Source organism: Idiotropiscis lumnitzeri, chromosome 10, assembly GCF_059441095.1.
Source record: "Idiotropiscis lumnitzeri isolate Australia: NSW breed Sydney's pygmy pipehorse chromosome 10, RoL_Ilum_1.0, whole genome shotgun sequence".
Classification (NCBI taxonomy): Eukaryota; Metazoa; Chordata; class Actinopteri; order Syngnathiformes; family Syngnathidae; genus Idiotropiscis; species Idiotropiscis lumnitzeri.
This window is the reverse complement of record NC_142400.1, coordinates 19,096,407-19,168,495: the sequence shown is the minus strand read 5'-3', so window position 1 is coordinate 19,168,495 and position 72,089 is coordinate 19,096,407. Positions and strand designations below refer to the sequence as shown.

The window sequence follows — 72,089 nt, the reverse complement described above, 5'->3', positions numbered from 1 at the left end:
CTCTCAGGGAATGAGCTCAACCCCCTGCTGGGATTCTTAGCTTTTAAAGATCATTTAGGTTACTTACAAAGTATGAAAGTACTTACGGAACAAGCTATTGCAACCTCTTGAGACGTTATTTGGAATAAACTAAAATATCAGTTAAAAAGGGGACCATGTTACTTGTAATTGCAGCATGTCCTAGTAACCTACGAAGAGGGATTGTGAATAGCATGGTGGCCACTTGCCATATTGTTGGGGAATCAACATAACCATGATACATGTTGGATTTGTACTTTTCAATCATAGGGAAGCCTCTAAGGTTGAACCGAGACGACGATCGGCCTGGTTTGTTCATTATGAAGGTTTCCACACTGAAAATAATGAAAATGCAATTTATCAATACATGGGTCAAACTTACAATCAAAAAATGTGGTTTAGGTATTGTTTTAACAACATAAATACAAGTGTAAAAAGTGGCAAGTGAGGACTTTGGACCGGGAGAGTACCGCAAGCGCTTGCGATATGAGCCGTGTACATTTTCTTCTTCAACAATAGATGTTCCGTCGTAGAAAGGTATTGTCTTTTGCCAGTATAGCTCTGAAATGTAGAAGACTTATTACTATGTTAACATTGTGTTTGATTCAGTTAATCATCTTGACACGCTTTTGGAGTGTAACAGAAATCTTGTCACAGTCTCCAAGTAATTATTCATTATGGCATGTTCAACCCATGTGATTAATATTTGAAGTGTGTCAGAAAGGTTCTCGGACTGGTGTCACCAAAGATATACGTACAGTATTTCAAATTCCTACAAGTCCCTTCATAACTGTGACTTCCGCTCTCTGTTTCTATGGAACATTTTTTTGTTGGAGAATACTGAAAAATGGCTAATGCAGGTTTTCTTGGGCGTTTTGGACATTTTTTTTAGCATGGGCACAATTACAAACAAGAGAATCAGAAGTATCAAACACAAGCACGCACTCACATACACACACACACACAGAGTGTAGAGTAAGAAGGTAAAGATCTCAGAGCTCTAACTGGTCGCTGCTAATGAAAGGGAAAGCACAGGTTTCCAGTGACATCTGAGTGAAGGTGGTGGGTGGAGGGGTAAGCACCACTTAAAGAGTTTAGTGAAGTCAGAGACGTGTTAATAAACAGTTATTGCCATCCTGGGTGGAGAGGTTGATGAAGGATAGAAAGAAACAAGAGGGCCGATAGGGGCTCGGGTGGTGTAGAAGATGTTGCCGAATGCGATGCGTTGCGATGTGGGGGAGGGTGGGGGGGGATTGGGATCATGGTAGTCAAACTGCTGTTTCCTCCTGGTTAGAAGAATGGAGTTAATGACACCCTAGAGCTTCCAACCCCCACCCACTGTTCCTCCCTCTCTTTTATGGAGGGGGAGCGACATGCGCAGCCCTTTCAGAGGTGCTAAGGCCAGAAAGACAGCCATGCCATCCCACCACCCGGCGAGCGGCAGGTTCAGACAAAAAGGAAGGAGGAGGAGGAGCTGTGATAACTGTGATTATTTTTACTAAATATAATATAAACTAGGCAATGTGTGGGGTGGGGAGGGGTGGAGGGGTTAAAGTGATCCACCCATTGAGCCACATGTTCACTATTGAAAACTGTGATGAAGGAGGAAAGGTTTAAAGACAGTGCCTTTTCAATGCCAGAAGGAAGAGGAGAGGTTAATGAAGGACCTGATGAAGGAGCTCATGGCAGAGTGAAGGGGTCGGGAGAGGGGGTAGCGAGGAGGGATGCTTGGCTGCTACGTCAGTGGAGGGAAGGGAGGCAGGCTGGCGACAGTTGAACGTGGCTTCCCTCACAAATAAGGTACAATCACAAACAAACATGTCACCCTGTTATGTGCTGTAATTGTAGCTTGCTTTTTGGCCAGGATGTATCATTTTTTTTTGGGAAACGGTGAGATGCATCATTTCTCTGCTTCTTGTCAAAAGGAGAAGCAGCGGTGTCTGAGACATCTTGTGATGGAAACACTAACAAAGTAGCTGTTTGTCCCCGCTGTGCCATTTTGGAGACACCGCATTGCAGTCGATGTGGGATGATATGCAACACTTTTTTTTCCCCTCGGGTTTTGATATGTCGTCAACTCATCATTTTACAAAGTTTCGGGTAAATAAGAAGAGTTTGTGATGCTGACAAAACACTGAACAAAGGGACCAATCCAAGATATTCTACAGGCCAATAGCATTAGGACATAGTAATGATAATAACATTTTTATAAATTAGAACAATATTAGGGCTCTTTAAAGTGTTTGAAGGTCAGGGCTCTAAAGTTTCTTCCACACCAAATGCATTCCAACATCCCTTCATTGGTCTTGCTTTGTGCACTGGGGCACTTTTTCACGTTTTTCTTTGTAAATGAAATTATGACTACCCTCGGAAAGTCACATGGAGAAACTCCCTACCTCTGTCAAGGTCACAGGAAATCAGGAGAACGACAGTCACTAAGTGGCGATGTGCTGTGGTAGCAGCCCTGAGCAAAGGGGCACTAAGTATGGGACAGTCCGGGCTGCAGTCCCAGGATTATAAATCCCTTTTCTCACTGTCCAAAACTCATTAATGGCCACACAAAGTGGCCACTGAAACCAGATGGAAGGAGAAATGAGAAAGAAAAGTGTGTGTGAGTGCGTGCGTGTGTCTGTGTGTATATGTGGGTGCGGGTGTTGGATTGGGGGGAGGGCGTGGGTTTAGTGGTTATTCTAAGGATACAACGAGCCGAGGGATAACTGGTTCTACACCAGTGTAGTGTGAAATTATAAAGCGTTACCTGCTTTAATTTTCCAAATACAAATTAAATCCTCAGTAAACTGACTTGAAATCAATAGTTTCATTTAGGGGGCCGCATGATTTAACAAAAATGAAAGCTAGCTGCTCTGGTCAATGGAGCCAGGTCATAAATCACAGGGCTTTGGGAGGCAAAAAGCCGATTTGACTTGTATATGGAGCTGCCAGGGAGGGAGTGGAACAGGGAAATGAACTCATGCTTTATTAGGAGTCATATTGACCACCATCTCCTGCAACAACTCCACTCACTGGTATTATGGTGTCACACTGCATTGCGTTTCCACAGGACGTTCACTTGTAAAGTTAGTTCCACGCTACTCTACACGGTGTTTTGCTATGTTATACTTATATCTTCATCGCCAAATGTGAGGTCAGGTGTGTTTGATCCCCATTTGCTCGTTTCTTGTAAGTAGGCTTACAAAAAAAATATCCACAAACATTTTGCTGTCCAATGTACCAAGTAAGAACCGATTCACTTTGATTAGGGTCCGAATACTAGAGCAAATGCAGGAATTGAGACCCTTTTCCCATTTTTCCAGTTCAACCCCGAAACAGGCTGCTTTCGCCCTGCGTGGATGCTCTTCGGTTACACTTTTTTGAGGACTGTCATTATGTGCCAGTGGCATAGAAAAATGAAATTATATAAAAAATAATAAAAATATCACTAATTAAAAACAATGCTGTGAGTATGCACCTTCACTTTTTTTTAGACACAATTGATTTGAGATCTAAGAGTATATAAATATATATATATATATATATATATATATATATATATATGTGTGTGTGTGTGTGTGTCGCAGTCAAACTTTAAAGAAAAAATCTACTCATCATTATGTATGCTACATTATGAATTATTTTCATTAATAGACCAGCCACAACTGATTGGGGCCAAACAGAGAAGTGACCAGCATTTGTAGTTGCACTTGATTTACCTAAAGTGGAAAAGTATGGCCTTGCATGTCATTTTTTCTCCCAAATGAAAAATGTTTTTTTTTTCATTTTGGTGTGGATCTAGAATTTTTCATGACTTTCACTTTTTTGCACTTTTCCTCAATCGTAATGGCAACATTCTGTTGCGGATATCTAAAAGTGTGCAATTTGGTGCACATCCAAATTAGGATAGTTTGGCACAAGTGAGTGCTATTTTATCTTGGTCTCCCCCAGCAACTCCATAGTGGGGGCTTTCTAGTTCAAAAACAAGTAAAAAGATAAAAATCAACTCAAACTTTTAAAAGAAGGGAAAAAGGTAAAGTTGAATTGAATGAGGAAAGAATAGAAACACAACAATGTATTGTCAGATTACTAAAAGAAAAAAGCCCCAATGTCTCACTGGTAAGGTTTTTATTTGTGCATCAGTTGTGCATGCCAACATCAAACATTTAATGTCAGCATTCTTCAGAGACTCAAACAAAAGGAAGCGAGATGTGAGCCTCACATTGTCATCAAACAATCAAATAGTCATCCGCTCCTCCAAGCAGCTCGCAACTCAGCTCAGCTGGCACCATGTTACAATCAACATCTCTCCTAATGTTGTGCTTACACCACGCCATGCGTACACAGCCACAATGCACACAGAACATAAAAAAATAATACACTCTTTAATAGGTCGGGTTGACAGCTGGAAAAAGAAGTGGGAACAAGCCACACACAAGCCGTATGTGACGATCAGCACACAATTATAGTGCCTGATGCTCAACATCAGGTATGCTTGTGAATGGATGGTTCAGTGGACCACATTAAATCCATTATGAAGTCGTTATGTTATACTTTAATTCATACCTGTATCTGTTCTCATACATCTTGCGAGTGGTTCATTAGCCTTTTGGGCAGGTAAAGCTTCCTGAGTTGGCCACACAGCTGACCCCACATTCTGCCTCTGTGTTCCACTTGAAAATAATGGACATTCCCTGCCCGGTATCCATCAATCCAACACACGGGATTGCGGGGTAAATAGTTTAAAAGGTTACGAATCACACTTACAACAGCTTTCTGACTGGAAATAGATTAGCAAGGCATTAGCAGTGTTTCATTAACCTTGCGTTTAGTGACATCCTTGCATGATTAATGGGCTTTATTAACAAAAGGGAGATTGTATTTGGAAATGGACCTTTAGTGAAATGTCTGCTGCATTCTTAATAGCTTTGTTTATTAATTATTCACAGTGGGCCTTCATCTCAGAGGAAGATAGACAAGAACACAAACAGCAGTAAGTGAAATCCAGAAATAAAATCTGTAGTCAAATATGGTGGACCACCACAAAGTAGTGGTTCGGCAAGCAGCAAATTTTTTTTTCCAATATTTGAACATTTATTTATGTATGTTTTGGGTGTTTGTTTTGTTTTTTTATTGGGGTGAGGAGGGGGGGGTCGAAATAATATTTAGTTTTGAAAAAAATATTGCCCCCAGTCTGCTAGGCTATGAGACAACAGCTGAGGCTCTTTTGTTGAACAAGTATAACATTGTAAGCTCCAAAGATGAACACATTTGGATTCAAGATTAGTATTTTTCTCAACGAAATCAGAAAAAAGACAACAGCAACATACACAAGAGACATTTAGATAAGTTAGACGTTTACCTTATTTTGTCAGATGCAGGTTAGCTAGCTGTGTTATCAATGTTGCTAAGCTATCAAGTTTATGATGAATAGTTATGTCCTGAGAATCCTGAACAGAAAAAAAAACTTCAATTCATTGGTTCAATGGCCATCACACTTGTTTTGGATGCCCACCTCAAGTTGGATGCCTGAAGTAATTTAGCGTGGCAATTCAAACACAAGAAATGGTCAGCAGTACCCCAGCTTGTTTGAGAAAGTGGCTATTGGTTTGAGTGAACTGTCGTCAAGAACTAACTTGCACTTGAGTTTCACCACAGTTGAAATGGACAGATGGGTCAAGCAGAAAATTGAACTCACTCAGAATACTGTAAGAACAAAAATGCAGCACAAATTTGAACATGTAGGTAAAACACATAACTAGCACTGCGACTACCACGACTAAACTACAGGAAAGGTAAAAACTGATGATAAACTTAAAATTAATTCCAATTATTAATAAAGGGCACAGGTATGCTGGAAACTACAGCATCAACTGCCCAAGATACTACACTAGCTTCGGTAGCTGTCCCCGGCAATTAAAGCGTCCATGGCAAAGTCCTGCATGCAACAAGTGAGTCACTTCTGCCATTGAGCACACTCCTGTGGCTTCCTGGCTCTGGTGACAACTGAGTGTCCAGAATATGGTCCTTTAGTCTGGCATCCATTACCAGTTAAATCAATGATCGACCATTTCTGTGGACAATAGAGGTCAATGGCTCCACTCATTGGCTCATCAACTTCGGCGACCGGCCTTCTTCCTTTCCAGGTTGTAGACCCACACCTGCATGGTGGCTCGAGGTTCTCACCTTGGCAGCGGGTTTAGTATGAGCTCTTCTGATAATAGACGGTTTAGTTGTGTTTCTGTCGGGCCAGGGCAGGTATACGTACCAGTCGCACAGCTGCCGGCTGGTCAAGGATGATGAGCTGGGTCACCAGGGTACAGCTATAAATGTGCCACCAATTCAGCATGCTAGGAATGTAGCTGTGTTCTTTTTAATATCTGGGTTATCAACATACCTCACTAAAAATTCTGGCCTTTGTCACTGCAGCTCCTCTGGTGCACTGATCAGGCTAAACAAAAGAGGTGGTGGAGGGGATGGCTGAGAATGATGAGGTTGGTCCATTGGGAGTATTGGGCCTTCATCGCAAGGTCCAGCATGGATACTGCTCACCATGTTGGTTGCTGGCCCACTTCCATCTGTGGGCATGGCTGCAAATGTGGTCATTCCTTGATTCACCGCGGAGCTGCGCCAGTTAAATGCCCTCCATGCTTTGTATTGCAGGTGATGTACCAGGGCCACGAACAGGGTGTCCTCTCCATTGGTGGGAGAATCCTAAAATTCTTGATGGTCAAACCACGCTCCTGGATCCGGGAGTCTTTGCAGAGCTTTCCTTCCAGTGTCCAGCAGTGATGGACTGTAATTGTTCTGCTGACCAGTAATTGAACAGCGCTGCTATCTGTATTTGAAGGAAGTCTCTGGCGGTCCTTTCTTTTTTGTAGTGCGGTAACATCGTTGTCTCCTGCTGATGTGGTATCTCAGGTGTTTTGTATATGGTGGCAACAAGGTGATGGATGGGTTTGCAGTACCGTCCTTCTCATAGGCTTCAAGCAATATTGGGACAAATCAATCATTGCCAATTCCTACTTCTCTATGCTGCGTCCTCAGTCTCTGGGTCTTTTTTTGCTGCACCACCAATGGCAAGAACTGCTCAAGCCACTGGTTGTTTCCAAGCAGCACTCCAAATAGCGGGGGTTGCTTGTTGGCTCCTTGAGGTGCTCCCAGTGGCAGGATTTGCTGGTCATCTCTATGAGGCGCACTCATCCATCTCACCTCATCCTCTTCGGCTTCTTACTTTCCCTTCAATGAGGTCCGTCTGTCATCTACAAGCGTGTGATGAAGTCCTCCAATTTCCTCTAGAGTGGTTGTCATCAGAGGCACTTCAACTCTCTTCAGGAAGTGTCTCTTTATTTGAGCAAGCAATAGCCAATAATCAGCAAGCAAATAAGCTTTACGGCAGCGGAAACGGACAGGGTGTCATGAAACAGAAGACCCACACCCATAGTTCAAACAAAATGACAGCAAAACATGTAACAAGTAAAACTCATATAACAACTACAACTACTATGAGCAAATGTTAAAGATTTTCATGTAATCCATAACAACTATTTACAAAATGTCACTGGGCATGCAACAGACATGAAGTCTGCAAACATGGCTTGCTTTCACTCCCTGGGGGAAACTGTTGTTTTACCATCTCTGCCTTTATTTCTCTTTCCTGTACATAGCTAGTTTTGTTTTGCTACCTTTACTTTAAAAAAATAGCCATCCATGCTGTCTTTGTTATTTAAATTCTGTATCCTTGGCATTGTGGCATAATATCCTTCGACGTGTTATCACTGCAACTCTGACGAGAGCAACCTGACGAGGTGTCCTGCTTGCAGTGTGCAAACATACCTCCATGCACAACCCGTTCAATAAGCTATCTGCTTGTACTTTATATCTACTATTTGTGTTGTTTACATTTTCACTTATTTTCCTCAACACAGGCTGTTTAATCTAAACATCCTTATCTACATACAGTCACAAATGATACAGTAAAACATGCTAGAAATCAACTTTCACACTGTTATAGTTTGCTTAATTTTAATTATCCGCTTATCTGCTGCTGGCTATTTGAGTTGCACTGAATAAGTCATTCTTGTCAAGTTAAAACTGCTCTAATTGAATCCTTCTGTAGTCATACTCGCTGGCAGAAAATACTAGAACTATAACTGCATGTTTGAATCAGAATCAAAATGCCCTTTATTGTCATTATACTCAGTGTACAATGAGATAGGAGAACTCTCCTCTCCAGTGCAAATATAGATAATAAAGATAAAATAATGAATAAAAACAAGCAAAAACTGTGTTGAAAAAGTGCACTGGGTGCCACATTATGTTGCAGTTTTACTAGGTATGGGTAGTTGCGCGCAAGAGTTCAGCATGGAGATGGCTCTCGGAAAGAAACCGTTTTTCAGTCTATTTGTCTTTGTTTTGATGCACCTGTAGTGCCTGCCAGAGGGCACCAAGAAGAGGTGAGAGCTCGCGTGAGTTTTGTCTTTGATGATCTTGAGAGCTCTGCTGAGGCACCGGGTGATGTAGCTGTCCGACAGGGAGGGGAGAGGGCAGCCAATAATCCTCTGCGCTGTTTTGACTGTCCTATGGAGACTCACTCTGTCTGCCTCAGTGCAGCTGCCGTACCAGGTGGAGACGCAGTACGTCAGTAGGCTCTTGATGGATGAGTGGTAGGAGGCCTGCAACAGCTTGCTGTCCAGGTTGAATTTCCTGATGACCCTCAAGAAGTGTAGATGCTGATTGACCTTCTTTATCACTGCTGTGGTGTTGTGTGTCCAGGAGAGGTTATCTGAGATCTTTACACCCAGGAATTTGAATGTGTGGGTAGACCCTTTTGCCGCTCTTGAGAAACGTTCTCCTCTGACTTTCAATCTGATGGAAAACTCTATAATATTCCACAGGACAGAAAGCTGCAGTTATTTTCCTTATTTGATGATCAACATACAATACCTTAATAGTCTATGGCAGGCATCACCAAATGGCGGGTCCGGATCCGGACCGCAGGATGGTTCGGACCGGACCCATGGCCAATCTATGAAGAATTTTTTTCAGGGCGCATTCGCAAACGTTAGCGCTGCAATTCTAGTAAATACGGAAACTGATTTGAGCCAATTAAATCTTTTGTTTGCGATCCACTGCCAATTGCGTAGCACACCGGAAGAGAGTGCTGCTGACAGTATGCCTTGCTAAAAAGTTAGCGAGGTCGATGCGTCTTGTTTTAAATGAATGGACGGAGAAATTTAGTTTCGTTCTGGCTGCAGCCGATTCAAAACCAGTGTGCATCATATGCTCCGAAATCGTCGCAACCTTTCGAAGCGCCACTACGAAACAAAGCACCGCCCTTTTGTGCACAGTTATCCGCTGACGTTTGAAGTGAGCGCACGCAAAAACATCGAACTTCGAGTGCAGTACAACAGATTTTTACATTTTCGTTTACAGCCCAGCGGCATGCAAACGAATATTCAGTAAAAGTATCATGGATTTTGGGGAAACATAAAAAAACGTTCCAGTGATGGGGAAGTTGTGAAGGAGTGCTTAAATGTGGTTGCACAAACATTATTTAAAGGAAAACACAAAACCCAGATGTGTGAAATAATCTACCAAATCCCAATGGCCCTGACTCCGTTCCAACCCAGATTTAAGTCACTGGCAGGGCAGTCACAAACTCATTTTTCTCATTAAGAGAAGTTCAAAAAATATTCAAAAGAAAAAGTGGTGTCAAAGCTCATTTTGAATTAGTTTTTCATGAGGACAGCCATTTTTATTGATTGTGTACTGAACATGTTGACCTGTTTTACTTGGATAATTAGGCTTTCCGTTTTTTTCAGGATGATAACTCTTTGATTTAAGAAAAAAAAAGTAAACGATGTTAACTCAATGCTTAGCACTTGATATATTTCGGCAGGAGATATTTTACTGTTTTTTCTGGAAGTGGCACCCTTAAGTTCCTGGAGCCACGTTTTCTTGAATGTGAAATAAACGCCTTATATTTGTTTGACTGTCAAAGGTGTTTAATGGGAACATTTCTAAATATTTAGTATAGAAGTGCGCTCTGTTGAAAATGACTAAATATTGAAACTATATAAAAATGTGAACATAGGCTAGACATTTCAGGAAGTTGGACTTTGGTTTGGACCTTTTAATTGGAAGAAATTTTCGTCGTGGACCTCTGTGACTTTTAATTGAATACCTCTGGTCTATGGTTTTGTTAAAGTTTAGATTCACAGCAGGCGATTTTCAATTTGTTTATGTGAGTAGTTAGGGTAGACGCGCTTTCACATAAGTTTGATGCTAGTTCAGGTGCAGTCGCAAGCTGGTATTTGGAAGATATATTGTTCCACATGGTAAATTTTAAAGAGTACATTTTCCTCTAAAAAGACTAGGTCCCAGTAAACAGAGTCAAATTTGAGGGTAATATAGCCATCCATCCATCCATTATCTGAACCGCTTCTCCACACTAGGGTTGCAGGGGTGCTGGAGCCTATCACAGCTGTCTTCAAGCAGTCGGCAGGGTACAGCCTGAACTGGTTTCCAGCCAATTGCAGATATATTCATCGTAAAATTCACAGAGTAAATTTGTTTACTGAGACAAAATATAGTCTTTTCTCCAGGACCCCCCACGACCCTTGTGTGGAGAAGCGATATAGATAAAGGTTGGATGGATGGACGGATGTACACTACGGAATTTACATTGTACTTGTCCATGCTGATAATCTACACGAGAGTCCTGTCCTTTTCAATGTTGATAGAAGGAACAATAAAGTAAAAAATTCCAGATGAAGCCCTATTTTATCTCATTTTATTGAAAAAAGAATAGCATTTTCTTGCTGTTGAGTGTTTTGTTCAAACAGTTTGACTTTGGTTTGCTTTTATTAACATGGAAATTTTGTCTGTTCTCAGTGAATCATGTAATAATCTTGAAGAAGAATTTTTTCATCAACAAGAGTTTTTTTTCAAATGAATTTTGCAATTCCAAATTAGCATCGTCGGGCCTTGGCACTGGTCTCGTCTAAAAAAGTGTGAAACATTTCAAGATCAAATAAGACATACAGGTGCTTGTAGATCATACTGAATATAGAGAGCAGACTGCTAAAAAAAAGGTGACAATTTTTTTAAAACAATATGAATTTAAAAGAACAACAAATGATAAGAAATGACAACATTGCACACAGACCAAAATGAGCAAAATACAAGACAAGGCAAGATAAATACTCATAATGTACATTTCAGACACAAGGCAACTCAAAGTACTTCACACAACCAAATGTACTACACATTAAATGAATTACAAACAGCTGAAGACATTCAAAGGAAATGCAAAAAGAACAAAAGCAGATTTTTAAAATGATTAAAACAATGTACGGACATTTAATCTCATTAACATAAACAAAAGTTTGAGACATGAAAGCAAAGGAAAGTAATAAAATAAATAGCTGCCTGAAATGAATAAAAATAAATAAAAAAGCATTGAATGAAATTGATTTGAAAGATGTTTAAAAGATGGAGAGGGAAAAAAAATAATTTGGGGAAAAAATGCATATTTTTCATTTGGATTTAACAAAACAGTTTGACGATTGCCAATTCCACTGTGTTCTTTTTGTTTATGTCACAGGAAGCTGTCTGTCCATAAAGCTTGTGCGTCTCAAGCCTGAGAGGACAAGTTGCTCACACCGGAGTCCGCCTTGTCCATCACATCTCATTCTTTTGGCTCTTTCGGGGGTTGCTGTCCTGAAAGGTGCGAAGCGGTGGGTGAGCCTTGGAGGTGGGGATGAGGAGACGCTGGTGCTTTCCGATGTCAGCGCGTCCTGTCCTGCTGTCTGGAAATTGCTCATGCCACATGGGAGCTCACAGGGCTGTCGGTGCTGTCGGATGTCCTGAGAAAAGCAGAACTCACATCACATGTCATGGGCTGTATAAGGCATCTGCTTTATTTGAGTGCACACCTGTGTATTTTTTTATGTATTTTTCCTCTCTTGGTATGTGTCCTTGACTGCAATCAGTTTGTACTTGCATCTGTATTTTTTATTTGCTGACATATATGGTACTCTTAAACAGCATCGGCAAAAAAAAAAAAAAGTGACAGAACTCAAGTAAAATACAATTACGTCCGATGTGACAATCATCACATCTGGCATTTTGACACAAATTCATGTGAAAATCGTGCAAACAAACCAAGCAAGGCTGATTCACAGGTGTAGACCAGCCCAAAACAAAATCGGTTCCAGTTTTAAGTTCAAATAAAAAAAAAAAAAGGAAACTTGCACCAACGGAAAATACTACTGTCGTTCATTATGTCACTGAAGACTCTCTCTATAAGCAACCTGCAGCATCTCACTTCAGGTAGTACCATACAATCTCTTCTGTGTATTGCTTTGCACTTTCTTCAGCTTTTTGTGGCTTTTCTTCTGAATTTGTTTCAAGAGGACAAACCTAATGAGGGGGTGTGAACATTTTCACTTGCTTAATTTTGTTTTCTTTTTTTTGTTCTTTGTTTATACTTAAATATCAATTATGAAAACGTGAATGAGAGCTAATAAAGCTTTTATGATACTGACAGTTTGACCCTGAAAAAGATTGTTTCCCTTTCCTATATGGACTTTGGATTTTGTTCGCCCTTAGAGTTTGTTCTGTACTACGGCGACCTCTTTTTTCCCCCTCGAATATTGTAAATACGAAAGTGCGCCCGTTTTTTAGGGGTGGAGGGACGCCTCAGCTTGTATTAGAAGTCTATTTCCTCTTCTGTGTCCTGTAGCAAGCTGTTGGGGTAGAGGATGACTGACGCTGTCATAACGTCTGGCAGTCAAACAGACCCACTCCTGACGGGTGGCGGCAAACGCAATGTGACACAGCCGGCAGTATCTGGTTTCTCCTGCACTACATTTCATATGGCTCACAGGGGCTTAGAGCGGCCATGGGGAGCGTGTGTGTGTGTGTGTGCGTGTGTGTGTGTGTGTGCGCGCGCGTGGCTGTAGGAGGTAATCGAGCAGATGTCAGCCGAGTCTGAGAAGGGATGTGGATACTGAGGGACAACTGAAACCTGTCACACTGATTTTCAGTGGTCTTGTAGCGCGCGCACCCGCGTGTGTATGTGTGTGTGTTTTCAAATGGGAGCATGTACCAGGCAATGATGTTAAATAATAGTGTGGTACTAGAACACATGTAATCACATGACAGCTTGGGAGATTCGTTGATGGTTGTTCACACCTGTGTTTGTAGACGAATACTAAAATAAATAGATAAAATTTAAAATGCACATTTGTTTTTTGAAATTTGTAACCACATCATCAATAGAATCTGTGCTTTAATTTGGATCTTGTTGCTTTTAATAAAAGTTGCGAGACCGGGTATGGTCGTTACTTGGGATGAGTTGTGACGTCAGCAATTTCACCAATCAGGGAAAAGGTAGGAGTCAAAAGATCATTTCAGTATTTCCCCACCTCCTCACTGAACACATTGTCAAGGCCACAAACAGGTACATGCAGACTTGATAGAGGAAAAAAATGTTTACGAGGTAAGAAAGTTAATTTTTGGGCCAAGAGTAGTTTTACTATTGCAAATAAAACTTATATTACAATAAATTATAGTTTCTCTGCTAAAATGTGACGCATTTTCTCCTGCTAATTTCAAACCACTATGAAAATACAGCTATCGAAACAACGCAACATACAGCAAAGATAGAGTGACATGGCCAGGCCTCAAGATGCTTAAATGATACTCTAAGATAACATACACGATAATACTAATAATGATAATATTTAACCCATTTCAACCCGCCCAATTGTAGGGCATGATACTAGAAAAATTGGCAATATGTGATATAGGTGTGGCATATTGTAATATTGATATCATTGTGATGTTTAACTTGTACCATCTTTATTATCTAATGAAAGAAAATATTTTTTTTCACGTGAGAAAAATATGACTATAACCTTATCAAATTAATTTCTTTAGTGTTCGTAATGCCCCTAGCTACTGTTCTGTTCTTGGATCGCGATGTGCATTTAATGTTGCATCTGATTGGTCAAAGTTAGATGATAGCAGACAATTCCATTTTAATTTATTGCACATCGTTTGGATTCTGCACTGCATGTGCTATTATCACAGCAATATCTTTTCAATCCATTGTGCAGCCCTAATTTAAATTATGCCTCCTCTGTATGGATGGAAAATAAAACAAAACAAAAAAAAAAACACAATAGTTGCTCTCGGTTGCTGTCTTTCTTAATGTGACAATGTTTTCAATATTACCTGTTCTGAAGAAAATCCATATTTAACCAAATTTCAATGAAATAATTTAAAAAATAGTAGTCTCGCAAGGACATTAATTTAACAATGAAAAAATGTCACTTCAGCCTTTAGTTTTATTCCTCACAATTATTTCGTCTCCATCCGCTTTCCCGCGGCTAACAATTAAGGAACTCAATCAACTTTGCACATTAATTATCTTCTTATACACTGACCTTTTTTGTGTTTTAATGTGTCCACATTTAAGCTTTGAGATCTCCAATGACCACCTTTATGTTACAATGCAACATGTACGTGCAAGCTTTGCTCACTGTTACCTTGTTCGTATGTCGTCACTGCATTTGTATTTGGCTTGTTCTACCGGTAACCGTAACACACTTCTCGTTTCAGTGACTGTCAGGGGTGAAACACACACACGTGAACAGAATGTCATGTTGCTTGCTTATTCAACTGGGGCTTCATTACGTCCCATTTCAGCAGCAAACAATTTTCTATGTTACTCACAGTTGTAACTAACACGTCTGCACCACAATCCACACGCTGGTCCTAACTGCAGCTGCCTTCTCTTTTGAGTTCTCCTCATCGCCAGCCTCTATGTCATGCATAAAGGTAACGGTGCAGTTCCGCCTCTCATTAAAAAAAGATTAAATAAATATCTCATTTGTGGCACAAAACGTCAGTCAAATCAAACACATGCTAATTGGAACCCGTGAAAATCATTCTAAGAACTTATTCTTTATTTTAATATTTTTACAGAATGCCAAGAGGTGGACAAGAAAGTCTTACAGAGGTGTGCCTGAAGATGTTTTTTTTGTTGTTGTTTTTTTTAAGTCATCTGATGAGCTCACACAAAAGGGCAAGTCAGTCAGATCAGGTGCAAAGACACATGGGCTCTGCCATGTAACACTGAGCAGATACTGCACAAGCTGAGAAATCAGGGGTCCAATGATCTTCCCACTGTACTTCAGCCATTGGAACACAGGGTCTTCACTACATGGCCTGGATGAAGATGAATCCTACCAAGACGATAACGATAAATGGCATTCCAAATGTTGTCAAGACTGCTCTGCCTGCAGCTACAACATACGAAAAAAAATTCAAGCTTGTTTCAAATCTACAAATATTTGGCCCTTCAACCCTGATGTTTTTTGAGGAGTCACTATGCACCTCTCAAGTGAATGACCATCCAGGCCTATGACACTGACATCTGTGCTTCCGAGCTTTCCAGCCACACTCTCCACTCTATGATGACTTCCTCCTCTAACCCTAAAAAAACGCTTTTTCAAGCACATGACGTGGCCTCTGTCTTTTGCTTTTTTGGTCAAATTGTTACATCTTACCCGAAAATGTGTTACAACCTACCCCAGTTGTAACAAAGGATCACATTGACTTTGTATGTGATATCACAACAAGAAGAGTGTGATATTCCTGCTGAGGTTTATAGTGGTACAATTTATAGATAAACTCATGTGGGTACTTTGTACATAAACTTGTGAGATATCTTACTCAAATATTCTTTGAGTTAAATGTGCTGAAGCAAAAACATTTGAAACATTGCCAGGTGTACTGGCTTTTCTTTCTCTCAAAAAGTGTCAGTCCTCTTGTCAACAGACAATACAGGAAATAGTCCCTGAACATGTTTGAGAAAAATAATATCAACAATTCTAAAGATATTTTTTCAAAGGTTTATGAAGGATGCTTATGCATATTTGTCTTAAGTATAGCATACAAATGGATTATTTTCATTATTTTTAGAGCCCAAAATGACCGGATTTGATCCAGTATTTAAAACAGACAGATATCTATTACACTCCGATTGCACTTAACTGAAATTGTCCTGTAGAGAGAATGAACCTGGTGCTGATAGATGAAATGTCATATATCCTCAGGCTCATTTCAGTGTAAAAGCAGCCGCATTCTGCCTTGTTGAGCAGCATGAGCAGAAGCATGACATCCATATGATCCATGCACCAACCTAGCTCCTTCTTCTCCCTCCACCTCTTTCAATCCTACAAGCAGAAGATTCTCAGCAGAGCAAACAGAGACGCTCTCTGGGTTCCAGGTTAAATACAGACACCACTGAGCCGCTACAAGGCTCCCAAACCATCGCAGCACTCATCCTGCCATACATAGTGTGCCATCTTTTGGATGCTGGAAGAACTACCTCGCCTTGTTGGCTTCTTTTTCTCCTGCAAGATCATAAAATCAGAGAAATGAAGTCAATTGATGGTCTCGGGATGGATATGTCCCTGGCAACGTGAAGTGGAACTTGAGGAAATCAGTGGACACGCCTGCACCTATGTCGAGGAATATTGCTGTACCACTCCCTTTTTTTTCAAACCCAACACAGGCATAACAACACAGATTTCTGAAGAGACAAGTGGGTGAATGCGAGAGTCAAGAGCTCCGCATAATTATGGCATTAAAACAAATTAGACAAAAATACAACTTTGCATAAAGCCAGTTGTGTGCATATTAGAGAGGAAGGCTTGCATGCACATTTTGTTTCTGAACTGGAAAACATAGAGCGATAGAGATATTCACCTTCCAAGGGTCACTCTCCTCTTCCTGCCTCATTAAAAACAGCCCCATTAGCAGTGTTCCTTCAGAGCCTGACTGCCGACAGACATGTGAGTGTGCATGTGTGCGTGTGCGTGCGTGCGTGTGTGTGTGTATGCTGGATGCTAAAGACGTACAGCATTTTGGAGGCCTCTGGGCTGCTGAAGAATACATTAAACAGCTAAGAGCCTCTCTCCTCTTCCTGACTGACTCCTGCTGGGACTACTTAGCATTTCTGGGGTGAAAACTTCTTCAGCAAGGTTGTCAAACACCATATACTAATTACACTGGAGCGAAATTGCTCCTGCGTATGGTTATTTAACTTCTTTTGGGTGGCTCTTGAGTTTTTTAAAGTATGTTTGTCTTGGACTGATGAAGAGGACTATTCCCTTAGGAGCTGGAGAGCAGCAAGGAAGATTTGTAAAATAGTGCAGGGAACGTTCAAAGCTACAAATCCCTCCAGATGTGAAAATGTGATTCATTTAAATGTGTTTCTAGGCTACAGGTGGTAAGGGAAAGTGATCCAAGCAAAGAAAAATTTAGAGCTCATTGTGTCATAATCTGAGGGTATTTTAGAGGAACGTTTTAGATTAGTAGGTGCCACTCACAATCAGTCCACATTCAAATATGCTAATTTGGTGACAGAGAGTAGAAGCTGATCTCGGTGTAAGGCGCATCTTATTTTCGTGCTGGTGCAATGGGCTAGTTCACTGGTGCCAAACTCAAGGCCTGAGGGCCGGATCTGGCTCGTCACATCATTTTATGTGGCATGCAAAAATAATATGATTATAATATACAAACCATATAACATTAAAGTTTAGTAATGCACAGTTCATGCTGTAAAGGCTGTCAAAAGCACCAACAAGCGGACCAGTGGCAGAAGGACAATGCCAAATAAAATTGTTTTGTATTGTATTGTAAACAAACAAGAACTACGCTTTGAATCTAATTTGCACAAAGAAAGAAAGATATTTGCATCGAAAAGTAGACAAACAAATGGGAAGCACAAACAGCAGACTAACTGATCATGAACAAGAAACAAGCAGTGAACAGGAACAATGGATGTAAGCAAAGCGATAATCCGTCATCTTCCTTCCTCTTCTGCTGCATGCACCTATAAACTGTAAATGATTGGCATTGGCAGCAAGGTGACGGATTAGGCTCCGCTCACCAACACTCACCAAGGAGGTTGGAAAACAGACAGGGAGGCGGGGGAATAGGAACAGAACATATTTCCCTGTTACACCCGATTCTGCTGCCGCAAAGTCTTGCAAAATACCCAAAGAAAGAAAACTCCAACCATGTGCACAGTTAGACTAAAATGTAAGAATTAATACACTCTACATAATAGATTTTATACACCTTGGAATTCCTTGCTGGCGATTTACATTGATGTTCATTAAATGAGCATTAGGCACTGAGCACTGAATAGAGCCAGTCAGCAAAGGACATCGTGTGCATGTAGACACGGCCTCACAAGTGATAAGAAATCAGCCCACTGGTCATCTATTTTACCTGAACCAGGATTCAAATACTGCACTCATCAGAGGTGCCAATAACAAGGAGTGCCACAGAAAATTACAAGGGGAATTTAGGTCTGCTGGCTAATAGCATTGGCACGACACTTTGCCAATACACATTTAGCACAGTGGTTGTGCAGCTGGCCCGAGGTACTGGTGGAGACTGACATGTCTCTCTTGAGTCTGTCTCGGCGGGAGATTGGCCTGTCTCTCAAAAGCAAGGGTCCTGCCATTATCCATGATCACCTTAGATCTTCACAATGGCACCTCCTACACACCTGCCTAAGACGTTTGTTGAAGTGTCCAGATAGATTTCAGATTGGTTTTGTTCTAAATTACATATGTATTAAAATTGTGAACACCTGGTATTGTCAGTGTTTTTTTAATTAAATACCACTTGCTTGAATAACTTAATCATCATATGTGGGTGCTGCTGTTTTGCTTCGCAACAAATCAATGCAAACTGAACTTGAGGAAAATTAATCTGATGACGAATAATTGAGCCAAACACTATTTAACTGTCACTATTGGAGAAAATGCTGGTTGCTGCGGAACAAATCATCCACACATTTTGTGAGACACCCGTCATCTGCTCATAGCGGTGCCGTGGCCAGGGGGGTGAAAATACAATCATAATAATAATAATAATAATCTTCATCATCATCATCTTAATCACCACTCAGGTGAGTAGTTTGGTGGAAATTCAGATAATGGCTTACTCCACCACGTATCTACCTTCTAGTATGGTTTTATTGTCTCTAAATTAGAACGACAGCAAATTTTATAAATGCAAGGTTGGTGGCCTTTGTCACATTGTTGGAAGGGTCATGTGACCTCTCACAACACTAAAATAACACAAAGCCACATGTCCTTGACCAAGGGTGGGGATTAATACTAATTACCACAAGAAGCCGGTAGGAAGAGTCCTCTGATTGCAACACAATGCTCACTTTTCACACAGTCACAGTCTCCTGTGAAATGAGAATAGAATGCAGCACTTCTTCAGGCCGTGTTATCCCTCGTGATATTACTCTTCTGAGGAGAGATTCTCTATTCAATCAGGGAGAAGAGGAGATGTAACGTTCTGGACAGCATTTGTTTGAGCTAGAAAGCATGATGAAAAAGAAAAAAAAAGCAATGTACCCACTCCCCCTTTTTTTCTTAATCTTCACACTGACGCCTATTTCAATTGACAAACAGGATATGACCGACCAATAGATTAAATTCCCAATTTAAAAGCTTTATGACACCCTGAAAACACCCCCCATTTTTTTTTTAATCTTCTCGCTTGTTGTATTCTTGAAAAGGGGCAGAAAAAAGTAAAGGGGGGAATAAGAGTAAGATTTAGGGAGCAGCATTAACTTCTCACTAGCAGCAGTGAGAGCTAATGAATGGAGAAGGGGAGACATATGAAATGTCATTAATGTTAATTCTAATCACTTTTTGGCTATTAAGCACAAATTAGTGAAGGCGATGTTAAATGTCATGGTCTGTCCTGGGATTCATATAAAGAGAGGGCGGGGGCCACGGAATAGGTTCTCATTTACATACTTAAGATCCAACTTAATTCTCACAAGGGCTGATGGGAAATGAAGCTGAGCCGTAAAGCAATGACGATGACACGCAGGCTTGTGAAAACACAAACGTTTTCTGGCGGCTGATTCTTCATTGTTCCCGCTCAAGGTTATGTTCTTGAGCTTGTCGTCCAACGTCATTCCCTTGAATAATTCCACTCAGGCTTTTCCTCCCTCTGGCTTTGAGGTTTGTGCTATTTAAGACCAATCATGTCAATGTGGAGAAGAATTAATCCTGCTTAAAATATATTACATGACTGGAGTGTGTGTTAGCATCCTCTTGATTCTGTCTCCGGATATAATCTTTTGTTTGGCAGCGGGGTAGATAGTTGAAATAAATAGATAGTAAAAGCAGTTCATTGTCAAGCTCACTTATATACTTGCGGGCGCAAACATTTAACCAGGGAACGATGTAGTATTTTAAAAGCGACTCCAGCTAAAAAAGCCTTACAAACCATTGCATGTAATTCATTGCGATAGAGATATTAACCTTAGTGCTCCGGCGAGGCCTCTGCATTCTGGTACATATTGTTCTAATGGCAGCCCTCGGTCTTTGGGAATATCCTGCTTTCTGTGCCGTTCTCGTTCTTTCCTCTGTGGCTACACTTGACTGTGGGAGAGTAAATAACATTTGATATGCATAAACAGCCCCTTCCTGTTCATTACTGTCAGAGCGTTGGAGTGCAGGCGGCGGAGGTCAGCAAGTGAAGGTCCTCCTCAGGCAGGAGAAATGCCTGTGGTAGCTGTCACTCCTCTGCACCTCCCCATCCACAGCCCATCCTCCTCCACCTCTTCCTCCTACCAACCACCACAACAACTCAACCCGCCAGCTCTCCCCCCCAGCCTCTGTCCTCTCCCCCTCTCCTGCTCCCCTATTAGCACAGGCTCCGGGTCATAACCTTTCTGTGGCATTTTGCGATACCACAACCCTTTGATTAGTGCAATATTTACATATTTCACTGCAGAGAGGGCGTTTTTGTGTCGCGCATACTTGAAGTGTTGTAAACGTGTTTGGCCTTTTGCCTGGGAAATGTAGAGGAGCACAACTCTCGGGTGGGAGCTGCATTGTCAAGGCTGTTGCGCTGATATACTCGGTTGTGGTTTTAAATGTATTTGCCCCTCCGGAAGCCGTGGCACTGTAGCAATTGTACATGAACAAGTGCCATTTGGTCTCTCATGTTACCCTTGTCTCCTGAGGAAAGACATTCAGCAGGCACTAGAGAGACATAGTGCTCCCTGGTGGCAGACACAGATCAACGTTTGCTCTAATTCGGAGAGATTTTCTTGCAACGAAATGGAATACCAGAATATTTTAAACAGATCATAAAACACAATAAACTGCATTCTTCAATAAACATATAGCTTGGATTTACAATGCGTTGGATTTGAATTTGTTTCCAAACATTTTCCGATTAGAAATATGGAAATGAAAATTTGATCTTACTGATGTGAGGCAGGAGCAAAATGCATACACTTTGAGGATCGCATGTCAATGATTATTTTGGAGAAGCCGGCACAAAAGTTCTGTTTTGTTTCATTTTTGGTGTCGCATTTCAAAAATGTTTTTTTATTGGAAAAGATCTGTTCTCTTCCTTCCACCTTCTTCTTACCTCAATAACTGCACTCAGCATTTCATATATAGGGTGCCAGTTTACACATGCTTCTCAGACGCATTTAAAGACTTGACTTTGATAAATCTCATTGCGTGTGATAAATTATTACATTTGTATTGACGCCTCCCAGAAACATGAAAAAAAATTGTGCATCAATTTTACACATTTGGCACACGCTTTACTACTTTCATATGAAGTGCTTGCCTCGTTTGATGCTTGCTGAACTGCAAATTTTATTTAATTTTATGACCTGTGTGCCTTTCAAATTAGTATGTAGAAAAATGCAACACTGGCTTCAGTAGATCTGTGCGGTGAAAGCTTTATAAAATCAAAAAGAACATATGTAGGATTGTTTTCGCCATCACGTCTACCTGTCACATTCACATCAGACTGACATTCGGCATATTTTCCATGTCATCCAGTCAGTCACTCTATTTCACTCTGCCATGTGACGAAGAAAGGAGACGTCAGCCAACAGGTTTTAGGGAGCTCAGTGACTGATGAGGTTGGAAAGAGTGACGGGCAGCTGCAGTCTTTTCTCAGCCCGCGGGCCTGCCTGGCATTAACGTTATGTGCCATGTTCTCAGAGGGAACCCGTCACTCTGCCGTCACTCAAGCTGACAGACAAATGCTGCACATTGACATAGCATATGAAAGAGACTGGCAAAGTAGCAACAAATCCCTATGTGGTCCTTCAAAGTTGAAGGCTATGGGTTTCTCATCACTGCCGCATGGCAGCTCCCCTTCAAGCGCACGGCCACACGTGGACATCAAGGTGCCAACAGCCCAGGCGCCATCAAAGTCCACATCCATCAGAAGTGTCACATGCAATGAAAGGGAACAGCTTGAAGTCGAGCTTTGGTCTCATGTGTGATCACCTCATCTGCACTAGTCATGACCGCATTTACTCCATTCCATGCGTAGACTTGACTCATCCATACATTAGAATTATGCAGAATTCCTTCAAACAATTAAATTGTGAGTTTTGTTATCTCATGAGAAGAAAGTCATCATGAAAAAAGAATATCCAATAAAATTTTAAATATAAGTTTGCGGAGCTTCAGTGACCACAGTGCCCCCCGCAAAATGCCACCACTTTAGCTAATGAGTGAGTCTGTAGTTTATCTTATCTTTGAAACTCAACAATTTTTCACCAGCTCAGGATGTTGTGTTTTCAAGAAGCTCAAACATAGGGATTAAAGAACTTTTTAAATTTTACTGTCATTTTTTTTTTTCATTAGTGTCTTCATGATGAGTTCACTTGCAATATTTTGCATACTGATTGCACCAAACATTGTGACGGTCATTGGAATGGAAGAAGGAAAAAACAACTGACATTTGGTGGCAATATATTTTTGGGGAGAGTTTAAGTGTAAACAATCTAATCCACAAAATATTTAGTAATGTGCATGACTTTTGAAAGAGCTGGAATGCAACATGAGATTAAGAGCCATTCGAATTTTCTGATATGTAGAATACTTATGACTTTATAAAAACACATTTTTTTTTCCAACTTTTGTTACCAACTTTGGTTAGTGTTCTCAGAAGGCCTTAATGTCATCAACTATTGATCTGATTGGCTATCGCAACTGTCTATGAACTGTAAAAGCAACCTTGAGACACAGAGCACGATTGTATTTGAAGGCCTCGTACGAATAGTGCGTACTCCTGGTATTATGAAACCTGCCTGGCAACACGAGCTAGCTGAATTCTGATTGGATAAAAAGTCTCACCTAAAAATATAACACTAGGATATAATATTAGAATTAGAATTAGAATTAGAAATCCCTTTATTGTCATTGTACTCAAGTGTGCAACGAGATTAGAGGGCTCCCCTCTCCAGTGCAATACAACAATAATACAGACAAATATATAAATTAGATAAATAAATAAGAGAGTGCAATGGAATTTAGTACTGAATATCACATCAAGGTTAAGAATAAGATCATATTTTTTTATTATGTTAGGCCACCAAAGAAGTCCTTGAAAACCCACCACTGTTTTACATATATTGTGTACAGTATTACCCACGTTGCATTCCACCGGGTGCCTTTTTGTCACTTCGTCATCAGGGTAAAAGAGCTGACTATTCATTGAATGGTTTTAAAACTGAATGCCCGACACTCTCTGCTCCACCGTGTCAGTGAACAATGTTTGATGTGGGGCATCTGCACAACAGGAACTCTAAAATGGGAAGAAGGACTTTTTAAATGTCATAATAATGAAGTTGGCTGCTCACTAGTTTGGTTTATGGTGGCAACTAAGGAATCTAGTTGTCCAAAAATTGTGTTGATGTGTGAAGAAATTGTTTGATAATGTGCGCCCAGACGATGACAGCGAGTGCTACTGGGGCAGCTAAGCCGTGCACACTACATGCGATGATGTCATTTGTGATTCTTAGAGGCGGTGCACTGAAGGGTTGCTGCTAAAGGTCAGACCAGAAAGGTGGGTAAGAATAAAAAAAAACTAAATCTGAACTTTGTTTCATCTAATTGTGGCTGAGAAACAACAAAATCTAGCAAGGACAACCAGATGAAACGGTGGCAAAAGTTATCATTTTGTGTGTCTTTATTTTGGACATGACATTACATGTTTTTGAAATTTACAAACGTGTAACAGAACTGAGAATGGCTCAGACGAGGTAGAGCTTTCACGTCGGCTTGCTGGCTTGAAAATGACAAGACAAAACAACCCCCCCAAAATAATGAACACAATATAATGACCTAGAAAATCAAAATTACCAAACACCTGTCCTGCCTCTGTCCTCTTGTCCTTTTTGAAGTAATAATAAATACAGATTTCAACCAAAACACTTGGAATAATAAGGTCTTGTTAGGTACATTAATTATGAGGTTCAATACAAATAAAAAAAGCTCACAGACACAAAAACAATTTAAAATAGGTAATAAAACCCCGACCAAAGTCGAAAAAAACCCAACCCCTGTGGGAGGCCAGACATGGCCAGCTAATGACAAAAGTCCTACAATTTAGCAGAGAGACTAAAAACAAGCTCTTACATCTTCATGAAAAATAAGCACTGCTGCACTTCGACTTGTCAAGCTTTCCATGAGGAAAAATAACTAAAATGGTGTGACACACAACCATTACAAAAAAGATAATCTGTCATTAAAATCTATGCAAAAAGCCTCTCGAACCCAAATTAAAAGTGTATTAGCTGTAACTGCTATAACATTTTCAAGTAAACTTGACTAGAATTGAACAGAATAAAAGGTTAAAGCTGTCTTCTAGTTTAAGTGCACTAATAATAAGGGGTGTCCCGATTGGATATTTGAATCGCATATTCGTCCGATATCAGCCCAAAAAAAACAGATTTTGGCAACTACATCCAAAATCACGGATATTAGCGCTCATTGACAAGCAGTCCATTCGAGAATGCGCTCCTGTTCTTGGATCCAGCAGCATCATAAGCTAGCGTGAAGAACCCACGTTATCAAAACGTCCACTCGTTTTAAGTCGCTGTTTGGGACTGTCGCATTTTCTTAATCACTAAAACCTGGCTACCTGCTCAGATTCTCCATGCTTCAGTGCAACTGTCGTTGAGGCTAACTGCAGCACAAAGTGAACTCTTCATCGCCAGTTTGTGATTCCGCAGACGATACTAAACGACAAAACTGGTTGCACGCTACGACCCTGGTGAGGTTCAGTGCTTCAGAAAATGGACGGCTGCAGAGTAAAGACTGTTACTTTCCTCATAGTCATTAATAATTTGAATAATGGCCAGTGCTCGCTGGAAGTGCATCTAAGGTGAGTGATATTTGAAATAATTTATTTCCTTGAGAATATATTCAGTTGAATATGACCGTCAGCACTCAAATAGTGTCCTGCATTTATTTAAAAATAGATGTTTGCGCAGGTATGTGCAAAAGTTACTCAAGTAAATAATTCTGGGAGTGATTTGTTCTTTGAAGCAATAATATTAAATACGCAGTAAAACACTCTCATCTGCAGCCCTGCTATAATGTTCCTCACAGAATTTTTAAACTAGGAAAGTTAACATAAATTGTTAAGGAAGTGAATTTCTGCAAGGGGGCAGTTTTAGTAACTTTGACGCTGATACAACTAAGTAAAAAAGTTGGGTCCACTAGTTTACAGCCAATACAAAAACAGTTTAGAGCCTTGGTTTGATTTATTTTATTCAAGTGCAGGTTGAATTCATGTAACCCAAAAGTTTGGTCATATTTTCTCATACCAACAGTTGCTGACTATTGTTATTTGGTTTAATAGTATAACCAGACCAAGCCTCTCCTAACAATTCATACTATAAAATAAAATAAAGCATGTATAATTCCTGCTGATATAATATCGGCTGATATCAGTATCGGACACTACACTAGGCCGCAATATCGGTATCGTATCAGATATGAAAATTACTTGTATCGGGACACCCCTACTAATAATGCCATTTGGTTTCTACTGCTGTATATAACGAGTTTGGTAAGAGTGGATTACAGATAAACAGTTTAGAATACAGTCACTGCAGCTTCACGCTTTCACTAAGTCACACTTCGGAGTACAAATTTCTAACTGAGGAGTTAATCTTAAAGGGAATTCTGTACAATATGGGTATTATTAGTACTATTCTACACTACACGGCTAGAATATCAATTTTCAAGTATTTTCACTACCCACACCCTTCAATACACTTTTGTGTACCAGTAGACACGTACATAGCACAGTATGCATATCTCATCAACCAGCTGGTATTACATCCAATGGTTGTTTTAGTAAAAACGACTGAGGTTTCAAAAAAGACAAATAGTCTCGTACTCTGTATTGTTAACTGGTTTGAATAGTCCTTGCGTGCAAAAATGTACCGAACAATTATATTCCCTGACAGGTGACAATCTGTGTATATCCAATGAGTCAAGGCATGGCTTAGGCAAGAGACGAGCCTAAGGAGAAGATTAAAAAAAACTGTGTTATGCCCAGCCTCTCCTTCATATTAACATGCTATTTCAGAGGAGGTAGGCATAACACACGGATGGATGTTAATCATTCCTTTTCAGTAGATCGGAAAACAATGCACAAAAACATGCAACCACATCTGCGTTACGACTGTGACCGCTCGAGTCGGGTTCACCTTCACTGTTTGGTAACATGACTAAGTGAACGAATGACCCTCTAGTCGTGAGAAAAGTCGGAGAGAAGGAATATCATCTCAAACTTCCCTTTACCCGACCAGTTGAAAAATCATTCAATAAAAAAGCACTGTTCTGAGAAGTTCATTTAGTCTCCTACAGTAATAAAACCAAAACTGACTCTGTGATCAAATGGTTTTGTGCAGTGTTAATATACAAGTGCAAATGGTGATTAACACAAAGCAGTTGAGCGCATTAAGATACTGTAACCCAGAACAGTTTGATACCGGCATCTTGAAGTGGCTGTATGTTGCAGTGATTATATGCCATTAAAAGGTCAAACAGATCATATTTCTAGCAGTAGAAATCTTTGAAAAAAATGTCTGGTGGTGTGCGCCACAGCTAGCAATCCTGCTGGCTAAGCCATGACCCATTTAGGGGATTTAAAAAAATTAAAATAAAAAAAGCTTGCGGCACATTTGAACGGAAATTAAAACTACAACTACCGTAGCCATTTAGCACAAAGCACTCACACAGGCTTGTATTAGTAGAACCATATTTGCCTCCAAATGTGCACCAGCTGGCCTTTGCTTTGTGTAATTTCAATCTGAGTCTTCAGGCTGCTCCCACTGCAGGTTTGCACTGTAAATCAAAGTCAAAGTGTCAGTGTGAGAAAGGCTCAGTAATATAAAGGAGTTATATAGATGGAAAGTGCCGGCACTCAGCCCCTTCCTCTTCAATTGACAATAATTGTATGGTCATAAAAATGGTACACTCATTTATAATGGCTATTAAAAAGCAACTCTTTTTAATGAGCATTCGAGCAGTCTCTCTCCCTTTCTCCTCTCTCTCTAATCATCTCCCTCTGAGTGGTCATTCTTAAGATTTCACTAAAGAGTGGAGCCAAGTGACTTTGCCCCATTTGCACATGCTGGCTCACACAAGACACTGTAATGGCTTTTAACCCAGAGGAAGTCTTTATGGCTGCGACAATTAGTCGATTAATCAGTTATACAATGCAGATAGCATTTATCGGCCACTATGTTGATAATTGTGTAATCACTTCAGTCAATTTTTAACTGCTTTGCTGCAGTGAGCTCTCAAAATGGTTGGATAATTTCTTCACAAACATTTGAAGGGAAACACCATTCAATTTGATAATCGGTTATTAACAAATTCATTCAAATAGTAATTAAAGTAATTAATAAAAAATATGTTAGTTGCAGTAGATTGTAGACAGTAGCAGGCTGTCAAAGGGGATGCATCACGTAGAATAAAGCTAAAAAAGAAAAAGGAAAAAGAGGTTGGCCACTACAGTGGCATAAATGCCACAGCAGTTGCATTGAACAATATGTTTTCATTTGCCAATGAGCTATGTAATCATTCAGCACCACATGCTCATCATTTTTGAGCTTCAATTCCGGGAAGTGGAGAAAAAAAATGGTTTGTGACTTCATTTTACTTTTACCCATTGTGTTATTTTAGTATTGTGAGGAGCAGCCATTTGTTTATTCATTGTAAAACGTCTCTGTCAAACTACAACAATAGAAAACACTCATTAAAGGATGGTTGAAGCGAGGAAAATGTTTCATCTTGTCACCCATCAAATCCAACGTTGATCAAATCCTCTTATTTCTTGAAGTAATGATGTTGTTTTCAGTTGATGCGAGTCCATGACTAGCTGAAGTTCAGCTGTCCAAGAGAAGCCCTAGTGCGGATTTTGTGAGAACTCTTCTTGCTCCTCGGGGCTCAGCAACAAGATTCTTGAATCTGGATACTGGCTGTTGTCAAAAGGCATGTGGTGGACACTCTGGACATGTGTCTTCAGGTTGCCTTTCTGAGAGGCTCTGTATGGGCAGAGTTGGCAGCAGAAAGGCCTCTCTCCTGAACAAAAACAACAACAACAAAAAATTCAAGAGGGTCTTGTGGTGGCAACAAAGGATTTGGTAACATGAAACAACCACAGATATAAGAGAGTGGAAATAGAACGTGGAGGAAAAGACGCACATAAGCCACACTTAAAAGGAAGCACGGAGACTGCATACACAATATGGACTCAAATATGGGAGTACCTGGCAATTACGCCAACAGGAACTGACAATGTAAGAAAACATGCAATTAGTCCCCCCACCCGAATACCATGATATTCAACCATCCCAGAAACAATCATTCACACTCACATCTGCACCGATGGACACTTACGATTCCTCAATGGGGTTATTTTAGTTTAATTATAGCTGGTTTTGATTTAGTTTTGAGTTTCCTTGTTTTTGTATTAAATTTGTTTTAATTAGTTAGCAGGGTGGCTTTGTTAGTTTGTATTACTTTAGTTTTTTTTCAAAATCACTTATTGTTATTTTTTTTTTCGCATTTACTTGCGTGCAAGATTAGAACGAGACCATGGTAAGTACCGTGTAGTAAAAATTCAATACCATATTATTATAATAGCGGTTAAAGTGTAACGGTCCACAGACTTGAAAGTACAATAAGTGCAGCGGATACCGCTTCTAAAGTTAGATGCATGCATGCATGCTAATTAAATTGTTTGCAATATTGACAACTTCTAAAGTCGATTTGTGGCTTTAAATCTTGTTGAGAATTATTACACCGAGTTGTCCTGTGTACTATTTTTATCAACACACTTTTTACCTTGCAGGCTGAGTAAAATGACAAAAGCAGGGGAGCCAATTTAGCCAAAACCACATGCGAACTTGTCTCCTAGAAGCGACGTCATCTGCTGGCTCTTTTTTTATTAGCTTCTGCTTGATGATGTTGTCTCTGTGCGACAAACATTAAGAGGTCTACAACTCACAGTTGACGGTACAACCTTCTCTTCTCCCGGCTAACGGCCACACCGTTAATATTAATATAAATACATATTAAATCACTCGTATATTGAATTAATTGCCAAAGATGAAAACGAAGGACATTTTAACTGTAATTATGGTTAGTTTTAGTTAGTTAAACATAAAAAAAAATAATTAATAGTTTCAGTTAATTTTCTTTTTTTATAGCACTTTTGTTTTATACGGAGCCCCTAAAGTGACATGGAAGAAAAAAAAAATGCGTTCCCTCGCATAATGCAAAGATTTTTTTTCAAGGTTTGTTTTTTTTTGTTTTAATGTGCGTTTATGCACTTTCCGGTCAGGCTACCCTCGCATCTGATGTGCGGCTGTTTCTGAGATGACAGTAAGTCAGAGATGACAATAATCATGGAGGAGGACTTGGAACTGCCAAGTCAGTGAAGGTTTTTGGACGAAACAGTACTCTTGTGTTTAGCACTCGCTTCAAATGTCATCCAGTTATTTGAAAACCATGCTTAATATCAAGAACTGATTTCATGTCTTTGTATTTCAAACCAATTTCAAAGTAAAATTCAATTAAACTCGCCCCTGGGTGAACTCCATCTTCCATGCTCAATCTTTGTTGCTCACCCGAATGAAGTACATAAACTTGCAGTAAAATAAAGAAATAAATACACTTTTGTTCAATAGGTCTAGGCTTCATTTCAAGGCAAAATACCAGGCAAACTCCTTTTGGACAAGTAAGCCACACCATCCTGTCTAAACAGTCATTTTATATCCACATGCTTCATTCCATCAACCCAGCTGCCCAATGAATCACCCCCCAACCAAACACACACATACACACGCGCACACACCCCTACACGCACATCCTATCTTCTAATTAGATTGACCTACAATGGGACAGACATCAGACCTCAGCAAAAAATAGAAAGAATAATAAAAAATAAGCAACTCACACCTGAACAAAACAAATGAGATTGCCATTTAATTGCACCTAATTATCATTTTGATAAATGGATGACTATCGCAGCAGGAAAACAAATGACTCCCTGTGCCCCTCTCCCAGTATTTTTCCCGAAGAAGACATAGGAAAATATAGCAGTTATCATACATCATCGGAAGCACAACAAGAAAGAGGGGTGTTTGAGGAAGAGAGCGATAACAACAAAATAGGTATAATTAATCATAAAGGAAAATAATAAAACAGCTGGAAAAAGAAGGTGAGGGTTAGACGTGAGAGGAAAGCAAGAACCTGGGCGACATCGTCCTGTGAGGAAACACGGCTGACGGGACCGCTGCACTACATTATACTAAAGGTTATCGTCACCGTAAAGCAGCGTCAACACTGCATCTAATTGGACCCCTCCGCCAGACGCCTGCTCCCATCATTCAAATACTGTGCGGTAAATCTCAGTCATGTCGGGCAAGCATGCGTGTGTGCGTGTGTGTGTGTGATTAATAAAGTTGAGGGTGCAACATGTACAAGCGAATGTCAGAGCTGAGCAGATTTACTTCTGTTTCCCACCCGGCCTCATTTCTTGTCTCTGTGACTGACTGAAAATGAAGAGAAGCTACCACCAAGATGGAAGGCTGCTATTTTTCAATATGTGTGCTCTGATAATAACGCTGTTTTATCATTTACTTACTGTCTCCTCCTTTGACTTCAGTGCCCAATAAATGTGATTGGGTTGATTTATTGCTGACTTTGTATACAGGTGTAACATGTCATTTAAATCCCGAATGCTAAAACCTGTTGAGCCAGCTGCTCATTTAAAATGAAATATTCTTGCTTGAAATCAACTTGCTGTTCGCCTCTTTATTCAATTGTATCAAATGTAACCTTCCTTGACGCATTTTCAACATCACCGTGTTTGACAAGCTAGTTTCACTTTAGTCACGATTAGCATGTTTTTGAGAAAGTTATTTGGAGCATGACTTTTGTCCCTTTCAAGTAACCAACTTAGACAATACATAGCTTGTATTGATGTACCATATTGAAAACATCATTGGATGTCAGTGTGAACGTATATTTAAATTCCTTCCAATTCACTTTTCAAAGCCGTTGCTAACTAGCTACTTCTACGTAAGTACTTCAGAGCTTCCCTTGGCCTCCAACTACCCGCGGTAGGTAACGTAAGTCTACAGAAGCTATTTGGGACAACCTTGTTGGTTCTTCTTCTTCTACTTTGTTTGGACAGTTGCCTCAGCATTTGATTCTCTTGCTTTGCTATTCAATACATTTTGATGAGACGCAAAATGCTAATTTTATCTCGCAAACTGCATTACGAAACCCTATATTTTGAGCCTTGGTTTATGAGAAGGAATGTTTTCCAATGCTTTCCTAATTTCCAGCTTAATCCAGTGCAATTTAATTCATCGAATAAAAACACTTTAACTACAAATTTGCCAATTAATTTACTATATTGTACATGAAAAACAAAGTAATTGCTTCAATTGACAAAAGTTGTGCAAACATGGTTCCTCATGGCAAAAAACTTTTGTTAGGCTGCCAGGTGCACAGTGTGTGAAAATAAGAAAACAGACACACAGGGAAGATGTTGACAACATTACACAACATGCAGACACGTGCGACCAAAAGACGACACATGCAAAAGCGATGGTGGAGCCGAGTGATTAGCCATTGTGCCACATACTTGTTTGGGAGCTTGAGAAGCGGTGCTGTGAGCGTCAGTACCTCTGTGGAGTCCATTAAAATCATACCCAACTGTGGGGTGAGAAGGAGGACGAGGGTGGGGGAGGAGGAGGGGGAGGAGGAAGGGAAGGGGGGCATCCGGTTAAAAGCTCTATCAAGACCCACACAAGCATTTGGTTTTCTCCTTGCGCCACCAGCCGCACAATGAAGTGCGGCGTTCGCCACCAGTGCCTATGCTAATGGAGGGGCGCTAGCAGTAATGATGATGGCGGTGGTGAAGGTGATGATGATGGCGATGGAACTTGGTTGAGCCAAGTCAGTGATTTAATATGACGCATGTTAATAGAGGCCTTGGGGTGGAAGACCTTTTCTATGTGCGTACGTCCATGCTGAGGACAATCGTCGGTGACAACATTAATTACAGTCTTGGCTGGTGTTTACAGAGCCTGTGTATGGGCGTGAGTGTGTTCATTTGCAGAGTGTGTGTGTGTGTGTGTGTGTGTGCTTACAATAGGGCTTAGGGGAAGCTGAGCTTTGCATCACTTACCATTTGGCCTCTGTCACTTAGAATCACTGGCGATGCCACATATCATTCACACTCTCCACAAAGAAGCTACTTATCTCACTGTCTGCTGTGATCACTGCACCCTCACATGATGGACGTGACACGACAGGAGAGGGAATAAAACAGCCCGAGACAAGTGAGGTAGGAGCCAGAGGGAGGAAAGAATGCAAGTGTGGGAATCCAGAGGGAGAGAAAGAAAATATACAAGTCAAGAGGGGAGAGGAATTTTACAGATAGAAGGGACAGGGTGGATTAAGTTGAAACAAGCAAAAGGATGAGATGGGGAGGAGACCAGTGGGATGGAAGAGGAGTGGAAAGAAAAGTCCCGGAAAGAAAATGGCGGAGTACAGAAGATGAGGAAAATATAAAGCAATTTCCACACAAACATGTACAAATACAATTAAAAGAAACTAACAACATATGAAGAAAGTCCAAATAATAAGGGAATTCATTTGCATTATAGTCTTCTTTTTACAAAAGCCTCCCGCTCAGCACTCCAGTCTTTGCTTTTTTTCATTTAGCTCTGTTGAACGTTGAAATTAATAATAATAATAATTATTATTATTTTATTTATTTATTATTTTATTTGTTATAATAATAATAATAATAATTATATTATTATTATTATTATTATTATTATTATTATTATTATTACCACTTCTCCTCTCAAGGGTCGCGGTGGGGGGCGTTGGAGCCTATCCCAGCTATCTTCGGGCAGTAGGCGGGGGCACCCTGAACTGGTCGCCAGCCAATCGCAGGGCACACAGAGACGAACAACCAACCACACTCACACTCATACCTAGGGGCAATTTAGAGTGTCCAATCAACCTGCAATGCTTTATTTTTATTTTCATTAACGATAATAGTAATGATAATCATAATCATAAAAATAATTTGCTTCAGCTTTGGTGCCCTGAATTTTCAAAGATCGATCCATCAATTTAGTGCACTGCATTCACTCACTAGGGTTGTGCGTTCACATGCTGGATTTTTTAAAGTCCAGCTTTTTAAATTTCACAAAGACTGAAATTGACTGAAAGTGGTGGTGGACGCAAACGTACTTGGCGGCACGGAGCTGCATGTCTGGACGGTAAGTAGCTGCTCTGCTAACCTTTCTGTTTAGCGACTGAATGCTAATTGCTGACTTTTAACACTACAGCAGCGACAGGTGGTTATATCCGGGTCTGCCTGGCAGCCGCTGCCGTTAGCCGGCTGCCTCCAGAAACTTAACAAAACTTTAACGTCGTTTAATGTCCAAAATATAACCAGTCGGGCTTCGTATGAGCATTCTTGCTCTTGTCTACTTCAGCCTATGTAAATGGAGAAGCGATCGGCATGGTATTTGATGTTCATAGGAGCTCACTTTTGACGTCAATAAATCTAAAATATTGCGCAGAATGCTTTTATCCATTCACAGGTTGACTCGGACAAGAGCAGTCATGTGCATTTGAATTTTGGTGGCGATCGGTCACCGTTTCAGACAACAGGACTGACAAACCAAGCAATATTAGAATGCTTGCCTCCCTGCTGTGAAATAAACAGCAGAAAAAATAATAAGCTGAGCTCCAAAAGGGAATGTGCTAATTTGTCCTAAATCTCGGAAATCACTAGAGTCTTTTAGAGCTCTGAATTTTAGAACTTTTTTCACATGCATATTTATTATGTAAGTCCCAAAGTTCAGCTGGATCAAGCGACCCTTTAAGAAAAATATATTGCTCTTTAGTTAGGTTTGTTCAATATCCCTCCATCTACTTTCTGTTCTACTTCCTATCTATGGGTTGCAGGTGTGCTAAAGCATGTCCCAACTGACTTTTGGAGGGTACATCCTGGACATGTCACCAGTCCATAGCAAGCTGCATAGAGAAATTCAAACATTCACACTCACATTCACAGTGGACAATTTGGGGTCTTCAATAAAACTATGAAAACATGAATGGTTTTGGAATGTGAGTGGAAGCCAGAGTAGCCAGAAAAAACCTTTGCAAGTGCGCGGAGGATTCCTATGTGTTGTTATCCATCCATCCATTATCCAAACCGTTTTTCCTCACGAGGGTCACGAGTATGCTGGTGCCTGCCTATCTTAGCTGTCTTCAGGGAGCAGAAGGGGTACACCCTGAATTGGTTGCCAGCCAATCACAGGGCACACAAAGACAAACAAGGGACAATTCAGAGTGTTCAATTAGTGCACGTTTTTGGAATGTGGGAGGAAACTGGCACACCTGGAAAAAAAACACATAAGCACTGCGGGGAGAGGCAACTTCACGCAAGGATGGCCAAAGCCCGGATTTGTGCCCTCGACCTCTGTACTGTGTGGCGGACGTGCTAACCAGTTGCCTACTGTGTCGCCCCGATGTATTATTAATTTTCTATTAATATTTCATGGTATTAACAATTCAACGTGGAATTGATTTCATGGAGAAAGAGTTGTAACACAATTTTCATAATATTATATATAATATGTATAATATTAAGATTTCATCCTCAAATATGTTTTTTAATCATCCTAATGGTGGTGTTTTAAACAAGTGTTTTTTTTGTTGTTTTTTTTTATTGTGGTTCTTCATCTATGTTTTATGTCATTAGGAAAGAGGTTTAGGTCCTGATGAAAACTGCACAAAACATTTGAGCAATATGTATCGACAGGACATACTGTGGATTGATTTTGATGTGATTTTTTGTTTAATTTTTTTTCCCTGTATTGTTTATATCCTGTTGTTAATGTAAGCACTACTCCACCCATGAATCCTTGATTCTGAATTTTTTCAGGCTTCTGATTGCCCACAACAACTTACTGTTTGGGGTTATTGTGCCACCTGTTGCTTTGGCACAAGCTTGACAGCCTCCAAATTTGGCAAAAGTTTCTTGTGAGATTTTGTGGTTGTTTATAAACATCAGAAGATTTTGACAGAATGTTTTCTTTAACTCCGGAGTGAGGAATCATAACATTAAAAAAGCATGTACATGTGGATATAGCTTTAGTCAAGTTGTTTAATAAATGGTACTAGAGCACATGCAAATGGACTCATGAGCTTGGTGTGAATAAATGATGGTCTGCTTCATTGGAATGCACAATTGCACTTCTCTAATTGACATGTGATTAATAATGTATACAATTTGTCACAGGTCAGTATCCAGAGAAAACATGTTTCAGTTTAAAAAATAACGACAGCTGCCCAGCCCAGGGCAAGGAGGGCCTCACAGACTGGCTGTCACACTCAACTGAACAAAAAGATCCGGTTTGATTTATATGGGTACATGCAGGAATGTCCGACAATGAAATATTGTTGAGAGTGTGAATCCTTCCATGCATATATTCTCTATAACTCATGTTAGTGTCTTTGAGTGGATAAATAGCTGAGAAAGTGATGATGTGTGTGCACAGGTGTCATGCGAATGACTGAAAATGTGCAATGAGATGAATAATTAGAAGCCGGCGAGTTAGGTTGCAAACTAAAGACGGATATTGGCCGTTTCTTACATGTTGACTCAACTTCCTTTTCCACTCCTCTTGCTTCATGTGTGACTGCTTTTTGTTTTATTAACAACTATACTATCAGCCTCAACATGCGACTCTCATGATTTTCAGATGATGTGCACTATATAGTACTACAGTATAAACACTGAAGACACATACTGAATCTAATCTAATATGCTGCCTCTGTCAACTAACCATCATCAAAGAAAATGTGTGCTTAACTGCTTTCAATACAATAAAGTGCAATTCTACACTAGTTCAAACTATTGGTTACCAAAGCTTCTGTTAAATATGTTTCAACCATTACTGGGCAGCTGTGTTATCTCTGTAAAGGCAAATGTTCTGCGGTATATTAAAGTGGACGGCATTATTTGACGGGAGGGTGTACAGTACCGATATGATCTGGATAATAAAGGGTATGGTATGAGGTATAAAATAGTAAAATAGGAACTGGGAATCTCAGTGAGGAGTGTAAAGCGTTATTTACCTGTATGGGATCGCATGTGAGTGCGAAGGTGGCTGGGCTGACTGAAACTCTTCCCACACTCGTGGCAGAAATGCTGTCCTTGTCGCATGAGAGAACTCAGCATCCCTGATGACAGACAAACAAACATAGTGTAGAACAGTTTAGTTTTTTTTAATCTAGGGAGTATTTGTCGCATGCTAGAAACAAAAATCTCACTAAATATTGTGTTGGAAATTGAAGTACAATTTTCAAACAACTGCTTGGCCTTCCTTTTCATGTAGAGATGCACAGGAATACCACAAATAACATTTTAAAATAAAATAAAATAATCCCCAAACCCTCTTGTATGATGCTAATTGACAAAAACAAAAACGAAGGACATTTTCGCAATTATAGTTTTATTTCGCTTTAAAATATGTTTTATTTCACATCATTAATGAATCTTATTTCAATGTTTGTTTGAGTTGTTCCACAAATTTTCCTTGACTATAGTAACCTTGGTAAATTCCAAAATCGTGTTGTGTTTGAGGCCAAATAAAGTCACAGAGGTCAGTAGTGTGCACACACTAAATGTGCACATTCACACAGAAGCATGGCTGCAGCGGTGGAGGTAGGCAGCATGAGTAGTGGACAAGTGCAGGCATCATTAGTATGTCTAATGTGTCATTATGAGCGGCTAGCTCCAGGGGCTGGACTGCTGCTGTCACACAGCATCATCTCACAAGCTGACAGCCAGACACACACACCGCATAAATTACAGGCAATTAAAACGCCCCGGCTGTGATGTGCCCGCTCCGTTGCCCGTGTGTCACATGTCAGGTGTGTGTGCCTGCATGTGTAGATGTTAAAAGAGTTGTGTATATATATATATATATATATGTCTTTGCTCCAACTCAGGACAGTAAAGGCCTATAGGCCGGGGCACATGCTGACCACCTTTACACTCAGTGAAAATTGAGGATAGCAACTGCCACTTGTTGAATATCAATTGCTTCCAAAGCCATTCGTTCTCTAACATGACAATGCTTCGTTACAAATAGAGTAGAGATATTTTCAACATGACCTATGTTGGACTGCCACCATTAGTATTCAATAAAAAACAGACGTTTCCGCAATTTCCTTATATAATCCCCAGCCACTCGATAACATTGGATGCATCAGAATCATTATTTATTTCTTTTGTTACTTTTGTGCAAATGGCAATATTATTAATGCATGAGGAGCTACAGGGACATGGCAGGATGCAATAAGTGTGTGTCAAGACGGTATCAAAGACACATATTTATGAAAGTCCAATGGCCTAATTGGAGCGAGGGGCTGGGCTGAATCATTCTGTGACTCTTTTCAATTAACTGATTTTAATGATTCAGTCCACTTAACTCATTCACTGCCAGTCCAGGTAAAATGAATGTACTTTTTGGCGTCAAAAGAATGGTCATGCCCATCACAAATAAGTAGGAGGGCACTGTCTTCCCATTGGTCAATGTCCAAGAACCAATCGGAGGACGACGACATGTCACACTATGTGACAAGACATGCCAGGCATTTGTCATGGTGGTTGTGAAGCATCCCAGATGCCAAACAACCAATTGTAGAGTGTGACATATTACACGGGCTACAATGTGTCAAGTCAACTCAAAATCGGCTACGAGTGTCTCTCAGTGACACATTTGTCGGGCCATAATCAGGCAACATTCATGTAACTCTACAAACTAACTCTACTTTTGGGGAGCATGGTGGTGACGCCAGTCACACAAAGCCTCACCAGAGAGCTGCTTCAACCGTGTCTTGTGTCCATTTCTAACGTCTATTTTTGTATGTTTACAGGCAGGGAGCGAGGGGAAGCAGGACAAAAAAAAGATCAGGACGGAGGAGAGAGGTGATGGAGAGCATCTCTGGCACCCCGACTGCTGCCTGGCCTCTGGTTACTTCACTTCTACTCTGAGCTGCCAGCCCTTCTCATTGATGCACTAATGAAAGACAAGACAGAGCCGGATGGAAAACACAGGCACCCGAATATACACATGCACACACACGTACACGCACACACATTGCAGAGGAAAGGGGAGAAAGACTTAGCTGCTCAAAAAAGGTCACTTTATAGCATGTGACTCAAAGGGCTAAGGCGGATGGTGACGATATGCGCCTGGACGGGTGACAGTGATGTCATGCGTCTGCTCTAGGGCTGTTGTCTTTGACCCCTAGCTCCGCACAGCCCCACTTGACCTTAGAGACACAACTGAAAATGGGAAAATAATGTTGATGTTCGGTAATGACCATTTCCAAAGCAGCTGGTGGGGTAATTATTCTGTCTCATCTCGCTCTCTCTCTCTTTGCCTCTTATGTTTCCTCGTGCCCTGTTTTGCCTCCCCCATTTGCATCTGTGTGAGTCTCTCATCAGGCAGAGCCGTGACCTAAACAGTTTGTGACAGCTTTCTGGGAGAGTGGAGCTGGACACAAGGCATGCCTCACAGACCTGAGCGCACCAGAGGTTCTCTCACGTCTTTCGCAGACAAATATAAAAAAATAATAATAATAAAAAGCAAAATAACAAATCACAAATTCAGATACACAATCTTATTACGAAGCAAAAAACACATGCTGCCCCAGATACAGACTTTTATCATACCTCACAAACAAGCAAACAAACAAGCCATCAGAACTCATGTTGCAAAACGTCAGTTAATCAGATAATACTCCGTAAGTGGTGAACCTTTCATTGTGATTACAGTTTAGATCTTCTGAAGAGGCTCAATACAAATATTTACTGCTTAGTATGATGCCACGATGTGCACTATTTGTGTGCACTATTTATTGATGGAATCATTTTAGAAACATCTCTTTGTTGTATTCACAGCTGACCTAATCGTGTGGCTAGTGAGTGTATATTTTGACAGAAAATATAAGGTTTTGTAAAGTACATGCCCTCAATAAAATCACAGTCAAGTCTAAATCAAATTCAAAAATATAAAAAAATATATAAATATTTTATGGAACTTAAATTTGTTTTGAATCTTACACAATATATCTTTACCCATATTGGATGTATATTTCATGTAAAATGTGTCTCTGTTACTACATAACTGTGCACACCTTACTGATCCGAATAAAAAAGGAAACAAATATAGTTCCTTACCAGTGGGATCCAAAAGTGAATTAGTGGCACCCCATCGGTGGTAAAGCGCAGCCAGTTCATGGGGGCTGTAGTTTTTGAGGAAGCTGTGGATGTTGTTTGGCATTTCTGGGATCTCTGATGTTTGATCCTGCTTCACATTCCCATGAGCCTCCGAGGGCAGGGAGAATGGTGAAGTAGTCTGAAGAATGCTTCCATATGGCTGCGTCGCTCCATAGTGCCCCGCTGTGGAGCTGTGGATGATGCTACTAGGCCACGTAGCATTAGTTTGTCGCTGGCCATGGGAATTGGTGAGTGTTTGCTGAGAGGAACCTCTAGCTCGGTTGTACTCTGCTTGGGTATTGTACTTGCTAGATAGCATGAAGCCAAGTCCCTCCTGAGGCATCATGTAAGATTCTGCCCTTTTGTTAGCTGTAGCAGAGTTGAGGCCTGGGGCTGGCAAACGAGAAAGGGTACTCGTGCTCTTCTCCTTAGAGCTGGAGGATAACAGCGAACTCCTCCGAGATGAAATATCAACTTTGGGTCTGGAGCGAGGTGGCTGAGTCTGAGGAACTTTCGCAGCTTGAGATCCTAAAGTGGATGTGGAGGCTCTCGTCAATAAAGATGAAGAATGATGGTATGATGCTGCTGTTGAAGCTGTACGACAACCTGTTTTGTTCTTTTTTAGAACTTCATTGGCCTGGGTTGGGGGCCGTGTGCGTTGGGCACCCACAACTGTTGGCAGTGGTGGACATTCCTTACCCTCCAAGACTGGTGGGGGGCCAGTTCGTCGCCTGGAGGACCAGACTCTTGGCCCCTTGTTGTTGTTTTTCAGGGCCCATTTAGGCACCAGATTGGAGCTACTACTGGTCATGCGGTGTGCCACAGTCTGGTGCATCCACAGAACTTCAGGATACAGTGTAGAATGGGAGCAGAAGGAGCATTTATGATTCGGGAGGATTTTCATGTCTAGGATTAGGGGGTCTTGGCCCCTGTGACCCTCAGCCCTCATACATAAATCCACAGGGGTCAAAACAGGCTCACGAGGAGAAGAGCAAGTTGAAAGATGAGCAGGAGGGGATGGAATATTTCCCAGCCCGAGCAAGAGGGCTTTCTTCAGTTTGGGATATCCATTGGGGGTGACTCTGGGAATGGGGCTGGTTTTGTCTTCGGTGGCAGCCGAATGCTGGACACGGACATGAGCCAGGTAGTTATGTGACTCAGTGGTAACAAAGTCGCATAGGCTGCAGATATAAGGCCTCTCATCTGCAATAGAGAAAAGACAAGAGACATATAGGTTTGTAAAAAAAATAAATAAAAACTTTCTCCCTATGTTTTAGGTAAAAACAGAATATGGACAAATATCTCTCTTGCTCATTACCACAATATTTCAGTATTTATACACACTAAAAACTAAATATAATAGACGGATGGGTGACTTAAAATGATGAAACAAATACTGTACTGTAGTAAATTTGGAGCATCATGTCTGCATTGAGTAAATAGAATACAATAAATTAGTTAAGCGTGCAGTGTTAAAAGTTCTCCACTTGATGGTAGTAACGCCCTATCTTTCAGAGAAAATAAAGTGCAGTCGTTAACATTAACCCTCAGTCATTTTATCTCACGTCACAAGCCAAAAGCAAAATAATGAAAAGTGGAACACACACACACACACACACACACACAAGTCTGGCAATAAAGCAGTATATTGTCTCAGCTACACACACACACACACAGAGTCACATGACACAATACCGGCCCGGCACTTAGTACCATTTTCCTCTCCCCTTACTTTTGCACACCAGTAACTCGCCATCTGCTTTTCATTTGATTTCTTGTTGGCAGCAATGACCATCATTAACGCTGCCAAGGCAAAACCCTACATTGCATTTTAAGTTTAGCAGTCTGTTGATTACAGATATGATGCGTTTATCAGGCCAGTTCTGATCATTTTTCCCCTCCACACTTGAAAATTACCAATTAACTAAGTAAATGTGGATAAGCAATACAGTATGTGCAACATATCAATCATATACCACATGCACAGCACAACAGACAAATAACCTCACCACAAACAGCCGTTAAATATAAAAGAACAATTACGACAAAACAGTCAATATTGACTTGATTTGCCATTACTGCCAGTGATATTATCCTGGTGTTTTCTTTTTTTTAAGTCCCACTTTTAGATTAATAAAATTACTTAATTATTTATACAGCTCCCATGATGCTATGTATTCCTACACCACTACACACTACATTTGTGTGTTAATGTTACTCACAATTTGTTTTTTGTTTTCTTTATTTGATGATTGTAAAACACACTGTACACATTCTCACATACTGTTATTTTGAAAACCTTACACAAGAATATCAATTTCAACTTTGTCATCCACAGCAAAAATCCTTACCTTAGTTGTGTTTAAAACATTTACTGTGTTAACTGTGTCTTTGCGAAAACAACTAAATCAGAGGTCATGATAGTGAAAAAATGCAAGAAGACAGGTAAAATAGATAAAACCAACCCCATAAAAATTCGACTCACAAATGGAGTATGGGTGGAGGGGGTTTCCTGAGACAGGAAGACCTGAAATAGCTCACTGCTCAATCACGCCTGAAGAAATGTTTCTGCTATTTTTGATCACCACTGTGAACAGGGAAGATTAGGAAAAGACACTACTAACGCCAATACCTCTTAACAGTTTTACACATTTACAACAAACGCATCCAGCTAATAACACTTAAGATGTTATGGGAGGTTTAGTGAGAAGCCCGCTCGTAGACTGAATAGACATTTGATCAACATGATTATGAGAACCTGCTCTTCTAAGGACGTCGTAAGCATTTTATGTTTTACAGTAAATATACGCTTTATTGGTTATTAATGGGAAAACAATGATGTGAAAATGACCTTTTCCCTCCTTGCCATGTCAATAAAAGTCACAAAGTTTCAATAAAGGGGTTTTATTTCATTCTTCTGTGTATTGTTTAACTGTTCAGATCATTTCCAGTAACAGTGATTTTTACAGTGCGTTTTGTACAAAGTAGAACAAACGCACCTAAAAGAGGGCCTTTGTAGTTTTGATATTCTGCCACATGGTGGCGTTTGTTCCCACTTCACACAAACTGAAGAGCTGAGGGGAAAAGTACCTCTGTCGTGAACAGATATTTACTACTAAGTTGGTGGAGTCAAGAGACTCCAGTGGGTGGTTTGAAATGGGCAACAACCATTTAATTTCACCACATGCTTATGATGCTATGCCAGAAAAGAAGAGTGGCTGTTAGCACTGTCATAAATGCAGGCATCAATAACCATATATGGACAAATGTATAATAGCAATGACTGTAGATGATTATAGCTTCCAATTTATGGGGATAGTTTGAGAAAGACCTTTTCTGTTTTGAATTTGGTGTGGAAGAATGCACTGGTCTCAAAGCCTTGGATACAGGCCATGTCCACTTGTCAATCATCACGGACCTCTGACTTCACAAATGATATTCTGGATGAATGGACAATAACTCACTCTTCCGTTTGATTTCCTGTAAGTATACAACTCGTTGTGCCTATATAATGAGTGAAAAACATTCCTTACACTGTCAGAAAAATGCAACCCATGGGTAGATTATGGTAGTTTTTTTCCCTTTAAAGTACACTAACTAACACTGAGTCACAAACTCCGGTCCCCAAGGGCCACTATCCTGCATGTTTTAGAAGTTGCCCTCCTCCAACACACCTGATTCAAATAATCAGAATCATTATCAGGTTTCGGCAGAGTTTGCTGATGAGACAAATCAGGTGTGTTGGAGGAGGACCAGAGTAGGTGACCGTTGAACTAACCCATCCATCCATCCATCTATGAGGGCATATTATTGGACTCCAAAATAGCTTCACAATTTGCAAAGCCAGAAAGACAGACACTGTGAAAAGTGTCAAGAATTCAGTTTAAACACACACACAAAAGAAGCTCTGGCTATAAAGCTACGATAAGCGTAAAGACATGTTTTTTTCTAGCATTTTGTTAAGGTAACAATTCATTTAATCGTTTTTTTGATGAGGGGTGACTAACCTGGAAACTCTCCTGAGTTAGCAGTGCCCATCTCAGATGCCTGGTCTCTAAAAGTGGAGGCTGGTGGAGAATCTCCATATCCCGGGGTAAAGGGTCGGTTTGGAGAGCCTGATTCTGGGTCACTGGTGGAGCTCCAATGGTCTTTAGTTGCGCTTTTTTCTTTGTCGCCCATTGATGACCTGCCCCCATCTTTTCTATGGACTCGCTGGTGGACAATCATCTGGTGACGACTGCGGAACACCTTCCCACATTCAAAGCACTCAACGGATTTAGCAGGACCTTGAGACTGGGATGGCCGTCTCCGTTCCTGGCGAGACGATGGTCGGTACTCTGAATCACTGAGGCTCTCTGGTGTCTGGTCTCCAGATGAACCTTGGTTTCCTAAGCCAGAGCTGCTGCGGCGACCTGTGCTGCGTTTTTCTTGAACTTGAAGAGCATAACTGTTGTTCTCTTTCTCATAAACTACAGTGCTTGTAGCAATGTCTTCCTCTCCAATATTTCCTCTGTCATTGAAAACCTTGTTGTTCTCTATTGGTTCAACAACTTTTCCTTTTGTAGCTAAATGCCATGCTTGGTAGCTGCAAACAGGATCAAGTTCTGGGATTCTTCGACCCAGTATCTTATCACTTTCATCCTCCTTAGCTTTTGCTGCAACAGGCTGAAGGCCTAAATAGTCAAGTAAACATCTCTTTGTGGCTGGTGAATCATCATCATCAGTGCGTTGTGACTGGTTCTGAGGTTTCTTTCCATAACTCAGACTGTGGACTTTATCATGAGCCCTCAGGCTCTCTTTGCAATGAAACAGGTTCCCACATTTAGAGCACATTTGGTAGACGGACGTAACAGAGGCAACAATGTCAGGATCCTGTGCTACATCATTGATGGTGGCGGGAAGCTCAGCAGAATCCGATTTTGCACGAGACCGTGACCTGGTGTTGTGTGTTTTCATGTGGGATTTAAGAAACCAAGCTTCGCGGAAGCGTCTTCCACATATTTGACAGCAATGGTCCAGGATCCCAGCATGTTTCTTCATGTGTGACTTTAAGAACCAGGATTGGGTGAACACCTGACCGCAGGTTTCACAGGGAAAGGTCTCATCGCCCTGCGATTCAACCGGTTCAGCCGCAGCTTCTTCCTTAACACTCGTCTGCTCACCTGTGTCGACAGTGATGTGGACCTTCTCAATGTGGCTCAGGAGCTGGTCCTCTCGCTGAGCCTCAAAGCCACAAAGACGGCAGCAGTAAGGCACCTGATCACTTCCCGGTTTCTCTCTTTTCAAGCTCCTCACAGGCACTTTCCTGCGACTATCTTCGGCACTATCACCACTGATCATTCGATTACACGCTGAGCTGCTCTTGGTCGGACTCGTGCCTCCATCAAGACCCTCTGATACACTCATCTCTTCTTCCTCTGCGCCCCCCTCTTCGTCCTCATTGGAGTGGTGGCTAGAGAGCGTGCCCAGTTTGTGGCTGCGTATATGAACTTTGAGGTTGCCTTTCTGAGAGGCCCTGTGGTCACAGTAGGGGCATTTATAAGGGCGTGCACCAGTATGGCGTCTCATATGCTGAGACAAAGAGCTCAGGAAAGGGAAGCTGCGGCCGCAGACATTGCAGTCATACGACCCGGGTATTTTTTCATCCTCGCCATCAATATCATGTTTGAAATTGACCTTAATGGGAGTCAACTTTTCTGTCTGATTTCTCGCCTGAGTATCCATCACCCCCACACTGGGATTCATCATGGGATTTGATGTACCCTGTTTATGTGGCCTCTTTCAGGAAAAAAAAAAAGATCAATCTACCGCTATCTGCCGTTGCACATCGAGGGATGTCAAGTAGGCCTTTGTTAGTTAATTAAAATGTTATCTGCCTGCAGTCATCCACAGATGAAGCTGCTATCACAGCAACTCATTTAACACTGTCCGGTTACAGGAAACAATGCCATCTTGCCATCTTCATCTGTCACTGTCACCAATTCACTGCTAGCAGTACCATAATATAAGGAAAACTATCACATGCCTTAAAATGTTATTATGAAAGATATATCTAAAAATATTGTGGTGTTTAAATATCTCTGCATAAAGAGGGACTTTGAAGAGTTTTTAATTCTTCATCTCTCCGGGGAGTGTTTCAAAAAGTCTTGATATGATTATTAAACCACACTTCCTTTCTTCATGCATTTCACTGCCATCTGTCCTCCATCTTCATATTTTACACGCATCAGCAAACATCTACGTCATTCACCTGAGAATGAAAAAGAAAGTGGAATATAGAGGTGGAGAGAAAATGGTGGGGGAAAACAAAAAGAAAAGGTTATTAAAACAAAATTCTTGATAGACAATTACCAAGTACAACTGATCATTTTCTTTAACAGTCACGATTAATTGGATTCTGTCGATGATGACTTTAGGCACCCTAGAATGGTTACTTGTCATGAAAATGATGAAAATTGGTCACGGTATGTTAAAAAAAAAAAGGTACACTCATCCAACACTTCATAAGATGCGCTTGCACAACATGAGCGGATTATTCACACATTTTCTACTGCTTATCCCAAGCTGACTTTGGGCACGAGGCAGAAAGATGCTTTGAATAGGTTGCCAGTCAATTTCAGGCCACATACTGAAGTGACAAACAACCATTCATAGCCATGACTCGCCACCTATTAGAGGATTCAATTAACCTAACATGAATGTTTCTTGGAATGTGAGAGGAAGTCGGAGTATGCAAACCCCACACAGGAAAGTAAAGATTCACAACCAGAATCTCTTGACTGTGAGATGACCTGGTGACAACATACACACATGCTTAGTGCTCAAACTTTGATACATGTCAGTCATTGTACAGTTTTATTCTACTTTGTGGCCACTGAGTGTAGATTAAGTGTGGCTGTGTCCACCCCCTTAAATGTATTGATGCACAACATCCATCTGCATGATTGTGCAATGATTTGTGCAGTGTTTGGGGGCTCTGAAGCCACACCAGCTGAGTTGACACTTTACACAATCATGGTAGGGGGGAAGAGGGGGTGGATGTTCCGTGTTCACATCAGCAAGATCAGCACTGCCACCATATTCCCTCCCCGTAATGGCCTCACAAACCCGCCTCCACTCACATGACAAGGTTCTTAAGTACACAAAAGGAAGTGTCCTTTCTGACAATTTGCCTCCTATTCTCAAACTGGAACTGAATGCTGTGTCGCAGTGACGGTCAAAATGAAAGATATAGTCATACTGACATACACCGTGTGAAATTGTTTCATTATTTTTATTCAGGTTATTTTGTTTTTTGAAGTGATGAGCCTCGTGCTTTACTTCATGTTTATATTTTCAAAAGTTAACCTTAAAATAGCTTGATAAACTCTGTTGCTAAGAGACCCTAATCTAAAAAGCTATGCTGTACTTATGAACACTGTTCCACCAACTATATTGTGCCACCTCTATAAAAAAACACATCTGAAACTTTTGCACCAAAAAATTGGAGCGATTCTAGAAACTCAAATGGTGGACAATAAGACATTAGACTGGCGCAGATATTAAAGACTATAGTCAAGCTTTTGTCAGGCTCTAATTAGAAGAGGATAAATGATCTTTACAACAAGAGGATTTCAGCACACGAACAATTGTACAATGTACATCCTTCTAACATGGTTTGCACTGAAAATTAATACCCTGTACCAGAGCTGCATATTTATATAGACTCTTTATTCTATTGAAATCAGTGCAGCTTTAGCGGTTCACACAGCTTCCTGCTCAAGACCTCACACAGCAGATTAACACTTTGGCTGTTCACAATGGGTATTCTTGCAAGCATCTGGAAAATAACTGTAATTAAAAAAAAAAGACGCTCTGTCTGAGGTTGTGATGTCATCCGCGATTTTGTCATTGTCCCACAGAGTTTTGGCATTCTACACAAAAGGTAAGAAGTGATGATATTATCATTTAGAAATAAGTGTAGTGTCAAGCTCACCCACTTTTTGTTCCAAACCGAGGTTGAACGTGAAGTGGACGGTGAAATTTAGCATGAAAGGAACGCCAACCATGGATGAAATTGAAAAGTATGATGTTATGAGTAAAAGACGTTCTGTTCCGTGATGTTCCATTCAGGATAAATGTTACAATTCCAGACTCTGTACTGAGTCCATCAGACGTGCTCGTACGAGAATGTGCATCGCGCACGCAAAGGAAGGCGTGCGCACTTTCATTTTTCGGCCGCAGGTGGCAATAGTGATTAGAAACTCAAAATCCCGCGGAGTGCAGTGCTAACATGCGTGTCAATCACGCTACCAAAAAGCTTTGTGGATGTGCGCTTCCAATAAGAATCTGAGGCGTGCTAGCTGCGTTTATACAGCAGTGATGTCACATTTCCTCCGCTTGCAATATGGGGATCCAAATAACTGGCTTGTCAGTCATTTTCTCCCCACTCCCATCGTTTTTCTTTCACATCCAAGATAACGGGGCAGTAAACAGCGGTTGTTCATTGAGTTCACGTTAAACTATTTTTTATTGTCTTTTATTGGTAACAATTGCATTAATTTTCCAGAACATAATTCATTTGTTTCCACGTTTCAGCCAAGTATCTCAATGTCGGTCTCTGGGATTCCCTCCGCCCTCTTTGCCATGCTTTTGGATTTTTTTTAAAGATATTGCTGATACTAGATCTGAAACATACTTGATCTGAAACAAAAATGTTTTCAGTATGCAACAAAAAAAGCAATTGACATTGTCTTTCCAATACTTTGAGGAGACTGCATATAAATGCTAAGTATTCAGAATGTAACCCCTTCCTCAATGATGATGTGTCTCCTTCTCGTGAGGGACAGCTGCAATTTGTGATGCACTGAGATTCCATAGCAACCACAGAGACTTCTGATTTGAAGTTGGGGACAAATAGACACTGTGAAGAATCAAGAGTGAACCTTCTGTTTAAATGCTGACAAACACGCAGCCGCACACAAGCAGTGCATCTGTGCGCGGAGCAAAACAGAGGGGCTTTTAAATTTGCCCACGCATGTTTTGGAAGCCGATGTGCACGCTGTGGGGTTTTAACAGTGTTCCATACAGGCAGCATTGCAAGTTTAACTATTTGTACAGAGGCTTGTCACAAACCCATAAACACACTACTGTGCAGAGGCGAATATACAGTGAGCGCATTGCAAAGAAATAAAAAAATCTTGCCAGCCTCCGCACAGTTGCTCATCAAGTGGAGACACTAGCTACTCAGAGTGGGACAAAGAAAGTAGTACTCTGCCTAAAATGCAGTGACACACATGCATGGTGTGTATTCTGAATAAATAATCCATTATGAACGCACCAGGGTCTGCTGTAGCTTTGTTATTAAGAACGAGCTGTGTAAAGCTCAGATGGATGCATGCACACAGCACACGCGTGCATAACACACACACACACACACACACACACGTGCACCCCCACCCACACGTGCACGCGCACACACACACACGCAGACTTACAGCTCATTCAAAACACACACTGAAGACTGACATTTTCCAGGTTAGCTCTGGAATGAAAAAAAGTTTGTAAAAGGAAAATAAATGTTCATTCAGTTATGCTACGCCTCTGAAAAGTTTTGTCTGCAGCTGAAAATGAAACCTATCTTTACACTTGACAAAAGGAATTTTCTGATCTAAAATGTTTTTGAAGTACTTCAATAGGATGTAGCAGAAAATACACAATATTTCCACATAAGAGACTTACATTATGTTGATGAGGCCTTTTGGGTTTCCCTTTTACTTCATTGTGAGTCAAATTAAGGCTTGCGTTTTAATTAACACATTGAGATGAATATTCACTTGACAGTCTTTTTATTATGTTTGTAATTGCACAATGGTGAAGCATTACTGCAACGTACTGTGAGGGGTTTTGACTGTTTTTCTTTTCCTTAATTACCAATATGAGAGGGGCAAACTATTAAAAACATCTCTCTTTACTATGAAGAGCAGATCAATTCAAATTCTTCAGAATCTGTGACAGTTTCAAGTTAACACTGATAATTGGTATTTTTAAAATGGTATTTTTGTGAGTTAAATAGAACTATTACATTTCATCTGATTTTGTTTTCCATTCACAGTTATATAAGGAATGTCAGTATACTTCCACTTGTTGCTTTGCAAGTAAAGCAGCTGACCTCGCTTGCAAGTCTGAAACCTTACAATTTATATTTAAACAATATAACAATACATACACAGAATGTGCTTGTTATGTGATGTGTCCCTCAAACTCTCGATTACTTCTGATTTACCAGAATTTTGTCTGCTTCTGTCCCCGGACTGTCACAGCAGGTCATGCTCATAAGAAGGAAGAGCAGTGGGGGGTTTCGCAGCATTGTTGGCCTCCCCAATTCCCATACTATTCCCGGTTTTATCAGTAACCCCCACCCATCCCACACCCCGCGCATTAAACCAAATCAGGACAATGGGGGGGCTGCCTCTATCTGTCGCTTCTCAACACCCACCCCACCCTATTAGCGTGAGAAGGGCCATTATATAAAGAGTCCACTGGATTTTTGCCTATGTTGGTGCAGGAAGTGGCAGGTGTTCGGGTCAATACTGTCATTTTACATTTTGTTGACCGCTCCATGCTAGTGGGATTATTGGACAGGCCACAAGGGAAAAGGATGGTTTCTCAGTCTCAAGTCATTTTGTCGATTACACAAATGTGATACACAAAGCTTTATGTTGACTAAATGTTCTTCATGGTTCCTGACAATCACTTGCACGTTAAACTATGGCACCAAAATAAGAGAACCAGATGTTCCCCAAGTTGCGCAAAGTTAATGATCTATTTTTATACAATGTGTGAGTACAGCTGTTATAATGGTCATCTTCCGCTCTCACTTGTCCTGTTACATGAATGTGTGTTGTTTGACAGTCTATAAGTGTATGTGCGTTTCTCTTTGTATGCTTCCCTCCCCCTCTGTCTCAAACTCTGCCTGTTTTTCTCACACTAGTCGTTAACCCCTGGGTGCTCTCTCTCTCTCTCTCTCTCTCTCTCTCGCTCTCTCTCTCTCTCTCAGTCTCTTTCCCAGTCTCTCTCTCTCTCTCTCACTATCTCTCTCCTGGATTGTTGAAGAAAATGACATGCAAATGCACTACATCGTTTAGAATCAAAATTCTATTTCCAGTATATTGTCGGTGTTAAGTGAACGTGTGCGCAAGCGAGGAGGGAGAAGTGATATGTGCGGCGGAGTAATTGAGAGTCAAAATCAGCAAGTTGCATTTAATTTGACAAAGGGAATGAAGTTCAATACATACAGCCATCTCTAAAGTGCGACCCCGTTCCAACGTCATCTATGAATTTGCCTTGTCTGACAACAAGAGTCTACATAAAGGTTCCGATACAATACAGCATGCTTTGCGGCTCTAAGGAGTGGAAATGGCATTCAATATGCATGTTTTGTGTCAATTATAGTTCTTCAATTCAAAAGTTATTGTTTCGTTATTTGCGAGTATGCTATTCAGATTTCTGTGGTGGAATAATTTTAGTTTTGATGTGACACAGTCATCCAGGATAATAAACTTGCAAATGCCCCTCTCTACCTTGAGAGCGCCAAAATACAAATAATATGACATTTAATAACGTGAAGCGGCTGAGGTTAGAACAAATCAGTGTCAATTGTTAAATTTAGCTTTTGTGGCTTTTAAACAGGTGTTTTGTATCAAATTATGAAACCTCTACCTCCGAGGGTGATTATTTTTATGAATACGGACAAAAGTGTAAGGACAGACGGGGGCCCACGTTGCAAACGAACAATGTGGAATGGTCCGGCAAAGTTGCGTAATACGTGTCTATCTGTAACATACCGTACCTCATACACCTAATTAAAAGTCTCCATAGTAACTTGAATGTTCTGTCACTTGAAAAACACCAATCTTATCTTCAAGAAGGGCGTATGGGATATTGTATACTGTAGGCTGGTACATGATCCGTTTCTAAATGCTAAATATAAATTGACACCTGATTTAGATTCTGGTCTAAAATTAATCAAACTTCCATCTTGAATGCTGCATGAGTGAAACCTGGGAAGTTACAAATGCAAATTGCAACGTTCGACAGCAGCAAGACAGTCAATTACAAACACAAAAAGAAAATGTGTCCGATGACCACGTGAAGATAGTATTTGCTTTTTCTGAAGAAAGTCTGATACGTGATGGTGTTCTGATTGAGTCTAATCCATCTCAGATAAGTGCTGTGTCTGGAAAAAAAAAACGTAATTGTACAAAATGTTGAAGCCACTGATCGGCACGCATACAAACTCCTGCTGTCCTTCAATTGTTCATTCTAATTCAGCATATGACTGAGCCCACCCACAGTAGAGAGCACACTCTCAATATGTTATCACTCTGGGCATTAGTGGAGCCTATCCCAGCTGTCTTCAGGCAGTAGGCGGGATACACCCTGGACTGGTAGCCAGCTAATCACAGGGCAAACATAAATGAACGGCCATCCACACTCACACTCACACCTAGGGTCAATTCAGAGTGCCATGCACGTTATTGGAATGTGGAAGGAAACCGGAGTACCCGGAGGAAACCCGCACAGGCACGTGAAGAATATGCAAACTTCACACAGGAAGGCCGGAGCCGGAATCGAACTGTACACCTCTGCACTGTGAGGCAATCGCGCTAACCAGTCGCCCTTTCTCTTTCCAAATACATTTATAATAAAGCTTGCATTAATAAAATTTGAAAAAAGTGAAGGCGAAATGCTAAAAACAGTTTTCCCATAATTCCACAGGGTGCTGACTTGAGCACACATTTCAAGGCATTAAAGATGCATTAATTTCGATTACACAAATTACTCTGTAAGCCAGATCAACATCTGCAGCTGCCACATCAATCGAAGAGCTGCTTTTTTGAGTTATCTACTAGATTTCTATAATCTATACTGGCAACTCAATGATATGGCTAATACAGTATTTCAATTCAGACATGAACTTTTTCAGAGCAGCCCTTACTAAAGAAGAGCAGTCTTGACAAGAGATTGAGACAAGACCAAGGCTGCATTTATCAAAAATAAATAAATAAATACAATCACAATTACGTTTGCAATATTGATGACAGGAGCTTCAAATTTGCTTCATGAACCAACTGTAATATTTTTTTGACTTGTCTAGACGGCACTCTCTGTTCAACATTAGGCTGGAAGTACACTAAATTGCCATTTGTAAAAAAAAACTTGATTGTAGGGTAAACCTTGATCTATGAAAATTTGGTGGTATATGTAACAGGCCAAGACCTACAAAAAAGCCTCTTGGACACAGATGCTAAACATAACAGGAAGTCCACCATTTTGAATTGACTGAAATTCAGTCACCTTGACTACAAAAGCTGCTGTAACTTGACCCATGTGATCATTTAGTGTCAAAACTTCACACATTTATAAGAGACAAGGCCTAAAGACAGCTACTAACTTATTTTTTCATATTGATAGCGCCATTCCTGGCTAAAAGAAACAAGTTTTATATTTTGACATTTTATTCCAAGCGTTTAACCATATTTACGTCATATTTGTTCGGAAGAGTGTTTAGGCCTTCAGATGTTGCGACACAATGATTGTGAATTTTGGAAAAGCTGTTGCCATGGCAACACTCTATATAGAAAGAAAACAACAGTACTTTTGCGGGTCTTAACATTGGATTAACATGGATCAAAATGGATCAACAATGCCCCCTACAAATTTTTGTGGCAATGCATTTTTTGCCAAGAAAAGTGACACTAATTTTGATGGTCTTTATATTCGTCAAAACATTTGAAACTTGGACATCCTGAAATCATAGTAACCCCACGCAAGCACTGGGAGAAGATGTAAATTCCACACAGGAAGGCCGAAGCCGGAATCAAACGCACAACCTCCGCTCTGTGAGGCCATCGTGCTAACCAGTCGGCCACTGTGCCACCCTGAAACTTGGCCAATAAATCACTATTTTACAAAAGTCATATTTTATCGAAACATCTTTTACAAAAGTCATATTTTATCGAAACATCTTTTAATCTGATGTACATTTCCTTTTCAGAAAATTATTATTCCATTGTGCCAGTACCCAAACATTGCCAGGACTGCAAGGGCCCTTTATAGCTGCTCGCAGCTCTAGTTTGCTTTTGACACTTGAATCTCACAAGCACATACATTTATTCTTCTATACTAAGTAGTGTGCAACCAAGGCAAGATTTACTTGTCTATTGGTAAAATGTGGGTGGAAAGGAGTGTTTTATTTTGTAGAGCTGAAAGGCTTTGTGCTCTGTGACAGAGGTCAGTTGTAAAGTGGTTCTTTCCTGCTCTGTGGTAACTTTCAACAAGTACCGTAGGGTTACGTTGCATTTTTTTTCTTCACTTGAATAATACATGTGATAATAACAAGTTTTGCAATAGTTAATATTGCCTAACAGTTTCCAAATTTGGCTGCAAGATCTGAAACCTGACAGTCACCTTGAAAGCCTAATAAAATAAGGCAGCCTCTATGTGGGGATTTTTTGTAACTATAATTAATAGCTAGTTATAGGAACACACAATTCAAATTTCAAAAATTGCATCTGATTCCCTGAAAAAGTTGAAATCGATTATGTGTGAAAATAATGCACACCCTGTATGCTGCTGTCTTGGTTATTTTTGAGCAGTTGACGTAATCCCTGTGACATGTTACGTGCTGTGGACTAGACAAGTGGTCTCCAAAAGTGCCTTTCTCCGTTACATCCGTCTATGATTGTGACACTGTTGGGGCATATCAAGATGCTAACTGTCTCCGTCGCATAACGCTAATTTTGGACCCAAAATCAATCAAAATGAGTGGGAAAAGGATAAAACTACTTGGAAAGTTTCATTGCAATGGAAAAAAGACCCAATGGTTACTTAACACAAGAGCCAATGCATTTCACAGTATGTATACATCACAAAAGGTGATTCCCACGCACCAAGCCCGCACTGCACAAAATACGATGAGCGGCTCTCCAATGAGTCAAAGAAGCCTTCAAAACTGATTCGTCAACAAATGTAAGTGCCTTGAGAGTGGACCACTGCACTAGACCGGTCATTTTGGACTTGTTTCCTGGACTATTGTGTTTTAAAAAGCTTTGAGGTGCTGTCAAGTATTCCCATAATTGAGATTGAACTCGGAACCATCAGATTTCATTTTTACCTACAGAGAGAAACAAAAGACGGCAGCCAACCTGAGAGCCTCCAATGCGGCTCATATGAAAACTACGTCCGAAAGGCTGTTTTACAATTTGCAAAAATGTATGTACACACATAAGCGTATCATCGGTGTAGGCTGAAAATGTTAGAATGACCTTGATACTTAATTAGCTTCACTTTTTTCAGGGACTCAGATTCTATTGCTATTTGCACTTTTAATGTTCATACAGCTACACAAGTGGACATATTCTAGCCATGGGAAAATTAACTGTACTTTCCTTAATTATTTTAAGTTGCTGCATTTCTTCTGAATGGGGCAGTTTCAGGTTTCTCATCTAGTTGGTGGGTCGAATGGGCCCCAGCTTTTCTGTGGATTTTTCTTTCACCGGTAGGGGTGCTCTATAGTTCAGAAAATTAATTAATAAAATTAATAAATAAATTAATGTTAGTTTTTTTTTTCTTGGGTCCATTCTGTTTTAATCAGCAAAGTTGTTGTCGTGTTAAAAGGCACCGTTTTAATAATATGTTTATGTACCTTTATGTGCATTCACAGTAAAATCGTTATGTAAATGCAGCAAACAATTTTTTTTTTCAACATAGAAAACTGCGGCTTATAACTTGGAGCAGCTTGGATATCGTGTTTTTTTTTGTTTTCTCCCCCCAAAACGAGCTTATATACAGGTGCGCCTTAAAGCCTTTTTTTTTTTTTTTTTTTTTTTTTTTTTTTTTTTTTTTTAATGTCATCTTGGCCAAATAGTCCCTTTAACATTGATGGGAGAAAATGCAGACAGCCAGTTTTGACATCAAACGACCATAATTTAAGGTTACTTCACCCATTCCCATTTATGGCATGAAGGTGCATATGTGACAGACTTAAGCCAATGGGAGAACCACACTGTCGAAAAGCAAATGGATTTTGGTTATTTCCTAATAACTGAGGCCTTTATATTAAAGACCAACATTTTATGTTCTGTACAAGAACACAGTGACCAAAACATTAAATAAAAAATGCACCACTACAACGATGTGTGAATGCTTTATATTCACTCAAGTGCTTTCTTTTAAACCGTAAGCATTTGCAAAAATAAATAGCATGGTTAACTAATTAGCTCATAAAAACTTCCAAAAATGTTTCAGATACGGAAATTAGGGCTGGGCGATAAACCGAAAATTTACCGTTACCGAAATTTATTACAATAACCGACATCATTTTGCCCATGTCGGTAAATTCGGTGTTTAAAAAAAAAATCCGACTTGGGGTCGAGTCGCACCATGGATCCCTGTTTGAGCCTGACTGTGCATACATAGACGACAAGTGGCGACTGCGCACCAGAGTACTCGAGACAGCACATTTTCCCGATGATGCACACTTGTTTATTTGGCTTGCTTTGACTTTTTTTTCGTTTTATTCAGCATTTTGTTTACTGGCCACAATATCTCCTTTGCACATGGCATTATTTATATTGTTTACAAGAGACCTTTACACAAATCTAAGCCTTTGCACATGGCATCTTGGTGCAATCTATTTGCAGAAAAAGATTTTGCGGGAGGTGCCCTTTTTCTCCTATTCTTTGTGACATTGTTGAAGTCATGCAAAGCAAGCTATTAGAAATGTTGATACTAATGATTTTTGTACTTTTATTTTTCATTGGAAGTAATGTGTACAAGTTGGTCAATAAAAAAAGCAGTTATTAAGCATTTCCTGCATTTATTTTGATTTTGGTCCACGGGGAAGTATTTATCGTGCATTTATCGTTATCGAGGTAAATATGCTCAATTTATGTGATATTGATTAGAGGTCATATCGCCCAGCCCGAACGGAAATACAATACAACTTTACTGGTATATGATAAAACAACTGTGAAAATAAATAGTGTTTCAGTTAACGGTGCTTGATTTCAATCTAAATTGAAATTCTTTTGACTCAATGTCAGACTGTCCGCTCCTCTCAGAACTCTCGTTACTATCTCCCTCCTGTGCGCTACTCTTCTCTGCTGTCCTCCATCCATCTGCAGCCCCAAACAACCTCAGCAAGACCTAAATCAGTCTCTGTGAAGTGTAATTAAAATGATGACCTCAACACTACCCACCAGTCTTGCACACTCTCGCACTAATGGAACCATTTTAGTTTGCTCGTCATTGGGGCAAGACGGCCCAACCATCAGTGAGGACATATACTCACATGCATACATATATATAGTTCCCAGCGATACCCGGTTGCCAGCCTATCGCAGGGTACACATAGACGGACAACCATTCACGCTTACACTCATACCTAGGGGCAATTTAGAGTGTTCCGTCAACCTACCATGCATGTTTGATATATATATATATATATATATATAGGTGATTAATCCAAAAAAAATTAACTCAGTAAAATATTTGATCTCAGTTAACTCAGTTTGATTTACTGAAAAAATAATTTGCAAATATTGTGCCATATTAGCTGTCTTTAGCACATCTCAGAACAAAACACTGAGTTTAAGTTACCACTGGGCCTTGCAAACCAACACTGCTGGAGTGTGGCGCTGGTGGGCAGTTATGAGAAATGTTTAGAAAATAAATGTCTGCAAAGATTTCTCCATTTAGATCGTATTCAAGAATCCAAGAAAGCTATTAAACAGTCTTTGAATTAAATATACTTCATATTTGGTGATTTTGCATCAATTCCAAGATATTATTCAAGTAAATCTCTCTTTGCAAAAAATAGTAGTTGAAAAATGTGATTAATCATGATTAATCATGGAATTTTATGTGATTAATGAGTTAAAACAATGTATCACTTGACGGCACTATATATATATACATATATATATATATATATATATGTATATATATATATATATATATATATATATATATATAGTTAAAGTTCCTGCCAAATACGATTTGTCAGAATTTTTTACACTTGTATAGTAGCCAACTGGCTCAACTCACAAGTTGTAGTCAAATGATTTCAATGGAACTCATCACATATTTTTGTTTTATGGAAATGATAACAGAAATAAATGAGCCATTGTATAAATCATGATGTCACTCTTTCTAAAAAAATACTGGAAACCAAAAAATATTTGCTCTTTCCATTTAATTTCAAATGTTAAATTTAGGTGGGTATCTTAAAATTGTAGTAGAGGGCAAATGTTGCATCAGTCATGTTTATGTTGTATCCCCTGGTGAGACACTTCCAACGGGACTTACTTACTGTAAAACAGCCTTGCAGAAAAATAATCATTAAATGAGCCAAGCAGCCACTCATCCACCACACAGATGACAGACCCTTTTAAACACGAAATAAGTGCTGCAGAATTTTACTATGTCATTCTCTCCATATTGCACTAGCAATATAATTTACACACGCATTGACTTGAAGGGCAAAGTGCAGTCTAACGGAGCGAATGGTTGGAATTTTCTCTCTTTTGGTACGCGTATGAGGCACAGGTAGAAAGGAGCGTTTGTGCCGTTGTGGGAGTGAACACAGCTGATGTACTTCATGGCCAATGAAAGCCGCCGGACTCTCCCCCTTTAAATTCAGCGCAGAAGAGACAAACACAGTCTTTGAAATTACAGAGGCAGAAATAGACTCAGTGGAGTCCATGCAGATCAAAACATCCAAAGTATGTAGTACTAAGTACAATAAGTGGTTTATAAGGGACTACAAGCAACTCCATTTGCGGATGAAGCAATAGTGTAGAGGCTCAGTCCAAAAAATATGCCTTTGACATCGACATGATGCAAATGTTCCCTAACCATAGGTTGATCCAAATAAATTTGTCTGAAGATACAAGTGAAATCATATTTTGTATAGGATCTAAACAAAGTTTTTCAGAAATGGTTGCCCATATGACAAAAAGCCTCTGTAACTGCTTTAATGGGAAATTTGGTGTCAAAAGTTTACATTTATAAAATGGGCTACAAGTTTTATAATTTTTTATTTTTTTTCCCCTTTGGGTGGCAATTGGGGCTTAACTATGCACATGTCACATTGAGACCACCGAGGACACGCTGGAATGTCTGCATGTCTTCTGGGAATGCTTTGGCATCACCTGGAAGAGCAGGAACAAGTGACTGGGGACAAAGAAGTCTGGGCTTCCCTGCAAAAGCTGCTGCACCCACAATTTCACCCCGGAGGACTGATGGATGGACAGACGGACAGATGGAGTCATGGTAGTAAATAGATTGTTTATGGCAATTTTTATTAAACGAAACAAATGAATATTTTACTCTAACTGATGACATTAGCAACGCATATCAGTGAAGCGCAGACTCAGTCTGCCTATTTTTTGATCAAATTCACCAAAATCACATTATACCACCTACACCACAACTTAGACCTGATTTTAGCAGGTCAAATGTCTAGTCTACTTTCTCTCAGCAAAGGGGCGTGTAAATGAAACCGTCCCCCGCATGGCGCAGTGTGATCTGCCAAATTCCCAACCATGGCAAACAAGACTTGTCTTAGCACAAAAATGAAGCCGTGCTAGTTTTTCTGCCGAGCACACACGCACCTAATAGGAAAATAGAGCCCGTAGATCAGGGGTCTCAAACTCGCGGCCCGCGGGCCATTTGCGGCCCGCGGGATGATAGTTTGCGGCCCCCGCCTTATTATGAAAGTTTAATGTTCGTGCGGCCCGCGAATTTGATATGACTGGCACTTTACAGTGTAAAGTTATAAAGCTTTAATTACAGTGTAATTAAAGCTTTATAACTACAGAAGTAGGCCTACTCATCCCAGAACTATGGTTTATGCTTAGGATCTCTGCTATTTGACAAGATTTTGATTTGATTGACAGGAGACCCATGCGCGAACAGGATGTGCAGTCTGACGGAGCTTTCGATGACAGCAGCATGAGCTAAGAAGCAGTTTTATGTATTGCCTTCCTTAAAAAAATTAGTTTGTGTGTTGATCGGGTAACCAATTAATCTCCAAATTTGAACTACAAAAATGTTAAAAATTCTATTTATTTAAATAGACCAATGGAAATAAGACGAAATTACATTTTGACCTTTTTTCCTGTTTGGCCATTTTAAATGGCGCACTGACCAGACAGTTCTCCTATTTTTGCCATCCTAGTTCCTCAGTATTGACTCAGAAATGTCTACATCAGTCTAGTATACGGATATATTGTAAAGTAGCACTTTCCAGACATACTTCAACATAATGAAGGGGAAAAAAGAAGAAACCCTGACTTGTTAGGACAATTCAAAAGTCAATTTTGTAGTCAATGACATTGGGAAATGCAGAGAAGAAAACAACCCAAGTTGTCATCATCAAAGTTATTTACTATGGTGTGGGTTTTTTTGGAATTGGTTTTGTTGGCTATCCTCTTAAGATTTTTGTGAACATGAATACAGATCTTACCGTTGCTTTGTATCATCAGCAAGGTACACAATAATGCCACTTTTCCATTAGCCCCAAATAGTACCACAACACACTACCCCACTCAGCTCGGCACCAAATCACACGGCCTCCTACGTTGCTTTCCCAAATTAACAGGCACTGCGTTCAACTGAACTATGCAAGCCTGCGCTGCATAGTGCACATTCACACTCGCAGGCGTGGTCCTGCTGTAAAATTTCTTGAGCGAGCCTCCACTATTTTTGCGGCAATTCAAAACATGAATTGCTGTTGCACAATGTGGCGACATGAAGTGCAGCCCATCAAATGCACAGGAGCGTTCACGTAATTTATTTACGGGTTCACGACAGCGAGACACAGCCAGCCGCCGTCAAGAGAAAAATACAATATATACAGTTGACACATTATGTGTTTTATATAAATACTGAACCCTATTTACAATTTCAGATGTACTATGCAGTAGTGCATTACTGAATTAAACCAGGTGCAGGCAAAGGTCGCAAAAAACGATTCAGGGAATTTATTTTATTTTATTTTTGTCACATTAATGCTGTTGATAAAATTGTGATTGGAAGAAGCGTGTGTGGCAGCGTAAATTTCGGCTGCACACACAACAGCGTCACTCTGCTTGTGAGTTTTATGTGTAGATTTTTTTTTCTATTCAAAAAGTCAAACATTTGTGCAAAGTTAATCAGAGGAGTAGGTGGCTGCTGTGAGAATTGTGATTGGAAGAGGCGTGTGTGTATGCAGGACTTCCAGCTTACATCAGACAGCTTTATAATTGCTGCCAAGGAGGAGACACCAAGTTTTATGTGGGGTCTTGGGGCATTTTCAGCCAATCGTAACCTTTAAATCATTCTGAAGTACAACAATGAGTTATGCACAAAGCCAATAAAATTTTTATATAGCGCGAGAAGCACAGCACTGATCCGTTCGCTCAATTTTGACCTTGATTGTTCGTACCTCAACTTCCACCGTATTTAACTATGCTTCAAACAATTCACTCTAGAGATATATAGAAATATTTACAAAATCAAAATAAAAAAACTTATTGTGTTACCTTCATATTTAATGTTATGAAAGCCACATTTAAAAAATTATCACACTGGTATCATAATGTCTGATATTTCTCAAAAATCAACCCCAATCAAAATTTTAAATTATTTTACGAGCTATGATTAATTTATTGGAGCCAAACACAGTTACCTCCATACAAGCGAATGGAAGAGACCAACTACATGTCCTCAACCAGCCAAGGCTTCTTCTAGTGTTTTTTTTTGTCAATGAGAAGAATGTGCTTCTTCTACATATTGTGCCAATTGGCACTCAGCACTGCCACCTGCTGGCAGCAGCACTGTACTATCTGGGTTCCACCATGCACTTTGGAGCACTTTTCTTGCTGACCAACAAGACTAGTCAGTAATTGAACAAAAAAGCATGTATATTGGTGATAGAAAGTGTGTGAGGGCAAGCAGTTGTAAGTGCCTATGTCACAGTGTCTACATAGTTGCTTGAGCCACATAAGGAGCAATGCCTCCGCAGACGGCTTTCTCACCTTGCTCATGCATTTGAACAGGAAATAGGCAAATTCAACTATTTTAATAATGAAAAAATTGACATTATTGGATGGAAAAAGAAAATCAATGGAAAACCACAGACCACAGAACTGAAATGGAAAATAATTATATGTAAACACAATTGTTTTTTTTCTCTGCACATACAGGGGAGAGGTGGCTTTGTCTGCCCTGACCATATGTCCCTGCTCGACAATACTTTGAAATCACAGATTTCCATCCATCCATCCATTATCTAGACCACTAATCCACACAAGGGTCGCGGGCGTGCTAAAGCCTATCCCGGGCTGTAGGCAGGAACCGGTTGCCAGCCAATCGCAGGGTACACATCGACGGACAACCATCCACGCTCACACTCATACCTAGGGGCAATTTAGAGTGTTCAGTCAACCTACCATGCATGTTTTTGGAACGTGAAAGGAAACCGGAGTACCCGGAGAAAACCCACGCAGTCACGGGGAGAACATACAAACTCCACACAGGATTCCATTAGTACAAAACCTTGTGGGCAAAGCTGTACGCTGGGATGCTTTTTTGGCGAGTGCTGTCTAATTGCCCCAACCCCTACCGTACCCCATATTAGTAGGTGTTTGTTTTGGAATTGTCGGGTCACTCATTAGCCATGTAATGTTTCCAACTGCACTACAATAATATACAGGTAAAGTGGATAATTTTGCACCAATCATGATATCAGGAAATGCATAAACATTCCTACCTGTCTCAACTAGACGAGAGCCAGGAGGGGGAGGAGTAGAAAGAGGGGAGCTGGGGGTAAGTGAGGAGCATTTTGCTGGCATCGGGTCAAAACCTGCTATGTCACAATTAAAATTCATATGTTTTCACAGAGGCAGGAGGGTGGATAACTGGTTAGCACATCTGCCTCACAGGTCAAAGGTTGTGGGTTCAAATCTAATGTAATGTCTAGAGTTTGCATGTGCTTCCCATGCCTGCGTGGATTTTCACCAGGTACTCCGGTTTCCTCCCACATTCCAAAAACATGCATGGTAGGTTTATTGATGACTCAAAATTGTGAGTGTGTGTCTATTTATGTCCTGTGATTGGCTGGCAACCATTTCAGGCTGTACTCTGCCTCTAACCCAAAGACAACTGGGTTAGGCTCCAGCACAGTTCAGAGAATGGATGAATAGATATTTTTCGCCAATTTATAATATTGGCCAGTCCACACCCTTGTGTGATATTTTCACAAATTGTTGACTAATATTAAGTTTGAAAATCGTTGATGATGCAATCTTAATGGTTGAACAAACTTGCTGGGTTTATTTTTTGGACCCCTCAAAAGAGGGGGTTGTGACGTCAACAAAGCTTTGAGTAGACATGATGACAGAGAAGGTAATTTTATTTTATTTTAGAATATTGATTAATGAGGAAAAAAAATCGCTGCAGTAAAAAGGGCATTTTTTTCATCCGGGGCAAAACGGCAGGTGCTTGAGGGGTTATGTGTGTGTACGTGTGTGTGCGCGCGTGTACTTGTGTGTGTGTGTGTGCCTTTCAACAATGTGTTAATTCAGCAGTATGTTGTACATTTAGATAAAATATTAAAAAGAACCGCAAGAAAAACTAAAGTTATTTTTTTTGTTTTGTTTTGGAAAACACCTAATTTATGAAAGAAAATTGACAAAAAGACAACATTAGCAAGACAACCAAACTCAGCACTCAACTTAACTCTTATTTTTGCACGAAAAGGAAGAAGAAAAATTAAAACTTTTAATCATTTAGGCGTATGTGCTCATTGACAAAAAAAAGTCAGGGAAAAATATAAGACAATATTGACATAAAAAAAGATGTGGTCATTTCCAGTGGGCCTTGCCTAGGGCTTTCTCTCCCCAGCGATCATCCTCACATCTGGATACAATGTGGGAACAGGGCACTGAGGCCAAGGGGATAGCTGAAGGGAGGGTGTAAGTGTGCTGGGGAATTCTTTAGAAAAGATTTAAGAGCCAGTGGAAAAGGTGGTGGTGCTGATGGTGGATGTGGGGTTGTGTGTGCCGCAGTGGAGGTGAGGGGGCGGGGGGCGGTTGGTCTACTAAAAGGCTCCCTGTCTTTGGTCTCGTCTTTCCTGTGTAGTTGACTGCAAGGCCCCCAAGCTACAGACAGACAGGCAGCTGGGAACTGGGGTGAGCAAAAAGCAACCCCGAAAACACAATCTGGGAGCTAAAATACAGCTTTTGTACATGTGGTAGCAGAGGAAACAACATCAGATATAATAGGCAGCTGATGATTTACATGTTTGATTTCCTTGATCATCAAGTAAAAGTGTACACCAAGCGCTGTGAGCAACATCGCTTTCTTCTTTGTTATTAAAGACTGACATGAAAAAAAAATGCTGATAATTTTTGTTTGCAGATACAATTAGTCTTAATGCATCTATATTTAGACAAGACCTTTCACCACCAAAACACGAGTCAAAAAGCTGATTGTAAGTGCTAATGAGAAAACATGAGAGACAAATGAAATAAGAGTGAATATGTTATTTCCAGCCTTGAGTATTATTATTAGCATAATGTATATCATTGTCTAGATAGAATGAAAAATATGTACTGTTAATCCAAATTATTTAATAGTAATATATTTTTTTCTGTTCCTGTACAATGGAATGGCTGGATGAGGTCCAATCTTTTTGTTCACATGCTCTCCCATTACAAATGCACTCATGCATGCACACATTCACTCAAAAGCATCATGGCAAGGTTACGCTGACATCAGGGGCTAACGATTAGTTCTTCCGTGGACTGAATGATTAGCTGCAGTAGCCTGGAGACATTTCCAGCTTGTTTCCCTAACTTAGTCAGACAGACAACATCATTGGCCTTCAATCTGCACTACAATCACCCTCATACGAGCCTAAATAAACGAGAATTGACTGAAGGATTATGGCAAAAGACAGTGTGGCGTTTGCTCTATTTTGTTTTTTATCAAGTGATTCTCATATTTAAATAGAGTGACTATAGTAATAGTAAGAGAAGTTGTCAAAGTATAGGAGCATGCATGCAAACGTGTATGAAAAGGTAATATCAAGATATTTAAATACAATGTAACTGCAAGATATTGACTTTTTATTGCTGAAATTTGCTAAATTGAAAAGTATCCCTTTTAACAGTTTTTTTTTAAATTGATCTTTCATTTTGCAGCAATCTGTAATCCAAGGTTGAGGTCATAACTGTTTCTAATACTTTTGTGAGGTAACTGGGATACATCATAATCACAGTTAGCCTTCAACATTTTCCATTCATGTTACATTTACAATATTACTAATTCCTCTCCCAACCGACTGTATCTGTGAAGTTCAGAGTAAACAGAGGCAAAAAAAAAACACAGCAAAATGGGCAATGGTAACCTCACTTTTGACACTTAACTATATCATCATCTCAGACACAATACCATTTGTAGAAGATAACACCATAGGGAAACCTCGTTTGTTGATTTGTTTAATTAGGGTCATTTATTGATCGTTTAAAAATGTCAAGTGTGTTTATCAACTGCAACAAAGCAGCAGATGCTAAAAAGAGGGAGCCTCTCTGCTTAAGAATCTGTTCCTCCAACCCCCACTCGCCCTTAATGCCCTCTGGGCTGCTGTGCGTTTGGATTAAGTTTAGGTCCCGTCCCACCATGTCACATCCCAAAGCAGACCCACCGTCACTGTTCAAATCATATGGACCCCACTTATTGAACAACAAAAAACATTGCATGATCTAATGAGTTAGCAAATGTGTCAAATATCCATGGGATCACAGGTACTAAAGATATAACTTAATTAATATTTAATTATAACTTAATGTTCATTTTGTGAAGATAATAAAGGGAAAATATACTTACTATAATTTTTCATCTAACGCATTGTTCGAGCTTGTTTTAGTGTATATAAATAAATGACAATTCATTTGTGATCAGAAGAGTCAGTGCTTTCAGATTCATTATCTTGATAACGGGTTTAAATGACAGAATTGGAATGAGTTTGTATGTGTGCATCCGTGCATTTGCAAGGCAGTGGATCAATTGTGCAAGTCTACTACAGTGACATCTGGACTGGATGAGGAGTGCTGTTCCTTCCCCTGGTTGCTCTCCCCTTCTATCTCTCTCTTTCAATCCCTGATCACAGCCACGTGGTTCTCCCCCAGCTAATCTTATTTCTCTTCTTTAATCCTGCAGCAACCACCGCAACAATGCCATGGGCTGGTCATGGAGGCAGAAATCTATTAACTATGATCACAATGTCAACTAAAACTGATTAGCACTGTTAATTAGTCCTTTACATTCAAATGACTGCTCCGAGGTCACAAATGTTATTTCACTGGACGATAAATAATGTAAATGACAGGAAATCAACAGTACTGGATAATGCAGATTGAATAACACTAAAGGTCAATGGTTATAGCTGGCACGTAAGATTGTTGTTTTCTTTTTTAAAATGTCATTTTATACAATCCAAAACATATTATTCTGTACTTGTTGACAAAGAGCCCTAAATCTTCTTGCAGCACAACAAAGACTCATCCTTTGAAGCTGTCCCAACGTAAAACAAACAGAACACAATAAATAGGGTTGATACTTGGGAATTCCCATTAGAATATTATCTGCTCAGTTAGGGCCACCTCCTCCTTGTTAAGGAGTGGAAAAAGTGTGCGAGCCAGGCGAGTTATTCCAGTGGGGTTATTTGTACAGTAAAGAAGTGTTCAAACAGCAAATATATCAAATGCACACCTACACTAAGGTGCAGATGACACTGGAAAACAGCAGAAATCAAATAAGCATTGCTCACTTTAAACATATTTCTCTTTGATCAAAGGGTAACGAGACATCGTGGTAAAAGTACCACCATTAAGTAGGATAATAGCAAATGGCTGTTATGTTGCATAATTATCTTGCACTGGATGCAAATAAACCTGAATCAATGCAGTTGGCTACAGTAATGGGCCAGATGCTTACGTACGTTGTAAATGGTGCTCTGTTCAACGAAAACCAACAATGAGTAACTTTGCTAAAAAGCTGCAAATGTCATTTTTGGTCTCACTCATTTAACAATGACACATTGACCAAAAACACATTTTCAGAATGCGGCCCTATTTCATAATTGATGCTGTGGTTTATTGTTTTGCATTTAATTAGTCATGTTATACAACTGGGAATGTGTATAAAGCTGATAGGATAATGGAGCTTATTGGACACAAATAGAATTGCTAAAACACATTTGGGAATGAATAAACAACAATGCTATTATTCTTTTTTATTGGTTTTAATGAGTCATCCGTTTAAACTAATACCAAATACAATAATTGCAGCAAACGCTGGCATCATCCCTTTAAAAAAAGTATTTAGTAGCAAACTTCTCCAGTTGCACTTTTACTATGACAGTGAATGTAATCTCTTTTTTAATTAAAGACACTTCCAAAATAAATGTTATTTTTCTGTCTTTATGGCAAATGCAATTAATCTCTCACTGAGCCTCGCATCTATCTGTTTTTGTTGTTCATCAACCCCTTTGGGAAGTCCTCTGTTTTAGCTTCTAAATGCTACTCTAATTTCCCCAGATAATTGATAGCGTTATAACTCATCAAATAAACAATGGTGAGAATATGAACTATCCACTTTGTCTTCCCTCATGCATGTGATATGACTGAAATAAGCCAACTCATTGTTTGTTCAAACTAAGTTCATTTTCGTGGATTCCTTGCCCCAGTGTTTAAGATAATTCCAATGCAAACGTTCAACTTTTGGCCGCACTGACTAAACAATAGTAGTATTATCAACAGTTGAGACCAACACAACACATTCCTCTCTCCCCTCCCTGCCAGCAAGGGCGAAGACTAAAATGTCCCTGTGCCTGAATCCCCACAGCAGCACCTCCCCTGCCACATAAAAACTCCAAACCCTCTGCTGTAATATGCCTCGGATTATTACATCAATTTTGTGGACTCTAATTTAGCGGCAATGTGGCTTTACAATGTACACTACCTGACTACATTGATCCTTATGGAAAAGAGGGAGTTGTGATGGGGTGCATAGATGTGACCCAAATAAAGAGATTAACTATCCACCTGTTACTACAGTTTCCAAAACTTGCCAACTAGGAATGATGTAGGAAACAACACTACAGTATACAGCACATATATCACAAGGTGTAAGGTGGTAGGTGTATAAAATTTTCATTCCATGGCATGAAGCAGCGTTTCCCACGGAGGGCTCTTTTATTATTTAATCCAGGGTCTTGGTGTTTCTAGGCTAACACAGTGAGATTGCCCTTTAAAAGTGGAAAACACCACCATGCATGCAGAGAATCAATGCCATCACTGTCAAAGAGACAGCTGATCTTGTATCAAAATTGAGTCGAGAGAGCTGTGAGGTATTTATTTTCCGAATGTTGATGATGATATTGAAGTCAAGTTCAATTTATTTATAAAACCTTCATCACAGAAAGGGGTCCAAGGGCTTCTTTACCTGCCCACAGTTGACAAACATCAAACAGATCTTAAACCAAGGAAAGACAAAAAAAAACTGCCAGTGTAACAACTAGATAAGGACAATTGTGGTTTGAAGTTGTCTTTTTTTCTATATCCCTTGACATATTCTAATTGGTCTTGAACATAAATTAGGGGAAATTGTGCAAGCATGTTAACATCATTTAAGTGGATCTTGCCCAGCATTATTTCATTGTATTACAGCACACTTATTAACGGTTCTTCACTTATATCCGAATACCAGAGCATTTCAGTGCTGGCTAAATGTACCTGTAACAGGCTGCTGCACAATAGTTACAGCACATTAGCTTGGCAACTGGAAAACGTAACCCAATCTAAAAGTTAAATTTGTGAATGCAACAGTTCTGCATTATATGCAAAGCAAAATATATAGATGCTGTTTTTGCACACTGTATACCGAGTAAAAAGCTATAAATTAAATCAACATTGAGAGTTGTCTTGCTTTCAGTTTAGATTTGTCAACCAGACCTCATATACTGAATTCAGTCTTGTAATGTAATGGAGCACAAATACTACTTGATTGTATTTGATGATCATTTATCTGTTCCTAACTTTCTTTCCATCTCTTTTACGCTTATTCTACTAAATTTCCTTAAAAACGTATACTTTTACTCTGACAAAACAAAAGTGTTTGTTGTCGTAACGCTTGATATGCGGAGCACAAAGCAGAAGAATAGTGCTGCCTGCACTGGTGTGGTGGGGATACTGGTAGCAGGAGGTCATGAAAATGATACACATGTAATCAAAAAGTCTTTACAACGGTAGTGTGTCTCGCTCTCTGTCCTCTCTTTCCGACTTGAGGCCAGCAGATGCCAGCGGTGCTCATTAGCCAACACACAGAACTTTACTGACACCACTGAGGTAAACACAATAAACACAAACCAAATAAAAACAATCAATAGTCTATCCACTCACTTAAAAAAATTATTACTTATTTACACTTTCAAAATCTACTTTCAATATCTACCGTAGTTATATTTAATGTTAAAAAAGGACTTTTGATATTTAACCGCTGGTAATGTCAGACACTTTCAGACAATTAGTTACTAAGTTATATTCTGCAAGTTGACGTTAACTTTCACTAAATTGATGGGTTAAGATACGTGTACTTTTAATCAACCATCACTTTCTGGTACTTTACACAAGACAATGAAAATAGGGAAGGGGGTGGGGTGGGTGGGTGTATGAGATTTGATTAGGAGTAAAACATGCAAGTTATTGAACAATTCACAAAGCTTGGAAGAAAAATTCACACTAATAAGTCAAGAAAATCTTCAAAGGTCTTATGTTCGTATTGATGAAGGCGCAAGGTAGTAATGAGTAATGAAAACAGCAGTTAATGCTGCCATTCAGCAAAGGAGCTGCCTCTGTGGAATGTGAGGCTCCATTCATTCACATGGGTTAAACATGCATTTCTACCATCACAAAGCCCTGCCTTGTCCTCATTGTCACATTGACACATCAGTAAAACACTTTCTTGCACAAAAAAAGATATTAAGCATATAGGAAACGTTCAACAACAAAATACAGGGGCAAGAAGTATTTGCGTAAGTTTGTGGGTAAGTGGTGTGGGAGTATTGGGGGGGGGGCTAACTTTACAAAAGTCAAGTCTGTGGAAAAGATAGACTCATAACAGAGTTGAAAGGTCATGATAAGCACAGGGGATGTGGAGCGCATCAGCTCCTTACAAAAGACAAACAGTTCCACCGACAAAACCGGAATGTGTGTGTGTATATGACATAATAGTGGAAGACAACAAGCGTCATTCTGGTCCGCATCAAACATGAAGTTTAGTTCTTGAAAAAGTTAATTCCATACAAATAGTGACAATGGCTTTGATTTTTAGTCATTAGTCAACTTGTAGCCTCAAAAAGCTACAGTCAAACATGGATAAGTCCCTTTCTTTTGCTCGTCTAGTCAGCACACTGTCTAACAAGCACTGTTATGGTGGCACCTTCGAAAACAACACTGCAAGAGAACACTGTATGTCTATTGTCAATTTTTTACGGAATCACATTTAAGGATTTAAAATATCCCAATGGAGTCCTGTTTCACATTTTCCATTAAGCGTTGGTGACTAAACATGTCCAGTGTCATGACTGTCATTGACTCAGTCACCTTGGATACAATAAATCATAAATTACTGATGTGTCATGTGGCTGGTTGTTACATGATTACACAGTGAGAGCATCTGGCAGTTGATGAAAGAAAAAAATATCACATAGTGTGTGAGATCTACACGTAAGCCTGTCCACAAAGCTACAGCCTCCCTCTTCCTTTCCTCTTTCTCTTTTCAGTGAAGGAAATAAATAGCCTACTTCTCAGTTCTCACGCCATGAGCAGGTAAAATAGATCATAAATAAACACGGACATGTGAGGTTACTTGAATTGTTAAACATACCACAGCCGACATATACTTACCTAAAACTCAGATAAGTGACAGCAGTTTTGGTTTCGAGTGCGTGAATGTGCGTGTGTCATAAAGGCTATTCAACAAAAATTCCAGCAACATGAAAATCGGTCACGCCTAGATTCTTGATCACACTTGTTTGATAAACTGTAAAACAACATCCAGTGAGACTGCTGTGGCATGCGTGCACGCGCACACGCACATACGTGGACAATCTCTCTCTCTCTCTCTTTCTCTCTCCCCCTTGCTGTTTTACATAACTATTATGAAAAGTCTGCCCCCCGAGGGAGGATGGCTACATAAAGAGTATCTTTAATCGTTAAATAACTCTTTAGACCTTTGCACTTATTTTTAACTTGACCTAATGTGTCGGCTCCCTTCCGTAGGTATCCTCTATTGCTCCAAAAATATAATAACTAATCTTACCATATTTACAATGTAGAATATCATTATACGTATTGTTTGCTATTGTTCGTTGAGGTTCCAGTTTCCTATCAGTCAAGCATTCCTCAAAATGGCCCATTATCTCTATTGTAGTAAATGCACTTTTGTTTATAGGAAATGACTTGTTAAAAGGAAGCACACACACTCTTGGCGAAACATCAGGCTAATCTAACCGCAGCAGCGCAGCTTAACACACCATCAAAATAACAAATAAATATCTGCAGTCACTTCCTTACCAGTTGAAACACCGTTCAAGACCCCAGCATACGCACACACAAAAAGAGACCGGTGCACCGCTCCAAAAAGCATATGACAAGATCGAGTCCGGATCCAGCCAAGGTAAACATGGAATACAGTATTACGTGTCTTCCCTCGAGGCCATTTAAAGCCAGCTTGGTAGAAATCGAGCAAAATGATTATTATCTGTAGTGGATTCCTGTCTCCTTATGTTGGGGAAGAGTACAGGTTCCTCTCTCACTCTACTCTCTGAGTGTCTCTCTCTGGTCTCTGTCGTTTAACCGATGCTGCCTTCACAGACACCACGGAACGTACAACTTTTTGACCAAGAGTAAACGTGAGTGGCGTCGAAGATTACGGTTGGTTGTTTGAAGTTGACCGAAATTAATTGCAAACAGGGCAATGGCACCCTTTATGTGCTGGACGATAGAGTAATTTCAGGCATGAATGGCAAGTACTTCATCCCGTCTGCCCCCAATAACACATGAACTGTACCTAGTATCCATGTATTCATCCATCTACCCAGTAATCATGTATCCATCCATCTATATGTATGCAGGCTAGCTATTTAGCTGTTTTTAGACAGTAAATTGCAACTACAGTTGGCCGTGTGTGACACGTTTGCCGTGCATGAATTGTTGTCGAATCGTTTACTTGAATATGTC

The 72,089-nt window shown here is 40.1% G+C and overlaps 1 protein-coding gene and 1 long non-coding RNA gene across 4 annotated transcripts; both read right to left on the bottom strand.

Moving 5' to 3' along the window:
- Positions 1-10,838: 10,838 nt before the first annotated feature.
- Positions 10,839-16,253, bottom strand: LOC148329590 (uncharacterized). The gene is made up of 3 exons (XR_015845630.1): positions 14,755-16,253; positions 14,568-14,643; positions 10,839-11,879 (listed from the first exon to the last, which is right to left on the bottom strand). It is a non-coding gene; the product is annotated as an uncharacterized LOC148329590 (long non-coding RNA).
- A 7,813-nt stretch (positions 16,254-24,066) lies between these two features.
- On the bottom strand, positions 24,067-71,678 carry LOC148329589 (zinc finger protein 516-like). Of its 3 annotated transcripts, XM_088306434.1 has the most exons (6): positions 71,424-71,678; positions 43,764-46,006; positions 39,718-40,959; positions 36,603-36,707; positions 32,077-32,147; positions 24,067-28,499 (listed from the first exon to the last, which is right to left on the bottom strand). In XM_088306434.1, the coding sequence occupies exons 2-6, from the start codon at positions 45,502-45,504 to the stop codon at positions 28,440-28,442; spliced, it is 3,219 nt and encodes a 1,072-aa protein (XP_088162560.1). In that variant the 5' UTR covers positions 45,505-46,006; positions 71,424-71,678; the 3' UTR covers positions 24,067-28,439. The 3 variants fall into 3 exon arrangements, with proteins under 3 accessions (XP_088162560.1, XP_088162558.1, XP_088162559.1); XM_088306432.1 differs by lacking the exon at positions 32,077-32,147; XM_088306433.1 differs by lacking the exons at positions 32,077-32,147; positions 71,424-71,678 and adding an exon at positions 70,755-70,806.
- Between the last annotated feature and the right edge of the window lie 411 nt (positions 71,679-72,089).

What these genes read in the sequence shown, in the direction of transcription:
- LOC148329589 (XM_088306432.1), bottom strand. Translation starts at nt 45,504, where the DNA reads ATGATGAATCCCAGTGTGGGGGTGATGGATACTCAGGCGAGAAATCAG. An exon ending in TTCACTTTTGGATCCCACTG is followed by an intron (nt 36,708 to 39,717) that starts GTAAGGAACTAT and finishes GTCTGTCATCAG; the next exon opens with GGATGCTGAGTTCTCTCATG. An exon ending in TCACATGCGATCCCATACAG is followed by an intron (nt 28,500 to 36,602) that starts GTAAATAACGCT and finishes GTTTTTGTTCAG; the next exon opens with GAGAGAGGCCTTTCTGCTGC.